This window comes from Nelumbo nucifera, chromosome 5 (assembly GCF_055504915.1).
Source record: "Nelumbo nucifera cultivar China Antique chromosome 5, China Antique-T2T, whole genome shotgun sequence".
Classification (NCBI taxonomy): Eukaryota; Viridiplantae; Streptophyta; class Magnoliopsida; order Proteales; family Nelumbonaceae; genus Nelumbo; species Nelumbo nucifera.
In genome coordinates, this window is record NC_142653.1 from 70,985,562 (window position 1) to 71,057,650 (window position 72,089).

The 72,089-nt window shown below is 40.3% G+C and overlaps 1 protein-coding gene across 1 annotated transcript; it reads left to right on the forward strand.

Annotated features, from left to right (window-relative positions):
* Nucleotides 1–6,838: 6,838 nt before the first annotated feature.
* Nucleotides 6,839–53,052, forward strand: ADL6 (dynamin-like protein 6). Its single transcript, XM_010276692.3, has 22 exons — nt 6,839–7,949; nt 15,140–15,190; nt 15,303–15,423; nt 15,609–15,701; nt 19,842–19,903; nt 20,041–20,158; nt 20,440–20,782; nt 23,758–23,905; nt 27,502–27,603; nt 27,693–27,812; nt 28,052–28,135; nt 28,250–28,377; nt 44,231–44,315; nt 44,419–44,557; nt 46,153–46,229; nt 46,320–46,376; nt 48,558–48,705; nt 48,860–49,014; nt 49,329–49,442; nt 49,541–49,608; nt 52,107–52,279; nt 52,415–53,052. Exons 1-22 carry the CDS (start codon nt 7,809–7,811, stop codon nt 52,660–52,662), a joined length of 2,775 nt encoding a protein of 924 aa, XP_010274994.1. The 5' UTR covers nt 6,839–7,808; the 3' UTR covers nt 52,663–53,052.
* Nucleotides 53,053–72,089: the final 19,037 nt, after the last annotated feature.

Sequence of the window (72,089 nt, forward strand, 5' to 3'; positions counted from 1 at the left end):
CCAGGTTGCGGGCGAATACGAAGCACGCAAGCCAACTATGATCGCCTACTTGGCAAAGGTAAAGGAGGCTCTGCTCAACTTCCAGTCACACTTCATCAAGCAAATCTCGAGGTCAGAGAACACTGAGGTCGACGCCCTGTCCCGGTTAGCTAGCAAGAGTCACAACACCATGAGAACCGTGTACATAGAGGACTTACCTCGGCCTAGCATTCTCGATGGGGCAGAGGAGGTCGTTCCCGTCCTTGAAGCAGAGCCGAGTTGGATCGACCCACTCGCGAGTTTCTTGCTAGATGGAACCCTCCCTGCGGACCGCAATGCAGCCAGGAGGGTGCAGCGCCAGGCAGCCAAATACGTCATAATAGACGAACGGTTGTACCGACGGTCCTACACGCTCCCCTACCTGCGTTGCTTGCGACCTGCCGAAGTCGAGCTCGTACTCCGCGACACTCATGAAGGTCCGTGCGGCGGACACCTAGGGGGTAGAGCCCTCGCCCAAAAGACACTTCGACAAGGATACTACTGGCCAACGATGAAGGTAGAGGCTGTCGAGCTCGTCAGAAAATGCGACAAGTGTCAGAAGCATGCCAACATCCACCATCAGCCTGCCGCCGACCTCAAGTACCTCACCAGTCCATGGCCCTTTGCACAATGGGGCATCGACTTCCTGGGGCCATTCCCGCCAGCAACAGGTGGGAGGAAGTTCCTAGTGGTAGCGGTAGATTATTTCACAAAGAGGATAGAAGTTGACCCCCTGTCAACAGTTACAGCCCGAAACATGCAGAACTTCTTTTGGAAGAACATAGTATGCCGTTTCGGGTTACCTCGGGTACTGATCTTCGACAATGGCAAGCAGTTCGAGGACATCATGTTTCAGGAATGGTGCCAAGATATGGGGATTCGGCAGAACTTCACATCGGTCGCGCACCCGCAGGCAAACGGTCAAATAGAAGTGATGAACAGAGCTATCCTCCGCGGACTGAAGGCGCGACTAGACCGAGCTAAAGGGTTGTGGACGGACGAGCTACCAAGTGTTCTATGGGCTCACCGAACTACGGAAAAAACCGCCATGGGAAAGACCCCCTTTAACTTCACCTACGGCACTGAAGCGGTAATCCCGGCGGAGATCGAAGTACCTACACTGCGACTAGAAGCATACGATGATCAGACAAACGGAGACGAGCTACGTACCAACATCGACCTATTGGACGAGGTAAGAGACCTCGCGTACATCCTAACTGTAGCTTACCAGCAAAGAGTAGCTCGATACTACAATGCCAGAGTAAAAAAGCGGAACTTCCGCGTTGGTGACCTAGTTCTCCGTAAGATCATGGCACCCGAGCCCGGCGTGGGCAAACTTGGACCGAATTAGGAAGGGCCCTACCGAATAAAGAGGGCGCTCGGGGGAGCATACGAGCTCAAAACATTAGAGGGCAAACAAGTACCCCGAGCATGGAACGTCGTTAACTTAAGACGATACTACCTATAAATTACTAAGCGAAGTGGACTAGGAGTCACTATCAGAGCCTGAGGGTTAGAATGACGAGCTAACAAGGACCTCGACACCATAAGACTTAGTCACCTCTTCATGGACACGCAAAGGCAAAACGATAACGAGCTAACAAGGACCTTGGCATCTCATTATCAGAAGCATATGGTCAGTTCGGCAATATAGTCAATTCGAGAAAAAGAGGGTGACAACAACTTAGTCAAAAGAACGTTTCATTACAAAACACTGTTTACATTCCAAAAAAAAAACTATGTTTACATCCCAAACAGTCTGACAATCTCAGTCCTCACCCTCGAAAGGCACGTCGACGATACCCGAGGGTCCTGCCTCATCCTCGGAATCCGGTTCACCATCAGCCGCATTAGCCATCTCCTGAGTAATGCGCGAAGTAGTTATGACGCTGATGTCGAGATCGGGGTACGTATTCCTGATCATCCACTGGCTCAGTTTAAAACCCCTTCTGTACGAGCCCACCATCAGGTCGTCAAAGCGCGGCGGGGCAATATAGTCTTCAACGGCCTTCTTCTTGGCATCATCGATGCCCTGAGAAAAGATCTCTGTCTTCTCCCTAATATCCTCTTGAAGGTATTCGACCTGATGCTGCAAGTCCAGCCTCAGGTCCGCCATATGCTTCACCACCACTCCCATGGCCTCGGTGTCTCTTTGAGACCTCGCCATCGTGGCCTGTGCAGCATGAGAAGCCGCTTTGGCAGCGCGAGAAGCCGCTTCGGCAGCTCGTGCTCGCCTCGAGCTCCTCTCCGCTTGGGCTGCTAAGGCATGGATGGAGGAGTTCACCTACCAAAAGGAAAAATAACGAGAATGAGCAACAGCGAGAAAGGTAATGACAAGGAGCCCAACAAGAAGTCGCTGACTTACCACCATGGCATGAGAGGCAGCACGCCCGACTATATGGTTCAAAGGAAGCTCGGTCCAAGCCGCGACCTCCTCGGGGTAAATGGCCTCCCTACTTTTTTGAAGAGCGTGGTTCGGTGACAACACGCTCCTGAACTCGCCTTGGCCTCCCGAGCCTGAAGGCCCAGCTCGCATATAAGCGGTCTCGGTGTAAGGAGCCCCCGTATAAGCGGTCTCAGTATAAGGAGCCCCCGTATAAGCAGCCTCGGCGTAAGGGGCCCCTGTCGCTTCTTGTACGGGAGGGGCCATCTCGGGCTCCTTGGGTGGATCCGCTGGCGGGTAGCCTGGCACCTCGGGCTCCCCGTATCTTAGGGCAGTTCGGCACGAGTCCATTTGGCAACTCGCTTCCTCCTCTTCATGGCATGAAACAGGTTCCTGCCATGAGTCTTCTCTGCGTCCATCACACTTGCACAAAGAGCTCGGCATCAGAAAAACAAAAGAACGAAAAGCAAAACAAAAGGCAAGCCTCTGAGCAAGGAACCTATCCGAACTCAGGCCGGCCTGGATGAGCTTGGCCTCCGTCAGATAATGGTGGCATTTTAGCCCAAGCCGGGCCCATTCCCGGAGGCCCTTCGCCGTCTCCCTATCTAATGTAACACCGGCATCAGGGGCAGCCATCCCCCACCTGGTTTGGAACGGTCACCCCATTGCACTTTGCACTCCGAAGTAGTCCCGTTTCCACGTCGGGACCTTGTTGGGAAGATCATGTAAAAGCTTGAAACCCGGACGAGGAGATAGGTAGTACGCCCGCCTACGCCCGGGAAGGGGACCTGCTTGCTTCTTAAGCATTAGAATGGAGGAAAAGATCTCAAGGTCTAAAGGCAAAATCTGTTCGCAAAAGAGGGAGATAATCCCAACCAAATTTTGGATAGAATTCGGGTGGAGCTGACCAACGGTAACGCCGAAGTGGTTCATAACCTCGACGATGAGGGGGTGGAAAGGTAGGCGCAACCCAGCGGCGAGCTGCTCCCGGAATATCACGATCTCGTCAGGACCGTGTTCCCAAGGGAAGTCGCCCGAGGGTATAAAGTAGGTATACTCCCTAGGCAGGTTAAACTGAGTGATAAGGGAGTAAAGCCCCTCAGGCATCATGGTTGAGGGCCCAAACTTGTCCAACGTCCGACCTCGACGGGAGGAGGACGCCAAACTACCCGAGGCGACTCGGCCTACGAGTTCGAACTCTTCCTTGAGTTCCTCCTCGAGCTCTACCTCGGGTTCACTAAGGCTATTGGGGGTTACAGCTCGGCTCGTAGAACCTGCATCTGACCCCCTCGAAGAACTGTCTGAGCTATTCGAGCTAGACATCGGGAAGAAAAGAATACCAGGAAGAAAGCACCGACTCACCCGATGAAAGGCAAATGGACTACGGAAGGTTGACGCGAGCTAAAAGACTTGGACGCGAGTTGGAACTTGGATGCGAGCTCAAGAAGCAAATGCAGGAGAATGGCAATGGAAAGCGACTGGGGGTCCCCCACCATTTATACCAACGGTGATCGAAAACCAACGGTTCTAATCGAGGCAAATCCAATGGCCCACGATCAAGCTGACCGCACGCCTCCTAAGACCGAGACGTGATTGGTCGCATGTCTTTTGAAACTGAAGCAGTGTCGGCGTACGTCTCCTCGCATTAAAGGAGCAGCGACGCATTTTTCAAATTTGAAATAACGCCCGCTGTCACGTCTCCCAGCCACGCGTTTTTTAAATTTTGAAATACGTGCTGTGACGTCTCCCAGCATTTAAAGACGAACTGGCGCATCCCCTGACTTTTTTGGCGCTCGAGAAACCCGGAGATCTCCTGACGAACGCACACTTCGCACTATCAGTAAACCGGTTCAAAGTACGGGTCAAATCCACTTGCCACCTCGCAAAATCCCCGCGCCAGGGCAAGCCCCTTAGCGCGAGGAGTGGGGGGCAATTGATGAAGGAAGATTTGGCCCGACCTCTTGACCACTCAACACGTGGCAAAAGCAACAGCTCGGCACGGCAGTACGCTCGAGGCGCGAGCTCCGAGAGGAGGAACCAGCAGTCCGAGCTCCCCAAAAGGAGCCCAAACTCCCCCTTTGACCTCGAGCCTTACGAGGAGCGCAAGGGGCAAAAACCCGAACTGGCCCGCCCCAGGGCAGTTCGGGCCACACCTCTATCCGAACTCAAGACTTCACCTCGCACACCACTCCAACACTTTGGCTCCAGGCCGCCGAACTGGACAACCGTACCTGACACCAAAGGAGTCCGTATCTTGAGGCAGCGCACCTGACTGACTTAGGATCTGACGCTTGACAGCCGCACTTCAACGCCCACCTGCCACCGCCACCTCCAGTCATAGAGACGGCTCCGACAAAGAGAGCAATGGCAGTTGTCTGCCCCAGCAGAGGTGATGACACCCGAACTGGCAGAAGTGCAGAGGTAATGATGCCCGACCTGACAGGAGCTTGGGAGTGAGTGCGCAAAGTGGTTATAAAATGCTCTCTTCCCCCCAAGAAGGAGGTATGTGATAACTTTGCGCTATCTGGTTTATTATCTTGCCTTTGAGAAGATACTAACTTGAGCTTCGGAGCACTCTCATCGGGTTCCCCCCCGGAGATACTCGCTTTCTCCCCCGTTTTCAGGCACCTTCCGCTCCAGCCAGAGGTAAGAACGTCGACAGCTAGGACCGGCCGGATTGCGCTCCATCAGGGCTTGAGTTAGTTAATTAAAAAGGGGCGAATTCAGTTTTAAACTGATTAGGATTAGCTGAAGGATAAGATAAGTCTTATCCATTTAAGTGTCCAGATCCAAATATAAGATTTGGATTAGGAAACACTCTTATAATTAGATTAAGAGGCTGGTCCAAAGAATGCTATAAATAGGGGCGAATTCTTCAGATTAAACACACAACAATAAATTGCATAATTCTTCCCCAATTTTTGCCACCCCTACCTAGTTCGATCTCCACTTGTAGATATGATCAACAAGAGTTATTGATATTGTTTCTTGGTAGAAGAAGTAATCTAAAGTGGTGCTCACCATCCTTTGCTCGATTATTGCTAAAAAATTCAGGTTTTTGCTGAAAAACCATCCTGCTGATCCTACTTCACTACACATTGTGTCATATTCAGTGGAAGTAGGTTTTGATATTCTCTTTGTGCGTGAACACCTGCATTGAGAGTTACTGTTGCTTCGTATCAAGTATATCCCTCATTCCCTTTTGGTTTCAGATATGGTCTGATTTTAGCATTAAGAACAAACATTGAAAATACAATTTTCTAAATTAGGGAATACGATTTCCGGGAAGGGAGAGAGAAAATTTTTGAAATTTTGCCAACCTTTTTGCATGGCTCGGCCATCCATTCGATGGATGTCCCTTCCCTTCCCTTCACCTCCCTCTCTCTCTCTATTCACCTTGTCTTCCCGCTACCGCCGCTACAACTTGTAGCAACTCTCTCTACCTCTGTCTTCTCTCGCTCTTGCTCTCTCTCTCTCTCTCTCTCTTTCTCTTCGCCCCGTCTTCCCGCCACCGCCACTACAACTTGCAGCGGTCGCTATCTCTCTCCCTCCCCTATCTTCCCACCACTGCCATCGCCGCTACAACATGCAACAACGGTGATTCTATGAATAATAATAATATTTTTTAATTATTAATTATAAATTATTTGTATTAATTATTAATTATTTTTATGCTTTTTTATTGAACATTAATTTTTATTTAATTCACTTGTGTTATTTATTAATTATCTATATTAGCTAGTAATTTTTAATTATTTCATTAATTTTTAAAAAGTTAATTTAGTTTTTATTTGTGTAATTATTAATTATTTTAATATTTTTATAGTCATTAATTATTTTTAATTTTAATCATTTCATTTATTAATTAGTAATTATTAATTTATTATTTATTATTTGTATTGTTTTAATATTATTTTGAGGTTGAAAATTATTTTTTATGAGATAATGCAAATTGAATTCAATATTTCCAATTATATGGATAAAATTGTAAAAACAGTAAATTTTAGACGGTAAAAGGTTGATCCAACACAAATAAATTATAGATTCAGATTCTCTAAAAAATAAAAAAGCATTTATACATATTTTCAGATTTATTTAAGACACTTTTAATATCTGTTTAATTTTTTAGATCTGAATTTTCAAATTTATCAAGTGCCACCAAAATTTATATGAGATAGGAATGGGGTAATCCATATTTGACCCAATCATCCTCTAATAATTCGGACAATCGGATACGGATACCGTTTGTAGCGCTATCAGAAGATTGTTATTTATTACATTGCACGCACCGTCCGAGCTCAAAAGGTCGTTCCTTGCGGACTTTGAATTTTTGCAAGTTTTGAAGTTGGAACCTTCCTCGTTCGGTTTCGTGGATCAGACATGAGACATTGTTTCCTACATTGGTCGCTGGTCGGTTGCTGCTTCTTTATCAATCCTAACCACTCATCGGACGCCCACCCTTATCATGGATCCCACCTTACGTCACTCCACATCCCCACTTTTCCTTCTCGAGATTGGAATCTACGTTACTGTTACACATGGACACTCATTAAAATGTCTTCTGCCTTTCAATGTTTAGCCACGTGGAGCGGGGCAAGTGCTCTGATTGGCCTGCCACGATAGCCTGAAAGCGGGCTATATGATCTGACGTGGCGTATTATGATTTGTCAATCATTACGAGTAGAACAGCAGATTCAAATCTGCCGAATGGAGCTCACTTGGCTTGGCTGTTTTTTTTTGCGGGCCATGCAAGTGAGCTACGTGGCAACTCTGGCTGTGTTACACCGCTCTCATTACTCTCGTACAAATTTTTAATGGCGTGGCCGATTTGATCGGCCTACGGGGCGGGGAGTCTAGGATGTGACATCGTGGTAGCCAAAATGAAGAAATCTGGCAGATTGGTGACGTGGCAAGTTGGTGCCAGGCGGGACTCATAGTTTGATTATCCCTGGGCGAGCGTTTAGGGAAGACGCGCTCCCTGGGTGTTTGGAACAATAACTAATAAAATTCAACAAAGTATAATTTGGACTGAAGAGGAAAGTGGCACTCTATTTTCTCGCATTTCATTTCTTCCCGAGTAAAAACTAAAAAGAGGAGAGAGATTCAAAAAGAGAGAGAAGGGGGTGGGCTTCCTTTTCTCCATTTCGATTTATTTATTTATTTTTGTTTCTCGCGAAAACTCCTGTTTATCTTTGCCTGTTTATATCTTTGAATCTCCGGCGATTAGCCTGAACCCCTGATCTGGATCTTGGAGGAAGTTCGATTTCTAGGGTTTTCTTTGGGTCGTTTCTTAGTGAATCTGATCTGGGTGGGGAGGGTTTGCTCGTTGGTAAGGTTTTGCTTTGCCTTTGTTTTGGTCGGGATCTTAGGGATTCGGAGTTTTTAATTTGATCTAGAGACGGCAGCCATGGAAGCGATAGAGGAGTTGGTTCAGCTCTCCGAGTCGATGTTGCAGGCAAGTGCTCTGCTTGCAGATGAAGATATTGAGGAGAACTCATCATCGCGGAGGGCCTCTACTTTCTTAAATGTCGTCGCCCTTGGCAATGTTGTAAGTGAATCTATCCCTTTGAATCTGTTTTAGAGTCTCTTTCTCGATTGGGTTGATTTGGGTGTGATTGGATTGAATTGGACAGTGGCCCTACTTCTTCGTTGTTTTGTGGGTTTATTTCTGTGTTTTGATGATCAGATCTTTGGATCCGGAGGTTCATTGGGGTTCAGGAATTAAATCAGATGTAATTGGTAACTCAATTTTCCACCCTAGGGCGAATAGAAACACATGAGGAGAATACACACCTCTTCTCCGTATGTAAACAGGATTATATGGAAACTAAGCTTTGAGAGTTTTGGAATTAAATGATGCGAGGATAGAAATATATTTTTTCTTGTAATTGAATTTGGTTTGCCGTAAACGGAAAGAAATGACTTGCAGTAGTTGGGCCTTGATTTGGTGCGCAAACTAAGTTAATTCCTATTGAAAATTTTGGTAGATCTGGTTCTTAAACTTTATGCAGCATTTGAAATTGGTGCTTGACCTGTTTTGGTTACCTATAACTATTTTCTTTCCCCTTTCTGTTTCTTCATTGATATTCTAAGAGGGAATAAATTACTGTCAACATACAGAAAGGTCATCAAGTTAGTAGCCAAATGAAAAAGAATAAGAATAAAATCTAGGGGGAAGTTGGCTGCAAGAGAGGCAAACCATTTAATTACAAGTGTATGAACTCTTTTATGTTACTATTTTATTTAAGAAAATGATAAAAAAGAAAAGATAGAGGGATCTCATCATCCATTTTGCTTTCCTGCGTGCAATGCACTTCAATTAGTATCTTTTTTATTTGTTCTTATATACTTCACAGTCACTATGAATGGTAGTGGAATAAATAGTTCTAAATTGATATTAGCTATCCTGTCAATCAAATCTTTCCTACTTTAGTTAATAGCCATAATACTGATTTCACTTTCTGGAAGTCATCCTTAAACCTTTTCTTTGAGCAATTCATCAAAAATGCAATTTATTCTTCAAATTAAATCTTGTTTTGGAGCTGGTGTGTATTTGTCAATCAATTTCCACTTTTTCTTATGTTTGATTTTGTAATTTACTTTATTGCCAGCTTCCCCCTTTGCAACATTTGTATTAGTATTCAACCTCTTCCATATCAGAATACCTTTTTACATTTATACTCATTACAAGCAAAAAAAAAAAAGAAAAGAAAAGAAAAGAAAAGAAAAGAAAAGAAAAGAAAAGAAAAGAAAAGAAAAGAGAGTTTATTGAATACTTTTGGACTGGTTGAGAGTCAACACTTGGATGATTATCAGACCAAGACAAAAGAAAAACTAACACATCTGTGAAACTTTGAGTTTCCTCCACAGGTGATGAAATAAGAGAGAGTTGATAAACGTGATTTGCTTATGTGCAACAATGATAACTAGTTGCACTAGTTACACTATGAGAAAGAGGACTTTGGTGCAGATTGAGTGCTCTACAATGGTGAGAAGAAGGCTGGAAGTTATATGGGCTAAGGTGCCAAGAGAATGGTCTTAACAAACATGTATTAAGAGATGAAATGGACTGTGATATAATGGAACAGTAAACAATATTTTTATTTATCGAAAAAAAACAGTAAACAAAGGTTTTGATGACGATGAAGATTTCTGTGATTATTTTACTTCAAATCCATGAGCTATCAAGGTGTGGTGGGTTCTTTCTTCATGACAACTAATTATGTATAAAGTATAACGTCTCCAAGTGGTACTCATGCTTATTATTTTTCTGAAATTTGTTCCTTCATGATATCAAGTTGGACTTATCTTGTTTGATACCCATTTTCCGTCTTGCTGTTTCAGAGTGCAAATGGTCAATATGAAGATTTGCTTTTTTTTTTTTAAATATCACAAAGAAATGGTAACTGTGAAGTTAGGATATTGAAAGATGGTCTTCAGTGACAGGTTTTGCCCCCAGAAGACTGCAAGCAGTGGCTACATGGATGGACCAAAAATTGGAATAAATTGAACTTACTTTTATGGATGCTGTCTTGGCAACTTGGTCCATTAGGCATGGGAGTCTTATTTGAAAAAGGTGAACTTTAGAGAGTTGTGGCAACATTATCCTAAGCTTTTTGGGGTCATGAGGAAGTAACACCTGAGGGCAGAGCTCCTTCTTCTTGTTCTCATCGGGTTGGAATTGACTGTGGAAGAGGATTGCTAGTCAGTGATTGGCTGATGACTATTAGAGTCTTGGTTAGAGAAGCAATGACATTGGCGTCAGACCTGAACTGCTTATTCTGGTGGCCACTGAGATTGGGAAGCAGTGTGGCTGATGAGGGTCATAAGGGAAGATAGGGGGGTAGTGGGCCCAGGGGAAACTTGTAACAGGGTGATTCTCTCTGGTTTTCTTATGACTAGTCAGTCTTAGGCCATTATTTATGTATCCTGACTTCAGTTTTTGTCAAATATCATGGTTAATAAAATACCATTTCATGGTTGATGTTAAAAAACTATAGGTTTAGCATTAAGATACATATAGCTACTTGGAAGAAGACTTGCAATATCAAAGAAAAAGAGGACTGTTGTAATCTGAATGTAGACTAGAGTTTGGATTTTGGGAAAAAGATATTTATGATTAGCAACAAATGTAGACTAGAGTTTGAATTAAGATACACATGGCTATTTATCAAAAAAATAAAAGATACACATGGCCACTTATTACATTGTCTTCTAGATTATAGTAAGCTATTGAACTTCAGTGTCAGCCATTAAGGAGCCCTTGACCTCCTTAAGGATGTATTTGGTTTGAAAGAAAAAGGTAGGGAAACCTGTAATTCACTAAAAGACAAAGCATTAAGCTTTTCAGTTCAGCCACTTTATCTGTTATTAAATGAGCTCTTACTCTTAGATTTTTTTGATAGGAAACAGTAACTTTCATTAAGAAGATTAAAAAGGTACAGCTGTCAGGACCCTAAGGATGGCTAAGGAGACCAAAAACATAAAAAGTCTACAAGCAAGCCCAAAATAAGGCCCCCCTGTTTACTCCTTGCTTTGCTAGAGCACTGACCATTCCATTTGCTGATCTTTTTACCCACTTAAACTGTACCCTTAACTCCCTTGCTAAGTATAAAATTTCCCTTAACGGTTGTCTATAAGGCCATGCACCTAACTTTCTTGCTTGCTTCCAGCCGATTACCAATTTGGAGTCATCTTCTACTTCTAGCTGTTGCATACCCCACTACTTAGCCAGTCTAAGACCTTGTAGTAAGGCCTTTATTTCTGCCTGAAGTGAGTCTCCCATCCCAATAGGACCCAAGAAGAGGGCCAACACTTTTCCTTCCTCATCTCTGAAAACTCCCCCAATGCCTGACGGACCTGGATTGCCTAGAGAACTTCCATCAAAATTCAGCTTTACTCTAGCTTGTAGAGAAGGGGACCAACTCTCCTGCACTATATGAGAAGTGGAGGAGGAAGTATCTATAGTACTCTAACCTCTAACCAAATCATCTTAAGAGAAGTCCTTGAAGAGATGCAGAATTTTCAGCCAATGTAAAATTTTGATGGTGATGCCCTCAACAATTGCTTCCTTTGATTTTTCCTGCTCTTGGAAGATCCTGTTGTTTCTTTCCCTAACCGACCAAATTACAGCTGTTATTGTTATTCTCCACATCACCCTACCCCTTTTCTTTGGTTGAAGGAAAAAGCTAGGGTAAAAAAAGGCTTAGCACACATGATGGGGGGTTCCAGATGCAAACCAAAAGAGAAGCGAAACAGTCCCAAATGTAAGAAACAAAAGGACAGGAAACAGGATATAAATAGGTGGGTCACCGTCTCACCATTCCTTAGTTAAAGGCAACAGACGTTAGGGGACAGGCACCAATAAGGCCTTTTCCTTGAAGCACATCCAAGGTATTGATCTTTTGGAGCACCACTTACCAGCATAAAGCCTTAACCTTTGGTGCAACAGGAATAGACCACACTTCTTTCACAAGAAAAGAAGCGGGAACAACAGGATACTTCAGTACAGCATTAAAGAACGAAGAACAGGAGAAAAACCCTGAGGGGGATTTAGTGATTTAAAAGGCACACCTAGCCACATAGGCGAGGCGCATTTTAGGGTAGGTGCCTCGCCCAGGTCCTAGGCACAACCCATTCAAAAGGCGCACGCCTGGTCTGCCTTGCACCTTAGCCTAGGCGTGCGCCTTTTGAAAATTTGCCACTTTTTCCTTTTTTTGAGTTTGGCGGTGGGGTCGGGGGCCCGTGCCATGCCCCTCGAGGCCAGCCCAAACAAGTCCATGTTAGGGTCTTAAATTCTTAGTTTTCACACAAAATTGGAGCTTCGAGAATCCCCTATTTGGTAATGTTGTCCATTCATTCCTCATAAAATATCTTAAAAGCAATTAAAACTATAAAATCATTATTTTTTGTGTGAAAACTAAGAATTTAAGACCCTAACATGGACTTGTTTGGGCTTGCCTCGAGGGGCGTGGCACAAAGGCAGCTCGTAGAATTAGGAATGTAATATCACACATTAGCTACTTGATGCAATTGAGAATAAAAGAGATTGTGGGTTTTATATGCTTGAAAATGTTTTATATGTTTAATTTCATTTTTAAATTCTCATTTGAATATGCTTTACATATTATGCTTATGTATTTTAATTTTAGATAATAGTTTTTTTAAAACATTTATTTTAAAACTTAAGTTTATATTTTTATTAATATTATGTTTTATAATTTTTTTGAATTTTTACCTTTTTTTTTTTAAATTGTGCGCCTTGCCTCAAAAAGGCGCACGCCTCGTCTTGCGCCTTGGGCCTCAAGCGCAAAATGGTCCTTGCGTCTTTTTTGCTTCTTGCACTTTTAAAACATTGGGGGGATTCCGACCAAATTCTACTATCCTCACAAGACAAATTTTTTTTTGATCAATACCTCACAAGACTGATTTAGGAAGACTAAAGATAACAATGAGAACATCTCGTCTGCACTACTCACTTATGAATCTTTCAAACCCCTCCTTAGGCCCAAATTCCATGAACCCTCAGATCCATGGAAGGAAGATATTACCTTGAATTTATTCAAAGAAAGGGTATACAAAGAAGGGAACTTATCCTTTAGGGGAGTGTTCCCACACCAAATATCCTCCCAAAACAGGATTTTGTTACCTGAGCACTCATCTTACCTCTTACTCTTAGTTTTTGTTCCCCATTTATTCTGTAATTCAAAATGTTCCTTGGATGTGGCTGAGGTTATGGACTTATGGCATTGGAATCTCATTTAAATACTCATGAAAAGTGGTAGTTATACCAGTTGTCAAATTTTAAGATTCATGTTTTTGGTTGAGATGGCCACGATTATTGTTTGTCTCTTAGGTCCTAACAATATGTCATGCTTTGTTGGGGGCTTTTCAATAATGGATGAAGTGGCTGAATTGAATGGCCTTCTGCTTTGTTGTTTAGTGGATAAAATAATTGCATAATAAAATATTGGTGCATAGTAATCAACCCAACTTCAGTTTCAGCCATTAAGGAGCTCACCAACTCTTTAGTAACTTATTCACTAAAAGACAAAACAATACCATTCAGTTTGGCCACTTCAGCTGTTACCAAATAACCCCTTTTGTCTCTTTGACAGTTGATTGCCATTGTCATCATCATTGAAGCCTTATTCCAACTACATGGGGTGGGCTATGGGAATCCAATTTCACCATTCCATTCTGTTTAACGCCATATCCATTGTTAAATTATGTGCATTTGTAAGTAAGTCCTTACTACTTCAATCCATGTTTTTTTGGTCTACCCCTAGCCCTTCTAGCCCCTAACGTAACTAATCTTATTAAATATGGACAGAAAAATATGAATAAGTACAGCATCCCATGGACAGGTGGATATTACTACCTCTCCCCATTACAAGTTACAACTGAGCCCTATTAACCCTTGCTTGACTAGTGAATCAGCCAGCACTTCCAGTCCCTTCAACTTGTAACTTTTAGTCTCTTTGATCGTGAAAGGGGAAAAGTTGATGATGTTATAGTGGCGCCTCACAGCTTTTTGCAGCTGTTTGCAAAAATGAAGGTTTTTAGACATACTTTGTGGTTAGTCTCCAGTTGATGTACCATCTGCACCACAAGTTGGACTTTCCTATCAAAATGTCTTTCAACAATTTTTGGAAATCCAAAAAACATTATAAGAGATTGATGCTTGCTTTGTAAAGGATATAAAAATCACACCAGTCATAGTAAAATGATGGTAATAACAATCACACAGAATTTGAAAATACTCTCGTTAATTCCCCATGAACTAGAATAAAAAAGGTGAAAAAAATGGTAATGCATTATTAAGGAGAGCTAAGAGAACTGTTATTGATAAAAAAAGAAATGGTAATGCATTATTTACCAACCTTTAGCTGCATGGTTATGATAAAATAGAAAAGAAAACTCAATCATTTGTGTTTGTAGATTTATATATTGTGATCATAAGACTACCAAGCACCATTGCTTGGTGTAATGTTAAAATCTGTGGCTGACAAGTGTGCAGATGTGGGTTTGAGTCTAAGAGTGGCCGTTTTGTGCCAAAAAAAGCCAACAGTTAAGTCCGTATCCAATCCTCCCTCTCACAACCCCAAATAACTGGGACAAACATTGGGTAATGGCCATTATAATTTATAAGAGATAAGACATCCACTCTAGTCTCTAGCTGCATGGTCAACAATTTTTTTAGAAAGAACCAAATAAACTTTGATCATCCGGAGAGGGAAAACAAGGAAAAACACATGGTCTCCATTATGCTTCTCATCCAACTTTTTTATGGACAAGTTGTACATCAGAATCTTCCTGGTTTCTCCAGTTATGTGGTGCAGGTATGCTACCACTACCTTTTGTTAAAATTTGAATGTCATTGAAGCTGAATAATCAAAACCAAAATGCTCAAATAATAAAGCTTGTGGTTCTGGAGAGAGTCATGTACAACACTTGAACTGTAGGTTGAATATAATTGTAAATGGTTTTCCATTGTTTTTCCTGGGTCAAAAGAAAGAGCTTTTCCTATTGTAGAAGTCTAGTGGCAAGGAACTACATCAAAGGTACGAAGCAATGATAGAGAAATCCACCATGCTTATTGTGGTTTTAGTGTTTTTATCTTGATTTTCCTTATTTTGCATAACTGATAAGGATGCCTGTAAACCAGCATTGTTGAACATTTAATTGACATCCTGTTATGTGAATCTTGATTGTTCCTTCTTATGCATATTTGTTTAGGGTGCTGGTAAATCGGCCGTGTTGAACAGTTTAATTGGACATCCTGTTCTGGTGAGTTTTTTGGTAATTTTTTCCTTTTTCTCTCTGAAATTTTTGGGTTTATTTGATGACTATTACTGACAATTTAAACCTTTTGTTTTGGTCATCCTGTATCCTATTTCAGCCAACTGGTGAAAATGGTGCTACTCGAGCTCCCATCAGCATTGATCTTGTAAGAGATGGCTCCCTAAACACCAAATCGATCATCTTGCAAATTGACAATAAGTCCCAGCAGGTTTCTGCAAGTGAGGCCTCTACAAACTTATACCCAAGTGTGTTGATAGGGCTTTATGATTTTAGTTTTCTGTATTAAGGGGTTGTGTGATAAATAGTTATTTATGTACATTTATATTGTTTTTTTTTTAGTTCACAACAGGCCTTGTTGATTGTTTTATTAATGGCTGTGTGACACAATTTTCATATGTCATAGGTGCTCTCCGGCATTCTCTGCAGGATAGGCTAAGTAAGGGCTCCTCTGGTAAGAGCCGTGATGAAATTTATTTGAAGCTACGTACTAGTACAGGTTAGTTAACTCTTTTGCATTCCCTAATCAAATCACTCTTAAAGATCTGTCATTTGGGGGTAGAATAACTCTAATAAGAAGTGTTCTCTCAAGTTTACCAACATATTATCTGTCACTCTTAAAGATCCCAAGGAAGGTGTCTGAAAGGATCGAAAAGCTTCAGAGAGATTTCCTATGGGAAGGAGTTGGGGGGCAACAGAAGTTTCATTTGGTAAAATGGGATAAGGTTTGCAGACCAAAATGGAAAGGGGGATTGGGTTTTAGAAGGGTGAGGCTATTTAATTGGGCTCTAGCTCTACTGGGTAAGTGGTTATGGAGGTTTGGGCTGGATAGAGAAAATGATACCTTATGGAGGAGGGTAGTGTCTGGGAAATATGGGGTATTGAGGTTTGGTTGGGAGTCAAGAGAAGTCTCAAATTCCTATGGGACCGTGTGTGGAAGGGGATAATGAATTTTAATAGTGAATTCAAAGCTTTGGTTAGTTTTAAGGTCGGGGAGGGGTCAAGAGTGAGATTCTGGGAAGACGATTGGTGTGGGTGGGGATGCTGAGGGATCAGGAGATTGAGGAATGTTTGCTGCTGTTAGAAAAGCTGCAACAGGTTGATATTTCTACTGCCTTCAGAAACGGTCTGTGGTGGAAAGAATGCAAAAATGGAATTTACACTGTGAAATCTTTTTACTTGGCTCTGATAAGGGAGCAGATGACTATGGATCAGGTGGTCGGAGTGTGGGGGAATCCTATCCCTCCTAGGGCGGAGGCCTTCACATGGTTAGTGTCACTGGACAGTATTTTAATTTCTGACCACCTAAAGAATAGAGGCTTCTACATGGCAAGTATATGTTATCTTTGCTGCTCGGATGAGGAAACAGCCTTCCACCTGTTCTACATGTGCAAGACGGCTCATTTGGAATTTCTTCCAAGGTTTAAAATGTCGATGTCGATGGAATTGTTGCTTACCAAAATATAGGACATATGTCGGAAATGTCGAGGGGAAATATTGTAAAAATTAGAGACATTGTGGAAATATTATGAAATATGTGGAAATATGCAATGATATTTTGTAGAATGATAAAAGAAGCATTAATATATATTTCTAGACTATTTTCTTATTCCCAACCATTATATAAAGCTAAGAAACTAAGATCAATAACAAATTAGTAAATGACGATTTACTGATTTATTATGCATTTTGATGTTTTTACAAGGTTATCTGATATTTTCTTATCTTATTTTTAATTCTGATTTATTATAAATTCTAATGTATTTATTTCACACTAGTAAATAGAAATACATTTATTCTGATTTTTTAAATATTAAAGTTATAATACATTATGTTTTATTGTAAATTTAATAAACTGATTCTCCTTTTTGTAGTATTAAGATTATGATAAATTCTGATTTCTTATAAAATTTAATGATTTTTAATACTAAACTTATAATAAATTATGATTTAGTATAAAATTTAATAAATTTATTCTGATTTTTTATATTAAATATAGAATATGATTTATTATAAAATTTAATGAACATTTTCTGATTTTAATAAATATTTTAAAAAATACTAACTAGTTAATATTTTATTACTTGAAAAATATTTTATGTTTTGTACTATAAAGTAATTAATTTATTCTTTTGTTTTTATATTTTGTTAATTTTATTTATAAATATTTTATTTGAAATATTAAATAGAAATTATTAATGGAATAATTTATATTAATATACTGTATTATATAAATATAATATACTAATATATTATATTATTAATGTACATTATTTGACATCCTGTCGACATAATAGGAAAAACTGTCTTTTTTTGGTTATTTGGACCGATTTGGTCGACATTTCCGAAATATGGGAAATGTCGACCGGAATAATGTAATTTTTATATTACCATCCATTTTCATGTCGGTGAGCCTTGACATCGACATATGTCGGGCGACATTAGCGACATTTCGCGACATTTGAAACAATGGTTTCTTCTACTTTTTATTTGGAGTGAATTTATTTCAACCTTTGTCCACGACTGACTTATTTTCCTCCTGGCCAAGATTCAATGGGTGCAAGAAAGCAAAGATTGTATGGAGCTATATTCCCTTTTGTGGTCTGCTGGGCCCTATGGAATGAGAGGAATAGAAAGCTATTTGAGAACAAACAGAAGAACATTGAATTTCTTCTAGCCTTGACTGTAAATCTAGTCTCTGATTGGGTATTGGTGCATCCAGACTTCAATCAGATTAGTAGAACAGAGCTGGGGGAGAGTTTTTGGAATGTTCTTGAGTTACAGTAAATCTTGATCAGTTCTGTTTTTACTGATTTTTATAGTGTATTGGTGAATATCCATTTTGTTAATACACTTCTAAGTATGGGTCTCTCAGTGGAGTACAGATATGTGGTTTGTAAAGATTGTAGTTTTTTCCTTTTTTCTGCCCTGTTCATAATAGTGTATATCTCTTTATACCTTACTTAATTTAATAATTTTTTAACAGTTACTAGTCAGAAAACAAAATGGTAGGGCTAGGCCTGAAGGGGTGTGGCTTGATGTACAGTGGAAAAGGTCTGAGAACTTGCAGTGAACAGAAGACATGGCCCTTAAAAGAATAGAATGGTGAAACTGGATTTGCGTGTCTGACCCCAGATGGTTGGGTTGTGGCTTTGTTTAGGGACTATGGATTGGTGTATCAAAATGCTTTGCTTTTGTTATATTAATGGAACAGATGTGTGCATCTATAGATGCCTTCCATATACTGATTATTAACTTCTACTTATTTTTTGATGATAAAAAGAAAAAATTTATTAAAAAATAAAACTAATTAGTGCCACCAATAATAAAACTGAATACAGCCATTAATAAGGTGCTAAGGCAACACCTTAATCCCACACAAGGGAAACAGAAATACCAGCACTACAGACAAAGAAAAAAACATTTTTAATCACATTAATCAGGACCTTTCTATGAAACCTCACCCCTTACCACTAACAACCACTCTTCAAAAGAAAAACTTGAAGGACTCCTTTAACCAAAAGCACCACCATTGTTCTTCCCCAACAAATTCATCCTCCATCCTTTCAACTTCCTTATTCCAAGCCTCTCTTCCTTCTCCAACTACAGAATTCTTCATTCTCTCCTCCCTACACCTCCTCTCGGATTCAGTAAAAGCTCTATGAGCAACGCCTCTCCACCCAGAATCCAGACCTAAAGATTTTCCAACCTTTACATCCATTTCAATCAGTTTTTCAATTTCCATACTATCAATCTTCTCTTCTTTCCTCTCTGTTGGATTCTCACCACTGTTCTTTTCAATATCTTCTCCAACCTTCCTTTTATCTTCCTCTAATCCCTCTATATTCTGAAACTTCCCAATGTGATTATGTATCAGCTGATTGTCCAATCTTAAAGTTGTTTCAGTCTTATGATCCATCCCAACTGAAACAGCATAATTATAAGATCTGATTTTAACTCTTCTCTTGTACCACCTTTTATATTTGTTAGTAGGACCTGTCTCAATCAAGCCTTCTTTTAAGCAGGAAAAGAGTTTGGTAACATGCACAATATAGGGTTTGCTTGGACAAGAATTATTATTATTTTTTTTTTGCACTGCCTTGAGCTCAGCAGTTTCTACCTTGTCACCTATATAACTCCTCCGGCCTAAGTCAACTCCCAATTTTCCAATTATCACCTCAGTACAAAGCTTCTCAAAGCCTTTAGCTGCAGAACCATTTTTTTATTGCTGTACCTTGACTGTTGGTATTCATTAGAGTACGACTAACTTCCAACTCTCTTTCATCACTGCAATCCGCAACACCTCTTCCCACCAAAGTCTTGTTACCATTCTCTTCCTCCTCTGCAACTACCTTCCCCTCGTTCCCCAAACCTGCATCCTCCTTCTCTTCTGCTTCCCTAAGTCATGTTAACTTTTACTTCAAATGCAACTTATTACATCAAATTTTTTATCTAGACTAGTGTTTAAAGACATTCCTGACTCTATCGACATTTTATATTACTATATAAAGGGCTTAACTTATATTATTCTTTGTTGATTTTTATTCTTGCTTCTCATTTGTCCATGCACTTCACATGCTTTATCTCTTGAATTTCTAACAATGCTGTGTTTTGACTGCCATTTTTTTTTTCTTCCCAGCTCCACCGTTAAAACTGATTGATTTACCTGGATTGGATCAGCGTATTATGGATGACTCATTGGTGAGTGGTTGCTAATAATACACTATTTGAAAATGAGGGGACTTTTTCAGTCAGTGTTGGGCTTTTGATGGATGCTGTTGGATGCCTTTTTGGCTGAATGTGTTGGCAGAGTTTCTAAATCTGTATGATATTTTCAGATCAGTGAGTACGTTGAACACAATGATGCGGTTTTGCTAGTCATAGTACCTGCTGCCCAAGCACCAGAAATTTCTTCTTGTCGAGCACTCAAAATTGCTAAGGAATTTGATTCAGAGGGTTGGTTGTTTTTTACCTTTTAGCTGAGTCTGTTATTTGAGATTGGCTTCAGTCAGTGAAAGTCAGTGCTCACACTGTTCAAACAGCCTCTCCCAACCTTGTATTGGGAATATCTCCCCATGAAATAAAGCACACAAGTACAAAGATATTCCCATTGCAAGGCTGCAAAGGGTGTTTGAACGGGCCTTGCACTGACCGAAGCTGAACTCCTGTTATTTTCTATATTCAAATATATAAATTGAAATTTTAAAAGCATTATGGAAACTACTTCTTTATGGTAGGTACTAGAACCATTGGTGTAATTAGTAAAATAGATCAAGCTGCTTCAGACCAGAAAATCCTAGCTGCTGTTCAGGCCTTATTGCTTAATCAGGGGCCACGGAGTACATCAGATATTCCATGGGTTGCTTTAATTGGGCAATCTGTTTCTATAGCCTCTGCACAGTCTGGATCTGTTGGCTCTGAAAATTCTCTGGAAACTGCTTGGCGAGCTGAGAGTGAAAGTCTCAAATCTATACTGATTGGAGCTCCTCAAAGTAAACTTGGTCGGGTGGCTTTGGTGGACACCCTTGCTCGCCAGATTCGTAAGCGTATGAGAGTCAGGCTTCCAAATTTGCTTTCTGGGTATGGACTTTTTTAACCTGTCCTTAACTCTTGCTTGTGGTCTTTGTTAATAGATTTCTAATAGATGTACCATCACTCTCATTTTGGTAGCATTGCTGTGGCATGGTTTAAAATGGCAATATATTTCTTGATATTTTCAAGATATATGGAAATTTCATTCCATGGGTGCCGAAATGAAATGTTAGTAGAATTGACACCAATAAAAAATATTACTAGAATTGACATTTTCCCTAGTTAAAACTTATTGGTGCTATGTTGTCTACATCATATTGTATTTCAACATGACAGGTTGCCAACAATGTTCCAGACATGTGTAGTATTATCATTACCCATCTAATGGAGATGATGACCACTTTGATCCAGCTAGAAATTCTTTTTGGATGTGATATTAAATCTATGCTTTTGATCTATTAGAACCATGTATACATTCTTTAAGTTTTAATTTTCTTGAATTTACTTTATTATGTAGTTTTAACTTAGTCTATAAGATGACTTTGTAACGTATTATTTTGTCCATTACTCCTAGCTTCTTGGTTTTGCTTGATTGTTTAAAACAAAATAGTAATCTAATACATGGTTCAAAGTATCGATACGTGTCTGTCTGTATCAGCCGATACGTATTGTGCCAATGGCTTACCGATACGTCCCTCCTGGGGTTGTATCGGGTCAGCCACCGGTTCAGAGGGTAGCTGGGCCTTAAATTGACCCCTCTGAACTGGTTTTGAAAAAAATAAATAAAACGTAAAAAAAAATACCGACACAGGGCGTATCAGCCCGTGTCGATATTTAGAACCTTGATCTAAAAGGGTGTATTTATGCTTCCTTTATCATTTTACAGAATATCCAGCAAGTTATTTCTGTGAGAAGATGTAAAATTTTGCAAGTTTCCCATGGGTCAATAATGTATTCTGCTGTATGTAGTACTTTTAACAACTAGTGACACTAAGACAGCCATTAAGTTCAACCTAATTCAACAAAGCATTTCCCAACTATATAGGGTGGCTACATGTAGGGGTGTAATCGAGTCGAGTATTGGGCTACTTGAGCTTGACTTGACTCAAAAGTTTGGAGCTTGAAACTCAATTCAAGCTTGATTGAGTTTCAAGTTTCCTACTCGAACTTGATTTGAATTGTAAATAAATTAATATTAAAAAATTATAAATAAATTTATATTGAAATTATTAAAAATACGAATATAGTAGGAAATGTGATTATAAATTTCTTTCTACTATAAATAAGTTAATATCAATAAATTAATATTTATTTATATTATAAATAAAAATATATTAAAATATTAATATTCTGTTATAAACTTGGTTTGGTTGTGCACTGCTTGAGCTGGGTATTACAAAACCCAGGGCCTTCAGGCATAGAGGGTGTCCTTTTTTTTTAATGAATGATAATAAATTTATTAATTCAGAAGCAGATTTAGAGTGAGTTCATACAACATCCCAGGGAGAGGCGCGAGCTGCAGCCCCTCCTTTAATCTTACAGGTATAGGGGGTGTCCTGAGAAATAAGGACAGCAACATAATCTCCTTATTCTCAGGACCAGTGGGAGTAGGGGACTCCACAAGGGCAGAAAACCTTGCTGCAGTACAAGGAATTCAGATTGCTAACCAACTTGGGGTGGAGCATCTCTTAGTTGAAGGGGACTCTCAGGTGGTAACGGGATGGATTTGTTTATTTTTATTTATTTTTTGATCAATAACATCAATTTCATTAAATTAAGAGAATAGAGGGAAAGGAATACAGAGGGAGATAAAATAACTTAGCTCCCCAAAAAACAGAAAACTTAGGGAAAGCAAAGAAAATTAAGAACTAGCCCAGAAAACAGCCTCCCTAGTCACTCCTTGCTTGGCCAACCCATTCTAAACCCGGATACTACCATTTGGGGCTACAAAGATCTCTTCAAAAAAGTAAAGTGGTTAACCAGCACTATGAGAGTTGAGGTAAAATGGGTTAGCAGGTCTCCTATCTCTATGGCTGATTCTTTAGCCAAACAGGGGGTTTCCACGGAAGACCTTTTTTGTGCTACTTTGTAAACTATTAGTAATCTGGAATTTGTACTTAACTAGCCCGGAGAGGTTGCAACTCGTGCTTCTACTCGGGGACTTTGTAGTATTGTCTATTGCTCATTAATTAACTTATTTCAATCATAAAAAAAAAGAAGCTCAAACTCAACTCGACTAACTACTTGGCTCACTTGAGGTCGAGTAGCTTGTAAGTAAGCTGCTTGGCTTGCTTATTCCCCTATGTGGATCAATGTTCTGAAAACTGTAATCGTATCTTAAATTGCAGAGAAAGTTGAACTGAACTGAAGCATGGATTGTAAGATTATTTTTATTTTTTATTAAGTTGTAAAAAAATTAAGTATTAGACATACTTGTATAGAATCCATATCTATCATATATGTACCTAAAACAATAGAATTTGCTACTTGTATAGAATCCTAAGATGATATAATCAAGTTTGACTTGGAAGTCAAATAATCCACATACAATGGCTCTTTGACCTACACATGATGGAAAATAAACTTAATTTCCTGTCTTAAATAATGTAAATAAATCAATTTCTAGCAAGGAACTAAATATAAAAAATGACAACGTAGAGAACTAATTTTAATTGAGTTTATTTGAATTGCAGTGAATCCAAGGAATTGTATAAATCATAGGGTTCAAACAAAAATTGTAAGGGTTTTGCAGAAAGGTATTTAAACATGAGATTCAAATCGGAACCCGTGGGATTCATTATTCAAATTGTGAATTGTATCATAAGTCGGAAGATTTTGACAATATTGACTTCGATTATGTTTTGCCATTTTGATCTGTTTAGTGCCATTTAGCTAATCACTAGATGATTAACATTTGAAAATTTCAGCTCATGACTCATTGCACTGTCATTGCACCCAGTTGGGTTCTTTTGTTTGATTCTTTTCAGTTAAGTTTGATTTCAACGTCCCATATGGAATTGCAGGCTTCAAGGAAAATCTGAAATGGTTGAGGACGAATTAGTAAGGCTTGGTGAGCAAATGGTCCATACTGCTGAAGGTACAAGAGCTATAGCTTTGGAGCTTTGTCGTGAATTTGAGGACAAGTTTCTCCAACATATTACTTCTGGTGAGGTAAGTGTTTATGTGTATGCTCACATGTTCAATATTTATTATGTCTTGTTTTGACAATAAATACTTGGTATTTCTGTCAGAGTTTTTTCAAGCTGCTGGAAAGTTGGAGGTTTGAGATCTCCAGTATCCATAGTTGTAGACAAATGCACAGAAATTAGGATTGTGAAATTAGAATTTTGAGAGGAGTGGTGAATATTGGAATTCATATGCATTTGGCAACAATTAAGATGTGGATGACACTTGTTTTTAGTCCTTGGTTTGTAGTGTCTTTTGCATCTCAATCACTTCCTTTGATCCAAGATTGGGGATTGCCAACTGCCAACTAGTGGAAATTAAATTGAATTTTGGTGAATGCTAATTTGGAAAATTAGATCCATCTGGTGATGATTTGTACTTCTAAAGGATCTGTGGAGGGAAGATTTTTTTGGTATCTTTTTGACAAACTGGAGGATTTTCAATGAAGACTAAAGGTGCTACTTGAGCAGGCTGGGCCAGGTTTATGGACAACCCAGGCCCAGCTCTTGAAACTGGGCATGAGGCTTGAACTTGCACTAAGCCCAAGGAAATGCTTGCTCTACCCAACCTAGCCCCAGCCCGAGCTGAAATTTCACATACTTGGGCTGGGCTTGGGTTGGCCTAAATGCGCCTGATGTGAATTGAAAAAAATGATTAACCTGCTATCTTCACCACACAACTGGCAGCAACCCAGCCCTCCAAAGGATCAAATCAAGGATATAATTGGATTCAAATGCTGAGTGGATTGTCACCCAACAAAAAAAATGTCAGTGTTTTTTTGGTAAACAACCAAAGTCAATTCAGAATTGATATAGTTACATTTCCGAGTCCATGTCCAATGAAAGGAAATGTGTATTCTTCTACAATGGTATAATGGTGAAACATAAAGAGTAGATCAGTCGTAATTTGTTCTAACCATATTGCGAATTTGAAATATAACAGGTTAATGCCTAATGCGACAAATCTCCTCTAAAAGTAGTAATACTACTGTGTATAAGGTCTGTGTCTATGTAATTCAACCCCCCACCCCCCCACAGACTGAGGACCGAAAATTCAGGCCCAGCTCATGCAAATCTTTGAGTCGTTCCAGTTTGAGTTCAGGTTAGGCTTGCCCATGTTGAACCTTATTAAGGAAGGAATTCCTCTCCCTACCACAAGGACTGGAAACTGGGCTCCTTGCTTAGTTTTGATAAGATTATGATGCTAGATGACTCTCACAGGTGGTACTTGGTTAGGTTACTTGACCCACTGATGGCTCTTGAGCATTATGTCACCTCATAAGAGAAACTAGATTGTTGGGCTCTAGGTTGAACAGATTATTCAGATGGTTTACGATCTGCAAACTCTGCCAAGAGAGGGAGATGGGAGGCCACAGCTGTATTGGGGGCTTTTAACCTGTGCCAGTTTGTAGCTGTCCTCCTGTCTTTGTAGTTTATTATACGTGTCTTTGTTATTAATAATATTGTGGCTATCTATACAAGAAACAACACATGTAAGAATCCCCTCCATAATAGTGATGGAAGGTCAAATAAAAAGGAAACTTCCAATTAATGATTCGAAAGTGAAGATATATAACCCAAATTTCAAGGTTTTGTATGAGAAGGTGAGGTTTTGGAAGTGAATAGTGTAATATGGCTAAACTTTGTAGTATATGCCCAAGGCTGTATTGCCTAAACTAGTAAGGTTTTGTGAGCTGCTCTTTTGTGGAGACTGGAGAAAAATGGGAAACTCATGTGCTGCTGTCAATTAACGTCTTTTTTGACGTGAAACTAGAGGAATCTATTAAATTCCTACATTTATTGGTGAAGCAGTGGCAGACTTAAAACAATGTGGAGATGGAACTGGGTGAAACTTTCTTTTTGAATTGTAAAGGGGGTGGGGGGGATGGGATTTGGGTAGGGGGTGTAAATGGATGAGTTGAGTTGGGTTAGGTAAGGGTTGAAGGCCAACCCCATCTACCAACACCCATGCCCATTACCACCCATATTTTTAACATGTACATGGGTTGGCAAGGGTAAGAACCATAGTTGTCAAGGCGACGCCTAGGCGACAAGGCGCCCTTTGAAGCTCGCCTCGCCTAATCGCCAAGCAGTTTTCTACTTCCTACTATAAAATACTTTTTTATTCATTCTTTTTTGTGAATATAATTATAAAATAGACATTATTAAACTAAAATAATCATTTTGTGTGTTTATATACTAATTTCTTTTTATTATTTTCTTATTTATTAGGGTTTAATCAATACAAACATTGCTAAATGCTGTATTGCATCCTCAAAGACTTAAAAATCTGAACCAATAAGTAAGGAAGAACTTAAAATTTTACCTAAAATAATCATTTAGTGTGTTTATATACTAATTTCTTTTTATTATTTTCTTATTTATTAGGGTTTAATCAATACAAGCATTGCTAAATGCTGTATTGCACCCTCAAAGACTTAAAAACCTGAACCAATAAGTAAGGAAGAACTTAAAATTTTATCTAATCAGCACATTTTCCTCTTCCATATATTCTTCTTTTACTTCTTCTTCTATTACTACTACTACCAATACTTTTTATTTTCTTCTTTTCCTATAACAAAAATAAGGGTTCAGCCCCTATATTTTTTGAATTTTATTTTCCTTCTTCCTTTTCTTCTCATGAATATGTTGATTTTCTATACTTTAGTATGGAATTTATACTTTTCTTATGTAAATCATGAATAATTATTATAGAAATATGGTTATGGTACTTAGGGAACTACCCTAGGATCTATGTTTTTAACATAAAAAAATCCATCGCCTAGGCGGCTAGGCGACAAGGGGCCTTCCAGTCGCCTAGCCTCACCTTGGCGCCTTGAAAACTATGGTAAGAACATGGATTTGAGTCTGAGATGGCCACTTTGTTTCAAAAAAAATAAGCCAGGCATTATATTTTTTGATAATAGGGGTAAACCCCTAATAGCTAGTCAAGAAGTGCATGTTTCCGAAGACAAAAACACCTGTGTATTTATTTATTTTTTCAATCTAAACAGTTTGGGCCAAAACAAAATTCTTCCTGTTTCAAAAAGAAAAAAAAAAGAAAAGAATAGAAAATAACTGTCTTAGGAGGATGGGTCTGCCTCATTGTGAGAAAGATGTGTTTTTCTTGCCTAATTTGTTTTGTGGATTATTAAGCAATTGTGGGTTCTGATTGCATAGTTGTATCCACTGTAATTGGATATTTCTTTGATCTTTTATTTTATTAGTAATTGTTCTAAAGCATTTTTGAGCTATTTATCTTGCAAATTAATAAGTTGATGTTGTTTTGTTTACCCAGAAATCAGGTGTGGGTGTGGTAAATGTGTTATCGATCACTTGGTTGTCCAGTTTTGAGGAAAAAGTGATAAATAATTGTTTATGTTATTCACAGTTTCTTCAACTACCATAAGTTTGTTCATTACAGCAAGTTATCCTTTCAGGATTTGTGTATGTGTTTGTGTGGGTTGTTGATCACTTTCTTGTTCAGATATTGGAAAATGTGAAGTGATAATTAATTAGCTATGTTATTGGCTGTTTCTTCAACTGCAATAAGATTGTTGATATAGCAAGTTATCTTTTCAGGGTGGTGGTTGGAAAGTTGTTGCAAGCTTTGAGGGGAATTTCCCTAGCAGGATTAAGCAGCTCCCCTTAGACAGACATTTTGACATCAACAATGTCAAAAGGGTATTTACCATGTTATCCAATTTGACCCTGTCCTGTCATATCTTTTGGATGATTTCAAGGAATTTCTCTAATTTTTATTATACTACTAGATTGTGCTGGAAGCTGATGGCTATCAACCTTATCTTATATCCCCGGAAAAAGGTTTAAGATCTTTAATAAAGGGTGTCCTGGAACTGGCTAAAGAGCCATCACGTCTTTGTGTTGATGAGGTAACTCCATATGTTCATAAACGTTAATAATTTTTTTTCCATCTTACTACCTCCATGGTTATGTATGATTTCATCTTATAAAACCTTGAAATATGCCTAAGACTGCAATTTCTATTCTTAAATGTCCTTTTATGCTTGCTCGCCTGGGCATGAGGAAGTCTGTAGGAGATCCCGGTCACATCTTTTCTTATTTCTGTCTTAGTACTTATTTGCATAATATTTGTTGAATATGGAAACAGGTCCACCGTGTACTGGTAGATATAGTTTCTGCTGCTGCGAATGCCACACCTGGTCTTGGTAGATACCCCCCTTTTAAGCGAGAGGTAGTTATTATTGTTTCTTCCGCAATCAAATTATTTTATGGGGTTGAAATTATCATATTAAAAAATGTGGTTGCTTTACTGGATGTTTTTTTTTTTTTTTGATGTCTATCACAGGTTGTGGCAATTGCAAGTGCTGCATTGGATGGTTTCAAAAATGAAGCAAAGAAGATGGTGGTTGCTTTAGTTGACATGGAGAGGGCTTTTGTTCCTCCTCAACACTTCATCCGTTTAGTACAAAGGAGGTATACTTGATGTGGCTACTGTTATTTGGGTGATAAAATCATAAATTCATATGTTTAGTATCCTCCCTAACTTTATGCTGGGACCACCCATGTGATTTGGTTACTGCATCTTGTCAAGGAAATGACTAATACATAATGTTTCTATCATATTGCAAATTATCTTAGAATTTGTTGTCAGATAACTGTATTTTCTGTCCCAGGTCTCTTTTTTAACTTTCTAGTGTTGTGTATGATAAAATATCTTAAAATTTGCCATACACAACTGCATTTCCTGTTTACAATCACCTTAGTTGCTGGTTTTGTTTTTAGTGTATCAGATAAGTGGTAATTTGCCAGAAGATATTTTTGGTAAACAGGGAATATCTGTAATTGATAGTGAAATACTACTCTTAATTGAAGGTTTACTAAATATCATTGTTATGAATTGAAGTCTCTATTGTATTTTAACCAAGAGTAGATAGGGTTTCCAATAAACTGGGTTTGCCCAAATCACCACCTTATCAAATATAGCTATTATTTTATTCTATATGATTACTATAGGTTTTGTAAGTGACAATATAAATAAATACATGGTGGTGGGACCTTTCAAGTACAGGAATATATTGAGGGAGATACTAAAATTATCTATAGAAACTGAAGCTCAATTCAATTGTACTCCCAGATCAGGTAACAATTTGGGTGACAGCTAAGCAAAATCTGGAGTTTCTAGAAACATGTATTGGAGTACAAATTACCAAGCTGGGGAAATGTAAATGGGGTTAACTAAATCTAGTATTTGTAATGGGGTGCAAAGGACAAAACCTGTAATATATATTAGTTTGACAGCTCTTACAAAGCAAAGTTTTAATTTCATACGATTTTCTTCCAATGATAATAAAAAAGGTTGAGACTTAAATCCATAAAAAGGACTGCATAGCTGAAGCCTGCCAAAGTATCAGCCTTTCAACCTTCCACATATATTTTCTATGGAGGAGGCTTTATCTCTAAAGGTCCTACCATTTTGTCTCCCTTCAAACTCACCATATTCCAAAGGATTCTTCCCCACTTGCTGAAACCTCCTTCTTTCCAAGCCGAGACCAAGTAGCTAGTACTTGGAAGTTGTTAAGGGCCCGAGAATAGGATCTCGTCACGGGTCGGTCCACGGGGAAAACCTCCTGTTTTCCCTTGTTCCTTCTTGCTCTTGATGAACCTATCTTTGCGCCTTGGTGATTTGTTCAAGAGATCACCAACTCTCCTAACTCACTTCTTAACTGAATATTCGATATCCTCATTCAATAATGGTGTCTCCTTAAATAGGAGATTACAAGAGTCCTAATCCTAGGGAGTCTCCTTGCTGAATAGGGAGACTTCCAGTTTTATCTTGCTAAGGATAAGATAAGTTAATCCTAATCTGATAAGCAACTAATAAGATAAGATAAGAACAATAGGATAAGAACAGAACAATAAGATATGAACAGAACAATAAGATAAGAACAAGCAAGATGATCTAATCTAATCTGGATGAGACTGCTGTTGCCGAACTGGGTAGGATGAGAATCATTGAATCACTCTTGCTGCTGGCGGTGGGTCAGGTTCCTATTGCTGTCGGCGACGATGATACTTCTTCCCGAGGAATGCGTCCATAACATTACTCCCCTCCTGGATTAAGAGCTTGTCCTCAAGCTCGAACTCCAGATACGTGGCTTGGAACTCTACCAATGGGATCTAGTTGGCTTCGGCCGATGGTAAGCTACCCCATTCCACCAAGACTTCAAGAATACCTCGATTGATATGAGTGCGGGTGAGAGCCTTAGGCTGGGGAACAAGTTTGCCTTCTTTCAAGGGTGGTAGGGAGGGGACTTGGTCCGGAGGAACACCCGTAAATGGTTTCAGCAAGGAGATGTGGAAAACATCATGAATCTGGCTATTCTCCAGCAATTCCAGCTGGTAGGCCACATTGCCAATTTGCTGTAGAACCTTGAAGGGCCCATAGAACTTAGGGGCCAGTTTCGGGGCAGCCCTGTGGCGCAAGGAGCGTTGCCGGTAGGGCTGGAGTTTTAACCAAACAAATTGTCCTGGTTCGAATGACAGTTCCCGGTGTTGCTTGTCATAGGTGAGCTTCATGCGGAGCTGGGCCTGCTGTAAGCGAAGGTGGACGTCGGCGAGGAGGGCGTCGCATTCTTGTAAGGAGTGATCAATTTCTTCCAAGCGAGTAGAACCGGGCTCATAGGACAGCAAGCGAGGAGGGTCCCGGCCATAAACGACACGAAAAGGAGTCATGCCGAGGGAAGAATGGTAGGCCGTGTTGTAACAGTACTCGGCCCAAGGAAGCCAATCCACCCACCGTCTCGGTTGATCCCCTACGAAGCAATGGAGATACATCTCGATCGTGCGGTTTACCACCTCCGTTTGACCGTCTGACCATCGGACTGTGGATGATAAGTTGAGGAGAAGGCCAGGGTGGTGTCGTGTAGCCGAAATAACTCCTTCCAGAAGGCACTAGTGAAAACCGGGTCCCTATCGCTGACGATGGATTCTGGTAACCCATGTAAGCGAAAAACATGCGTAAAGAAGGCGAGGGCAACTGAAGTGGCACTGAACGGATGTGATAGAGGAATGAAGTGGGCATATTTAGAGAAGCGATCTACCACCACGAAGAGGACCGATTTGCCGCCTACCTTGGGAAGTCCCTCAATGAAGTCCATGGAGATGTTGGCCCAGATCTGTGTCGGGATCGAAAGGGGCCGAAGGAGGCCTGCCGGGTGTAGGTTTTCCCATTTATGCTATTGGCATGTGGAGCAATTCTGGACAAAATCCCGAATAGAAGTCTTCATACCTTGCCAATGGAAATCAGCCCGGACGCGGCGTAGCGTTTTCTGAACGCCCTCATGGGTGGAGTTATGGATGCTGGTGATGATGGTGGAAATCAACGGGGAGTCTGGCGGAAGATGTACCCGACCTTTATATAGTACCAACCCGTCTTGAAGCGACCAATTGGAGTCGGCAGCGCCGGACTGGATCTTCTGGACCAGGAGCGACCATTTCGGAGACTGTGGCGTTGCCTTCTTGATGTCGTCTAACAGAGAGATCCAGGGTTGGGAAATTCCACACAGAGCCATCGCGTCTTCATCTCGCCTAGACAAGGCATCAGCTGCGCAATTTGAGGTTCCCGCCTTGTATTCCACCCGGAAATCGAACCCGAGCAGTTTGCTAATCCAATGCTGCTTAGGGGAAGTGGTGAGACGTTGCTCCAACAGGTATTTGAGGCTGTAATGATCAGTTTTGACAACGAACGATCGCCCCCACAAATACGGCCTCCAGTGCTGGACGGCTCGGGCTAGGCCGATTAGTTCGCGCTCATAGGTTGGAAGCTTCAGATGTCGGTCGGCCAGTCTGTGGCTGAAGGAAGCAATCGGGTGCCCTTGCTGCTGTAACACGGCCCCGATACCCATTCCAGAGGCATCGCACTTGACTGTAAATTCGAGAGTGAAATTTGGTAATTGCAGGACTGGGGTGGAAGACAGGGCATTTCTCAGTGTCAGAAAAGCGGCCTCGGCTGCGTCGTCCCACCGAAAGGAATTTTTCTTTAACAGGTTGGTTAACGGGGCAGCCAACAGTCCATAATTCTGTACAAATTTGCGGTAGTAACCCGTTAATCCGAGGAACCCGCGTAAGGCCTTGGCTGATTGAGGCTTGGGCCATTCCTTGATAGCCTGAATTTTGGAACTGTCAACCATCACACCTTGTCCGTGGATGACGTGGCCGAGATAAAGAACCTGTTGCTCCTCGAAGGAGCACTTGGACCGTTTGAGGAAGAGTTTGTGTTGGTGCAGGAGCTCGAAAATGGTCCGCAGATGGTGCACATGCTCTACCCATGATTTGCTATAAATGAGGATGTCGTCAAAGAATACTAAAACAAATTTGCGTAGATGGGGCTGAAATACCTCATTCATCAATGACTGGAAAGTGGGTGGGGCGTTGGAGAGACCGAATGACATGACTAAAAAATCGAAGTGGCCATGGTGGGTCTGAAAGGCAGTCTTCTTCACGTCATTGGGACCCATGCGAACCTGGAAATACCCGGACCTGAGGTCCAACTTAGAGAAGTACTGAGCACCACGAAACTTGCTTCCCATTTAAGTGGAATGTCATTGTGAATGCGCTGAAGTCCCATAAAATCGGGCCTAGGGTAATTAACCATTTGACTCCAAGAACAATATCGAACCCATCCAAGGAGAGTACAAATAAATCAGCAGAAAATAGTTCAGAATTGACCTATATCTGGACGTTCTTACAAATTCCCGGACTGTGAACTCTTTCACCGTTTGCGACGGCTACCTGTAGTTGTGGCCGGAGTTCCATTGGTAGTTTTAATACCGGTGATCGCATGGAGAGAGATCTCCGGCTCGAATACGACGAGTTCTTCTTCATCTTCCTCTTGCTCATCAACTAGGAGGCAAAAAAGCCTCTTGCACACCTGTGTCCTGCCGAGTAGAGGTCATCGTAGTTGAAACATTGGCCTCTCGCTCGGCGTTCTGCCATTTCTGCCCTGGTCAAATGCTTAATGGGTGGAGCGGCCATGTTGCTCCCCGCACTTGTCACCGATCTAGAGGTGGTGGTTGTGTGAGATCTCAGTTCCCGACTGGTTGCAAAAGAGGGGGTCACTGTCGTTGATTTTGGGGGTGCCCATGAGTTCGGTGGACGACCCATGTTGTAGGTCCCGCGGCTGAGCTGCAGCTTGCGCTTGAACGCGCGGGCTAAGTTCATGGCTGTAACCAAATTTGGGGGATTTTGCATTTCGACATCCACCCGCAGGGGTTCTGCTAACCCAGCCGTGAACATGTCCACTTGCTGGTCTGGTTGCACTGAGGATGCCCTCGCGAGGAGGGTTTGGAATTGGCGCTGGTATTCTGCCACCGTGCCGTTCTGTTTAAGGTTAATCAGCTCGCCTAGGGGGTTGCTGGTCAGTGGGGGTCCGAACCTAAGAAGGCAATAGGACTTAAACTGGGGCCAACTGAGCTCGGGTTCTTCTTGTTCTAACCGATAGAACCAAAGTTGTGCTTCCTCTGTTAAGTGAAAGGCGGTGAGACTTACCTTATCCTGGTCGTCTGTCCGTTGATTTTGAAAAAACTGCTCGCACCGGTACAGCCAGCCCAGGGGTCTCCGTTGCCGTTGTACGACGGAAATTCTAACCTGCTGTACTTGGGGATGATTACGGCTCCTTGGCTAACGAATTGCTGTTCGCCGGAAGACTCCAGCAGATCTGGTCGGCGGCCGCTAGTGGTTGTCCCCCCTTCAGTGTTCCTTTCCTTGCTAGAAAGGAGTAACTCCATCAGACGCCGCAGCTCCCTTACTTCGTCTTTGATCTCACACACTTCTGAACTGGTCTCCACGAGTTGGTGCTCGAGGTCGTGGACCCTGGATGGCAGCTGCTCCAGATCTCCCATGATGCCTTGCTCTGATACCAAGTTGTTAAGGGCTCGAGAATAGGATCTCGTCACGGGTCGGTCCACGGGGAAAACCTCCTGTTTTCCCTTGTTCCTTCCTGCTCTTGATGAACCTATCTTGGTGCCTTGGTGATTTGTTCAAGAGATCACCAACTCTCCTAACTCACTTCTTAACTGAATATTCGATATCCTCATTCAATAATGGTGTCTCCTTAAATAGGAGATTACAAGAGTCCTAATCCTAGGGAGTCTCCTTGCTGAATAGAGAGACTTACAGTTCTATCATGCTAAGGATAAGATAAGTTAATCCTAATCTGATAAGCAACTAATAAGATAAGATAAGAACAAGCAAGATGATCTAATCTAATCTGGATGAGACTGCTGTTGCCGAACTGGGTAGGATGTGAATCATTGAATCACTCCTGCTGCTGGCGGTGGGTCAGGTTCCTGCTGCTGCCAGCGACGATGATACTTCTTCCCGAGGAATGTGTCCATAACAGAAGTTCCACCCACTGAACCCCAAACAGCTGAAGAATGTGGTGCTAAATTGGATGACTGAAGCTTCACTGAATGAGAAGGTACTTAATACTTTCCTCATTCACACCACATAAGCAACAATTGTCGACAATCACTGTCCCTTTGGATCTCAAGACATCAATGCTAGAGATCCTCTCTTTGATTGCTCTCCATAGGGAAAAAGGAGACCTTGGAGTTGGAGGGGACCTTTTGATAAACCACCTCTCCATGAGCTATTGAGGTTGTAGAATATTGACTTCACTGAGAAATGGCCTAATTTGTTGCCATGATTCCTCCAAAGCTGATCATCAGAATGGTTGAGACTTGACCTTCTCCACTAGCTCAGTCTTTCTAGCAAGTGGATCCACATCCCAATCATTTACATACCTTCTCAGCTGAGGAATCCAGATTAGTTGGGGCTTGACCTTCTACTGTTACTGGTAAAATATATTAATAAATGCATGCAAATGTAGGCTCTTTAATTATTGTTCAGAAAAGAGGTGTAGGTTCTTCATTATGGATGATTTGGAATTTATCTTCATGATGCAGTTGATTTTAGTAGTTTCATGTATATTATATGGTGGTTAGTCTCCAGTGCACTGCTATTTACCACTCTGCTGTTAACGCAGTATAACTCTTTCTTTTTGATCATTAACAAATCAGAGTTACTATTTAATACTAATAAATTACAAAAATCAAGATCAAAGCGAACATATATTGCCTCATTAGAAGCGGATGAGTTCAAAGCACTCAACCCCCCGAGTAAAAAGATACTGCACATTAGATTGTTAGACCCCCGATAAAAGCATCTCAATTTGTTTGTTTTCTTGCAACAGAATTATCCTGAATGCTTTTTGCTCTTTTCACCCTTTTTAATGAGGTGATCTTTTTAGAGGACAGAGATCTAGCTTCCCTAATAAAATGATGGGACACCAAAAAGATCTTCATCCCTATGGTTGTTTTGGTTATACAAAGGGAAGTCTCGGGTAGTAGCATTACCCTAATAATCCAGTTTCCTCCTGTTTTTATCCACATAACATTCTATTAAATGTTGTTCCCAATGTTTGTCAAGAAGGTAATACATTGGTTTCCTTGTCTACATATGTGAGAAGCAATCATTTCCATCTAGAATTCATTTGCTACTTGGTAAATGTCTTCAATTGTAGTTCTGATCTTCTATGGAATCTTGAACTTCCCAATTATGCTATCACCATTTTGGATCCACTTTCTAATGGCATCCCCATAACATCCTATTAAATGTTGTCCCCAATGTTTGTCAAGAGGGTAGTACACTGGTTTCCTTGTCTACATATGTGAGAAGCAATCATTTCCATCTAGAATTCATTTGCCACTTGGTAAATGTCTTCAATTGTAGTTCTGATCTTCTATGGAATCTTGAACTTCCCAATGATGCTATCACCATTTTGGAATCACTTTCCAATGACATGTGCTGTATTTTTTTTTTTTTGAGAGAAGATAAAGTATAATTTCATTAAACAAAAAACAAAAAAACATGTACAAGCTGCTGTACACCGGGATATTACAAACACTTCTCATACAATCCTATTTCTTCATGCCCTGCTTTACAAAAAGATTGGTATATACAAAAAAGGAACTATAATTTCTTTCCCTAAATTACTTGATCATAGCAAGCCAAGAAAACATTTTCCCCAAGATTTGCTGGTATACTGTGTCTACTGAGATGCTTTTATTTTTGAAAATCCTTGCATTTCTTCCTGCCAAACACACCAAAAATCTGCTAAGGAGCAATATTCCATGCCACCTTCCCCTTCTTAGATAGGCCTTTGACTTTTCAGCTTTGTATAAATTTCCCCACCGATTCTGGATTGCAAGTTTTTACCTCAAATAATTTCCTTACCTTTGACCATATCTGATGGGTGAATCTACAATGTAACATCAGATGGTTACTGATTCATCTTGCCCCTCTCATAAAACACAGTTGGTGGATTCCTGATGCATACCCTTCCTGATCAAGTTATCCCTAGTTAAAATTCTGGTTAGGCAGGTAGTCCAAACAAAGCTACCTTTGAAGGTACATTCTTACACCAAACAATGTTCACTGCAATGGCCCGTTTCTCTGATCTGGAAATGTAATTGTAGAAAGACATTGATTAAAAATGTAATTGTAGAAAGATTTGATGGTAAAAGTTCCAGATTTATCCCACTTCTAAGTTCTTTTATCATTGCTTCCTATCTCCACCCATTCTCATTCTACTTCTGAATGCAATCTGCCACCCTGTAGGCTGTAGCTCTCAAGTCTTGCACCCATGATTTCCCATCTGCTTCTCTTGCTATGTATCCGATTGCGGCTTTCACTCTCCTCTTGATTAATGTGTTGAAGTTGATCTGTGTGTGGTAGTTTTGGGGGCTTCCATTTTACTAGTACTTTCTTATCCCTCTTCATGGCCCTTGTTTCTTCTAAGTAAATAGTTTTATGACCTTCTTGATAGTCAATCAAAGCTTTTAGTGCTGATTCTACTGTTATTGGCAGGCTTGGTTCCTTATCATTGAATGGTTGGTCATTTCTGTGCTTCCATATTTCCCCCAGTTGGAATTTTTTTTTCTAGGCAACCTATTTTTGCCTTCTTTTTTTGATCTTTACCATTATTTTATTATTTATATTTTTCTGTTTCCACTGACCTCAAGATGTTCCACAAACATACACGATCTGATGAGCCAGTTCTATTTACTTTCACTGGTGACCATCCCATAACCTAGACAAGAGGTTGAGATCTTCTCTCCATGGATTACATCCAAGATTTTTTCACAGACGACAATGAAGGAAGTTACGGTTCAGCTCTTTTGTAACACATTGTACATTGAGAGTGAAGGAAACTGACAGGTGCTGATTAATGATATGTAAACTCCAACCTTGGAAGACAAATTTCACCATTGGTAAACATTAAAGGCTTGAAAGGGCTTCTGACATAATGGCTTTCCACCAAAGAAGGAAGTTGAAACTTTTGATAAAGTGGAACTTTGATGGTCTTAGATATTTTTTAGTTTTATTAATAGTTTCTGTTTTATTCATTGGTTATGGTGGCAAGGATATTTTCTGTTTTTTTCTATTTTTGATTTTTGGAGATTCTTGAAGATATTCCAAATAAGATTAGATTGTTCTTGAACTAGAAAAACAGGATGGTATCAAAACAAGTGGAAGACTTTGATGATGATGAAGATGTTGATAATGACTGGGTCTTAGTTCATTATGATTAGACCTGACAGTGATTTAAAGGCATGCCTAGTTGCACAGGTTAGGTGCATTTCAAGGCCTATGCCTTGCCTAGGTCCAGGAACAGTCCCTCTAAAAAGGTGTGCGCCTGGTGGCTAGTTTGCCATGTTTGCACTTGCTTCAAGGGGCTTGGTATGAAGGTGGCTTGTAAAATTAGGAATGCAAGATGTTTTACATCACATTAGCTATTTGAAGTGATGTGATCAAGAAAGAAATTGTTGAAGTTTGACCTGCCATAGAATTCTGTCTTGTTCGTTGACTGTAGAGTAAAGTAGACAGCAAGAAGTAGGAGAGGAAAGAAGAAAAGAGAGAAGAGAGAAAAGAGAGAAAGGCTGGTTCGAATTAGGGAAAAAAGTTAATCCCTTGATTCGGCCAGACCTATTATTATATTATTGACTTATTGAAAAAGACTTGAGTGCCCTTCTTTAAGTAAGAGGCACTCGAACTAACATAACAGTACACATCAGCATTCTCAACAAGTACAAAGACTGAAATACCCCTTCACTAACACCACTAACACTCCCCCTCAAGCTGGTGAGTATATATCATATAATCCCAGCTTGTTACATATGTAGTCCACTCTCCCCCGACTCAAGCCTTTTGTAAACAAGTCTGCCCACTGGTTTCCCGTACTAACATATGCAGTTTCTATCACCCCATTCAGCACCTTCTCTCTCACAAAATGACAGTCAACTTCGATGTGCTTGGTTCTTTCATGAAACACTGGATTGGAAGAGATATGAACCGCTGCCTGATTGTCACAGTAGAGCTTCATTGGAGTACTGATGTCATATCCTATCTCCTGTAGAAGGTTCCTCAGCCACACTAGTTCACAAGCAGTATGTGCCATGGCCCTATATTCCGCTTCTGCACTGCTTCTTGCCACAACTGTTTGCTTCTTACTTTTCCATGTTACCAGGTTACCCCCCAGAAAGGTGCAATAGCCTGTGGTAGATCGTCTATCAGACATAGAACCTGCCCAATCAGCATCGGTGTATCCTTCTACTACCAGTTTTCCACCACTTCTGTACAGCAAACCACGACCAGGAGCTCCTTTCAGATACCTCACAATCCTTAGCACTGCATTCCAATGTGGGACCAAAGGTTTCTGCATGAACTGACTCACCACACTAACCGCAAATGAAATATCTGGCCGAGTAATGGTTAGATAGTTTAGTTTGCCTACAAGTCGTCGGTATCTGCCAGGCTCTTCAAACACTTCACCTATATCACTGCTCAGCCTCGTATTTGTTTCCATAGGTGTCTCAGCCGGTTTAGTACCCAACAATCCTGTTTCTTCCAGTAAATCAAGCACATATTTCCTCTGGCACAAATTAATGCCATGCTTAGATCTTGCTACCTCTATGCCCAAAAAGTATTTCAACTTGCCAAGGTCCTTTGTCTGAAAGTGTTCCTGTAGGAATGCCTTCAATCTGTCAATGCCCATTTTATCATTCCCAGTCACAACGATATCATCCACATACACCACCAATATTATTTTACCTGCCGAAGAGTCAAGACTGAAGACAGAGTGATCAACTTGGCACTGTTTCAGACCAAACTTCTTGACCACCTCACTGAACCTACCAAACCATGCTCGAGGGGACTGTTTAAGTCCATAAATAGCCTTCTTAAGTCTACATACCTTACCATCCTCCCCCTGAGCAACAAACCCAGGTGGTTGCTCCATGTAGACCTCCTCGAGCAAATCCCCATGCAAAAAGGCATTTTTGATATCGAGCTGATGGAGAGGCCAACCAGACATAGCTGCAAGGGAGATGACGACACGAACTGATCCTATCTTAGCAACCGGGGAGAACGTCTCCGTGTAGTCAATGCCATAGGTTTGGGAGTACCCTTTGGCAACCAGCCGCGCCTTCAGGCGCTCAACACGACCATCTGGCAAGTACTTAACACTATACACCCACTTACAACCGACAGCCTGCTTCCCAGGAGGAAGAGCGGTGAGATCCCAAGTGTGATTATGATGCAAAGCAGAGAGCTCTTCTTCCATAGCACGGCACCACTCTGGAGAGGTAAGGGCTTCCTGGACATCCTTAGGAACAACCACGGAGGATAACAAAGATATGAACTGGCGATGGGAAGCGGAGAGGTGGGTAAGTGAAACAAAATTGGAAATAGGGTGAAGGGTGCAAGTACGCTTACCTTTCCGTAAGGCAATAGGAAGATCTAGGTCGGAGGCTGGTGTCGAAGCTGGAGCTGGATCTGTCGACGGTGATGAAGCTGGAGGAGCTGCAGCCGGTACACGTGGGCGATGTGTATACACGTGACGGATGGGTGGACGGTCAACCAATGGTGGCACCGGAGGCAAGGACGTAGGCATGACTGGAACCAAAGGAGGTGGATCAGCCACAGGAAGAGGAAGAGGAGGTGGTGATGTGGGGGAAGCAGCAGCACCGGACCCCACGAAGAACGGAGTAGACTCAAAGAATGTAACATCAGCACATACCAAGGAACGACGAGAACTAGGATGATAACACTTGTACCCTTTCTGAGTTCGGGAATAACCAAGGAAGATACACTTCAGGGAACGTGCATCTAACTTGTCAGTCCCGGGACTCAGATTATGAACGAAGCAGACACACCCAAATACCCGAGGAGAAAGCGGAAACGGAGACATGTTGGGGAATAAGACACTAAAAGGAGAACGACCATCAAGGATAGACGTGGGCATCCGATTAATTAAGAAACAAGAGGTGAGCATTGCATCGCTCCAAAAAGTTTTGGGAACATTCATGTGGTGCATGAGGGAGCGTGCCGTTTCTACAAGATGGCGGTTCTTTCTCTCAGCAACCCCATTTTGTTGCGGAGTATAGGTACATGAAGTTTGGTGTATAATCCCATGGTGGTCCAAGTATTCTCGAAAAGATGAGGACAAGTATTCACGACCATTATCAGAACGGAAAATTTTGATGTGAACACCAAATTGATTGCGGATCTCAGCATAAAATTTCTGGAAGATGGAAAATAATTCACTTCTTTCTTTCATTAAATAGAGCCACGTCATTCTTGAACAGTCATCAACAAAAATAACAAAATATCGGTATCCATTATATGACATCACTTTATAAGGACCCCAAACATCTGAATGAATTAAAGAAAAAAGACTCGACACACGGTTATCGACCCTAGAACGAAAGGGAACACGATGGTGTTTCCCAAATTGACAAGACTCACAATCTAAAACAGAAAGTTGACTCAATGAAGGGACTAAGGACTGCAACACTTTCAGCGAAGGATGACCAAATCTACAGTGCCACTGGAGAGGAGAAATGGATGACTGAAGAGCCGTTGACGTTCGTCCACCACCATCAAGATAATACAGTCCACCGGCTTCATGCCCTCCACCAATCTTCATCCCCGTCTTGAGATCCTGAAAAACACACATAGAAGGGTAAAAAGTGATGGAGCACTTAAGTGACTTGGTCAGCTTACTAACAGACATAAGATTAAATGGAAGCTTAGGTACATATAAAACAGAGGATAGGGATACAGGGTCTAGGTCAACATTACCAACACCACAGATAGATGACGTGGAGCCATTAGCAAGGGTAACAGATTGTGATGTTGAGCAATGAGTGAGAGATGAAAACACACCTGGAGTTCCCGTCATGTGATCGGAGGCTCCAGAGTCAATAATCCAGGGGTTGGGTGTGGATGCCAAACAAGCCATACCTGAGTGTGCAAAGGAAGCTGTGTTCTGCTGCGACTTGGATTGAACAAACCTCTCATACTCATCACGAGGAACACTCACCATCTCCTTGCCTGGACCATCTGAGGGAGTAGAAGGCATCGGGTCAGCTGACCGTTTCTCCTGTGTAGGGCTGAAACTGGTGTCACTAGTCATGGCATGGTTGGCCCACGTCGAGGGAGGACCATGTAAGTCATAGCAGTAGTTAATGGTATGTCCATCCAAACCACAGTGAGTACACTTCCGTGGACCCGAGCCACGTCCTCTACCACGAGCTCCCCCTGAATCTCTGCCTCCAGTACGACCACCACCACGGATGTGTGTAGATCCACCACTACCACTCCTGCCAGGCTGGGTTCCTCGAGTCCCACTTCTGCCACCTCGGCCTCTTGACACTGCAAATGCTGATTTATCGGAGACATTAGAGTCCATAGATCCAATGGAAGCCCTCCGAAGACGAGCAAACACCTCCTCTAAAGATGGAAGAGCAGATCCCCCTAGTATCTGGGCTCGTACTGGTTCATACTCAGACTTCAGCCCCACCAGAAACCGTGTTACATCAAGCTGCTCTCGCTGTTGCTGTTGAACTTTGACATCTGAAGTGAGAGGATGATAGACATTTAACTCATTACGGATATTCCTCACATTGGCATAGTACTCCTCAAGGCTCTGATTTCCCTGTTGCAGATTGAAGTATTCCTGATACAGTTGATATACCCTAGTGGTATTATCCTGACCTGAATACAGTTTCTTGGCATGATCCCACACCTCTTTGGCTGTGTCAAGAAACATGAAGTTCACACTGATTTTGGGTTCCATACTGTTCCACAACCATGTAATGATCTGTGCATCTTCCTGTTCCCAGTCTTCATACTCCTGAGAATTAGCGGGGGGTTTCTCCTCTCTTATATGCTTCACTTTCTTCTTCGCCTTCAGAAAAACCTCTACAGACTTGGCCCAAGGGACATAATTCTCTCCATTCAGTTTAATGGAGGTCATTTGGACATTCAGGTAGTCAGTAGATATCATGACACTAGGTTTACTATCACTGTTATCTGCCATTGCCGAACTCCCTTAATTCTGAGCACTGAATTAGGAGCACTACACACTGCACACTACACACAGACACTTCATCGAAATCTGCACACTGATTTCAACAGCTGAGAACTGCAACACCACAAACCCTACTCACCGAAGTCTGTACACTGATTTCAGCAGTATTAAATGTTGAAAACTACAACACCACAACCCCTACTCACCGAGGTCTACACACTGATTTCAGCGATATCAAAAGCTGAAAACCACACTTGTAACACCACCAACATTAATCCACAACTATAGGAAGCTTCACCATTAAGTAGACACTATTGCCATTCGAATCACACACAAACCAGAATAAACCCTAGCATAAACCCTAGCATACTGCAATCTGAGAACCCATCATGCGAACTGTACTACACCTCTCATGTATTCCATAACAAAAAAAAATATATAAAAAAAACTTTACCTCATCGCCTGAAGGCCAACCATACGAAGGGCTGAGACACCACTGCACCACACGTACCAGCCCTAACTAGGGCTTAGAAACCACAGCAACCAATCACCAACGACACAATCGGAGGCATAGAGACCTCCTAGGGAAGAGGGCGATCACTCCTTTTCAGCCCTTTTCCCAGTCTCCAACTCACAACTGAGAACCCCAAGTGAAACCCTAATTCGAATGCGCAGAAGGCAGAATTCTAGCAAGTCTGATTTGGTGAACCTAGCTCTGATACCATGTTGAAGTTTGACCTGCCATAGAATTCTGTCTTGTTCGTTGACTGTAGAGTAAAGTAGACAGCAAGAAGTAGGAGAGGAAAGAAGAAAAGAGAGAAGAGAGAAAAGAGAGAAAGGCTGGTTCGAATTAGGGAAAAAAGTTAATCCCTTGATTCGGCCAGACCTATTATTATATTATTGACTTATTGAAAAAGACTTGAGTGCCCTTCTTTAAGTAAGAGGCACTCGAACTAACATAACAGTACACATCAGCATTCTCAACAAGTACAAAGACTGAAATACCCCTTCACTAACACCACTAACAGAAATAAAGAAATTGAAATTTCACATTCTTGAAATGTTGAGTGCTTGCATATGTTTTAAATATTTATGTCTATGTATTTTAATTTGAACTAATAGACTTTTTAAATCATTAGTGTGATGGCATGTGCTATGCATGTATGCAAGTAAAGGGTTACATATAAGTTTGACATCATAAAATCAAATTTAACATTTATGACCTGCACCAACACCAAAGCAAGTATCCACTTTATAGCATAGATTTAATTTAAAATTAAAGTTTGCATTTTTAAATAATATATCTTTATATTTTTGATTTATTTATTTATTTTTTGCTTTTTTTGAAAATTTTTAAAATTTTGCGCCTTGCTTCAGAAAGGTGCATGCCTTGCCTTGTGCTTTGCACTTCTGGCACACACTAAGAAAAATCTATTTGCACTTTCTTTTTGCACAACATTGAGACCTAAATGGACTGATTCTTTTGGCATTTATTCTTCATTTTGGTATTGCTCATGGTCAGTTTTCATTTAATTCTTATTTATTTTCCTTGGTGTCTTTGATCTACTCTTTGTTAGACCTATTAATTTTATCTCCCTGTTCTATATCTTCTTTATCTTGTGGTTTTGTGTTAGATTTGGAAGTCATAGTTTTACTATAGATAGTAATTGCGGGAATTATTATAAATATTAAGTTAAATTGCTTTCAGTTCATATTTTAGCACTTATCAAACATCATCTTTATGTCTTTTCATATATATGCTTTATATTCTGACTAGTGTCGCTATGTTTTTCCTTCAATCTACATTTGAGGAAGTGTCTATATATTTGTTTTCATTCTTTTACTTACTTTGGCCTTTCTTCTATCTGATAATTTGTATTGAATTTTTATTAGGATGGATAGGCAACGTCGTGAGGAAGAGCAGAAGAACCGATCCTCTAAAAAAGGACATGAGGCAGAGCAAGCCATATTAAACCGAGTATGAGAGCTTTCTTGTTTTTCCAATATAACCTACAAGAATTTTTGACAGTTATGGTTCTTCTTGGTTGTATTGAGCACATCTGTTGTATGCATTTCTGTAGGCAACTAGTCCTCAGACAGGAGGTCAACAAACTGGGGGAAGCCTGAAATCGATGAAAGAAAAATCTGGTCAGCCAGACAAGGATGCCCAAGAGGGTTCTGCTCTGAAGACAGCTGGACCTGGTGGGGAGATAACAGCAGGTTTGTGTAATAATTACATTACATTATTGTACATGGGCTTTTTTACAATTTCGTTTGTCAAATGTTATTTTTAAGGTTAATTACATGTATATACCCTATACATTTGAGAAACTACTTATATATACCCTGAACTTTTAAAAACAACTTATATGTGCCTTAGAAAAGGGGGCCTCGCCTTCGCTTTGACAAGATTCCCCTAACACAAAAAAACCAAATTGGGCTGCATTGAAAAGGGCGTCTGGGGGCCCACTTTCTTTCCCCTTATCTTTTCTTCCTTTCCCTTCTCTTTTCTTTCTCTCTCCTTTTTTTTCTTCTCTTTCTTTCTTTTTCTTTCTCTTCCCTTCCCTTCCCTTCCCTTCCCTTTCCCTTCCCTTCTCTTTTCTTTCTTTTTTTTTCCCGTCTTTTTACATGAGGTGTGCATGAGGTGCATGAGGCGTATGCCTCATGAAAAAAGCGTATGAGGCGTACGGCTCTTTCACCTGAGGCATACGCCTTAAGAGGTGTTAGCACCTCTGTCATATGCCTCAGGGCCTTTTGGGGGTGCACCTCGCGTATGCCTCCCACACCTTTTAAAACATTGAGATCAACCAAATAATCTATTGCAAAGACAAAAACCAAGTTTTCTTTTAAAGTCTTAAAAGAACTTCAACCTAGTTTGAAGTGGTGATTATGTCTATTAGGCGGGCAATAATACTCCTACTCCACATATTGTCAATATTGTCTCCAACTTATGCTATAATATCATCTCATATGTTCCACATTGCTATGGTAGTTTTCACTGGGGAATATGCCAATTCCAGTAATATTTCGTGTTGGTACCCACAAATGGAAATATATTGTGGAAATATTAGGAATTATATGGACATTCTAAACCATGGTTTCCAGTAACAAATATCATCTTTGGGATGCTAACTATGATCTAATGTTTTAAAACGCGGAGGTGTGATGGGAGGCTTTCCACTACTTGGAGGTGTGAGACATAAGCCTCCTTAAGAGGAGGGGGATGAGGAGGAAGGATGGGGAGGAGGAAGAAGAGGAGGAAGGAGGATCTCATCTCATCTCTCTTTCTCTCTCTCTAATAAAGATCTTTTATATTAAGAAGAATCGTGATGTCTTCCCTTCCCTTCCTTTTCTTCTCTTTTTTTTTTTTCTTTCTTTTTCTTCCCCTTAACTTTCCTTTTCTTTCCCTTCCCTTCCTTTTCTTTTCTTTTTTCTTTCCTTTCTTTTCTGTCTTTTTGTATGAGGTGTGTACAGCTCTAGCGTGCCTCATGCAAAAGGCATGTGAGATGTACGCCTCTTGCATCAACTCCTCTGGCATATGCCTTGGGGCGTTTTGGGGCTGCCTTGCCTGCGTGTGCCTCCTTTGCCTTTTAAAACACTGCTATGATTTACATATATCATTTACATCGTTTTTAGAAGTTTCTTGCTCATGAGGCCTTGAAATTGTCTATGAAATTTCTGAAAAAGTTGAAGAGCTTTGGCCACCACCCTCCTGTAAAACTCTCTAAGTAATGCAGCTTTTAGTTTGATTTTTCTGAAGCTTATTTAATATTTTCTTGGTATATTCTCATTACTTTGCATTTCATTGGCTTTAGGCTTTCTATTGAAAAAAAGTGCAAAAACCAATGGCTGGAGCAGACGGTGGTTTGTTTTAAATGAAAAAAGTGGCAAGGTTTGTAATATGCTATTATAACCAAATTATATTGATACTATAACTTAGGAAGTGGCTTGTTTTTATTTTGACCTCAACCTCATTGTGCAGCTTGGATACACCAAAAAGCAAGAGGAGAGACATTTTCGTGGGGTTATAACTTTGGAGGTATAAAGCATTGCTGATATTTTTGAATGCTTGTATTTTATTTTGATATCATATATAAACTTTCTTATAATCTTGATGCATGTCTTATCTTATATTGAAGCTTTAAATAATGAATAAGGGTTCAAATATGTCCTGGAACTCTTGCTTTTTCTTTTTCTTTTCTTTCTTTCAGTGTGATTGCTTATCATTTTCTTCTTGCATTTAAAACCTTGCTGGAAACCTTTTTTAATTTTATCACTACCAGTGCGATTTGCATTTTATGGGTTACTACGTTATTTAATGTAGGCATCAGGAATTTTGGGATAAGATATATATTTTTTTTTTCCTTCAACCTTTTTTTTAATGAACATCCCAACTTGTCCTCTGCCATGCGTTATAATCCTGTCCTTGTTTGTAGGCACCGAAACATGATGAATGCAGAAATAAATTTGTCAAACATTTGCATGTAGCGTGCAAGATAAATGTGTAGTATTATAGAGGTTGGAAGAAAAAAAAGGAAGTTCAGTGACATCCAATAGCACATTTGGTCAGTGTTGCAATGAAGGCATATCTTCAATATATCAGTTACTGATCTATCTGAAATTACATTCTAAATAGAAAATATATCTGATCAATCTACTATTTTGTACTTTACAATAATGTGTCAAGGTAATAATGAAATGTAATGGAGGCTATTGCTGGTTATATGCACCTTAGAGTAGCTCTGTAAGTTGCCTGAACATGTAGCTTGATGGGCCAAATCTTCAATAATGCAGGGCTAGTTTTTTAAGAATATCTGGGAGGTCCAGTCTCAGATTGAGTGTTACCCATAGTTGTCAAGGTGATGCTTAGGTGACAAGGCACCCTTGGAGGCTCGCCTCGCCTAATCGCCATGCAGTTTTGTACTTCCTATTATAAAATACTTTTTTATTATTTATTTTTTGAGAATATAATTATAAAATAGACATTATTAAACTAAAATATTCATTTTGTGTTTATATACCAATTTGTTTTTGTTAGTTTCTTATTTGTTAGGGTTTAATCAACATAAACATTGCTAAATGCTGTATTGAACCCTCAAAAGACTACAAAACCTGAACTAATAAGTAAGGTAGAACTAAGTTTGTCTACTCAACACATTTTCTTCTTCCATATATTCTTCTTCTTCTTCCTCTTTTATTCTACTTTTCTTCCATATTTTCCGTATCTTCTACTTTTTCTTTTCTTCTTTTCCTATAACAAAAATATGGGTTCAGCCCCCCATATTTTTCAATTTTCTTTTCTTTCTTCTTTTTCTTCTCATGAATACGTTGATTTTCTATACTTCGACATGAACTTTATACTTTTCTTATGAAAATTATGAATAAATATTAAGGAAATATGGTTATGGTACCTAGGGAACTACCCTAGGATCTATGTTTTTTACTAAAAAAAATCCATCGCCTAGGCGACAAGGCATCCCCCTATTGCCTAGCATCGCGTTGGCGCCTTGAAAACTATGGTGTTACGTTACCATACCATGTAGTATTTTTGATTGGGTTCAATTATTGCATCAGCTTATGCCTGTACCTATATGAATCCTTAACTCTATAAAATACAGAGAAGAAACAATTAGCATCTGCTTAAATATTGCAAAGAAAGTACATTCTTTTATAATTTTCTTAAAAAATTACAGTCTTTTGTTTTGCTGGAAAGAATATGTGGACATAGGATGTCTTAGTTGCTTCATTGATTACTTGTAACTCACAAAACTCTTGGTGGAAGAAAGATGGAAGGTGTACAAGTGAAGATGGTGCCACTAGGCCCAGGACTGGGCCACTCAATAGTTAATAGCATAGGGCTAGATGTACAAGGCAAGTCAATGTTTTGCCATGTGTCTGCTCAAACTTGGTTGAGCTTAAAAAGTTCAATTATGATGTCAACCTCCATTTGGTTATTTGGGGATAAAAGATGTAATAATGGGGTTATCCATAATTGTAACTATTAGTTATCAAACTATTATTTTGATCAGGTTTGTAGCTCCTGCAACTGAATGTTTCTTTTTATACTACTTTTTTTTTTTTTTTCTATAGCTGTTCAATCAGAAAGAATGGTGGTTTGAAGATGTTTTTTCCATGATCTGCTTTTCTGGCAATTAGGGCTTTTATGGAATATTTAAGAGGTAGTCCATGCTTACGGTCTTGTATCCTGTTTATTGTGCAGGAATGTAATATAGAAGAGGTTTCAGAAGAAGAAGAACCTCCATCTAAAAGTTCCAAAGATAAAAAGGCAAATGGACCAGATTCTGGAAAAGGACCCAGTCTTGTGTTTAAGATTACTAGCAAGGTTCCATACAAGACTGTCTTGAAAGGTACTTATTTTCTTTTACATATTATTATTGGGGTACTACTGATTGTCTGTATATCATTTCTTTCTTTTCATTGAGCTTCTCTATTTTCATTTCTCTTTCTTATTTTTAGTCCATTCAATTAATAACAAATTTACATCTGAGTTCTCCTTTGCAGCTCACAGTGCTGTTGTATTGAAGGCTGAGAGCATAGCGGATAAGATTGAGTGGATGAACAAGATAAGGAACGTAATCCAACCTTCAAAGGGAGGCCAAGCAAAGGGTTCCGAAACTGGTCTTCCCATTAGGCAGAGTCTTTCTGATGGTTCTCTGGTGAGTTAAAGCTACCTAGTAGATTGTTCCTGAGTCAATACCTTGATGGTCCTAGGGCCTGTCAACACTTTAGTTTCTTGAGAAGTTTTATTGGGAGTTTGCCTTTTCTAGTTCTATGCTTGATATATTCTGATTTGATTTCACAGGTATGCTGCAATTTACATTGTATGATTTTAATTGCTGTTATGGTGCCTGAACTACTAATTTATGCAGTTTGAAGTATCTTTTGCTTGTAAATGATTCATTTACATGCCCACTTAAAATTTTCTATGCACTGTTTGAGGACTGTTGGCTGAATTGTTCATTACTTTTAGGATACAATGGCTAGAAGACCTGCTGATCCAGAAGAAGAGCTCCGGTGGATGGCTCAAGAAGTACGTGGTTATGTGGAGGCAGTGCTGAACAGTCTAGCTGCCAATGTCCCCAAGGTGGCTTACATTCTTTATCGTAACATTCTTTTCCCAGTATTCTGTTGTTTATCAGGCCTTTATAGTTCCAAGTATAACCAACCGTTGTGGTTGAGCAGGCGGTGGTCCTTTGTCAAGTTGAGAAGGCTAAGGAAGACATGCTTAATCAGTTATACAGCTCTGTCAGGTTAGCTACACCTTTATTAACTCATGGTTGTTTGGAAACCATGAAGAATGATTATTTCATTTTAATTTTAAATTCATTGAGAGATTAAATCTTCATCTAAAATGGAGCCATTATCTGAATGTAGAAACAGAAATGTCTGTATTTCACAGCATCTTTTCTTTGATCGATTAAAAAGGATTTAAGTGATGGTTCTGGAATAATGTACAAGACTAGAAAAATGAGACATCCTTTGTATGATATCATAATATACCAGATAGAAAAAGGTACGAGTTGAAACCATGAATGTTCTCACTTCACTGTTTCCTAGCAATCTCAAGTAGATGTGCCTCTTTTTCTTCAAGTTCTTTAAGGACTCCATGATAAATAAGTGATCATATGCAGAGGTGACAGGACCCTATGGAAACAAGATGCAATGTCTTAAAAGATGTGCCTTGGTGCACAGGTGACAGGTGAGCCACATTTTAAGGCATGTGCCTCCCTTAAACCCAGGCAATGCCCCATTCCAAAGAGGCATGTGCCTGGTGTGCCTTGCGCCTCAGCCCAGAGATACATATTTTATGATTTTTCCTTTTTGGTTACTTTTAAAGGAAGCAAAAACATACACTTTTTAAGTACCTAAAACCTAGTAGGGTTTAAAAGAAATTTTTATTTGATCAACAATTGATCTCTGATCCCTAACCCTAAAATAGAATGTACTGCAACCAAAATTACAAAAGTATCTCCTTTATTTATATGAGCCAAAAATTTGTGTGGGTGCCTCAAGGGGCTTTTCCTTATGCTTCGGGACTGTGGACCCTTTGCCACTGTAAAGATCCCAACTTCCTAGGATTAGGATTGCAAGATGTTGAATATCACTCTAGCTACTTGAAGTAATGCAACTAGGAGATAGACAAACACATTGAGATTTTACATAATTGAATTGTTGAGTACTCAAAAGCACTTTGATATGGTCCACCTTGTTTTCACTTCATTTTGAATTTATTTTACATGTTATGCTTATGTATTTGATTTTAGCCTCTAGGCTTTTTAAAACATATAATTTCTTATAGTGTTTTTGTTTTCATATTTTTTTTGTGTTAATGTTTTCTTTGAATTTTCTTTTCAAAAATTTATGCTTTGCGTTGTTCAAGGCGCACCTCACTTTGCACCTTAGACCTTAGAAGGCCTTCGTGTTTTTCTTGCAGCTCTTGCATTGTCTGAGGCACACCTCACTTTGCAACTTAGACCTTAGAAGGCCTTTGTGTTCTTCTTGCATCTTTTTCTTTTTGAGGCACTGGCAAGATACTAATGTCATTATATACATTATTTTTAAAGATTTTACAGAAAGAATTTACATATTCTGACATGCTACAATGAAGAAATAGTTGTTTGCTATGCTTCTCTTGCACATGAAGAATCTGTCCTTCAAGCTAAATTAACATTCCTTGGATTGGTCCATTTTTGACTTTATCATGAGCAAGGTTCAAAAAATCGATACATACGCCCCGTATTGGCCCTATCGTATTGTATCATTTGGGTCACAGGTGTTTCGGGGCTCCACCCTTTTTTAATAAAGAATGCCCTTTTTTAACTCCCCAAAAATCAAATTTTGAAAAAAAAAACTAAAAAATGAATTCTGTGTGTATCTAAGTACCGATATGCCTCTGCCGATATGCAGAGGCGTATCGATACTTTGAACCATGATCTTGAGTCCACCTTCCACGTGAAGGTGTCCATCCTGGGAGGGATTGGATTCCACTCCAGACCTTTCCGTTGGTGGTGTTGCTTCTATTTTCCCTTCAAATGACCTGTTTCCATATGAATTCACAGAAAAATGGATTTGGATTCATTTATAAAAAAAAAAGGATTTGGATTCATTTATAAAAAAAAAAAGGATTTGGATTCATCCATCCAAAATTTTCGTTATTTGCCTGTTTCTGAAATCGTAACATTTCTCTTGAGATTATTTAATTTGTCTGAAATGTTTTTTTTTTGATCAATAACCATATTTCATTAATTAATCACAAAAATATTTCAAGGATGAAAATAAACTTTCTTATCTTCCAACTGGAGCTTGAGCTCCCAAGAACAGAGAAAGGAAAAAGTTACACTTGTGCCCAAAACATTAACTCCCTCAACTCCTTGCTTAGCTAACCCATCGGAAAAAGAGTTAGCTCTGATCTTTTCACCCAGCTGATCTTGATTTCCATCTCTTGAACCAGCCATCTAAATTTCCTCCTCACATTACTGTACATCCATAACCTAATTTGTCTCAAATGTTCTTTATAAAAATGAAATCTTTGAATCCAAGTGGGGCCTCAAAAAGCCTTATTTAAGAATTTTGTATTTGGGTAGACTTATTGCATCTTTGCATTTTGATATTACGTTATTACCATTTGAGAATTTTCATTGAACAAAAAATTTCTGCTGTTGCAGTGGCAATAGGAAAAGTGGAATGCTAATAGCACCATCCTTGTGTTTTTGTTAACCTGTTCATCTTTGCTATGGTATATGTTTAGTGCCCAAAGTACGGCCAGGATTGAAGAGCTGCTCCAAGAGGACCAGAATGTCAAGCGTAGGAGGGAACGATTCCAGAGACAGTCTTCTCTTCTTTCAAAACTCACACGTCAACTTAGTATCCATGATAACCGAGCAGCTGCTGCATCTAGCTGGTCTAATGGTACTGGTGCAGGTAATCTTAGCTTTCAATACCATTTGCACCTTTGGTTCTTTGTTTCTCTTGATTTGCTTGTAATTTAAGTCTTTCACGAAAAATGGCATTTCAGCAACTTTATTATTCAATATCCTTTTTTTCTGTGTTTTGCAGAGAGCAGCCCAAGATCCAGTGTTCCATCAGGTGATGATTGGAGATCTGCATTTGACGCCGCTGCAAATGGTCCAGTTGATCGTTCCAGTTCGTATGGTGACTCTAGGTCTTCTTCCAATGGCCATAGCAGGCGGTACAGTGACCCAGCACAGAATGGTGATGCAAGTTCTGGCCCAAATTCTGGTAGCCGCCGTACTCCAAATCGGTTGCCACCCCCACCACCTGGTTCTTCAGCATATAAATATTAGATAACTGAATTAATTGATCAATAGATGATATTTTCATGCATTCGTGGTGGGTGCGTCTTTGCTCAGCCCCTTTCATCATTTGAGCATTTAGTCGGTTCAAATTCTGTCAAAGCAGCCGAAGAAGGAAAGGGTGTCTGTGTACATAAAAAACTGCATTTCTCTATAATTTCCCCTTCAAACATTGGGTTTCAAGTTGCACTTGAAATCTTATTGTTACAACGCTCCCGTTCTATTGGATGTCACTACTTTTTTTGTTTCTCTTATTTGGGGTTTTTCTTCTATTTTTACCATTGGGAAGTTGCCCGTTTTGAACCCTGCTACTGTATTTGTTTGTATTGATTTTATTGCAGAGTGAGCCCCCTCCCCCTCCCTACAAATTTGCTTTCTCCATATCAATGATTCAATATCACCTCTTTTGAGAAGGCGGAAAACCTTGATCTTGACTCGTTTTACTTGGTGTGTGCCAAAGTTCAAAATATTGTTATGCTTGGAAATGGATACATAGATACGCTTTTACTACGAAGATGGGGTAAAAAAAAATATGGTACTCTTGGATCCAAGGTTCAAAGTATCTACATGTATTGGCCGATACGTATTATTCTGGCACACCACCGATACACCCTTACAGTTGGTGTATCGGTGGTCTAACCGGTTCAGGGTGTGGCAAAGACCTAAATCGTCTCCCTTGAACCAGTTGGCAAAAAAAAAAAACCACCAAAAGGAATATGATTCGCCGGTGATATTTTGAACCTTACTTGGATCCATTAGTGGGACCTTTACAATTCCCACAAATACATTAATTATTAATGATATATTGATATTAATGAAATGTTTCTTTTATTGATAAAAAATAAGGTATATACAAGGTAAAAGGTATCGATACATACCGGAGTGAATATGCAATAGTCAATAGATTATGTGTATTCGTGCCTCACTTTTCTTGTTTCTTCTCGAGGCCTTCGACTCATTCTCTCCCCCCTCCCTCTTTCTACGTATCAGCATTCTTCAGCACCAGCAAGGCATTAATCGGTGCAGGGAGACAAACACAGTTGAGGTTCATGGGTGCAGACTATGCAGTACTGAAACTCAAATATGAGATTTGTTGGCTAATAATCATTCAGATAGTTCAGAAATCCTTTTTGCAGAATATCTTTTGTTGATTATTGCCTTCTATTTGTGGCCACAACAATTGTATGATTTAACATCCACTTGGATTGAATTTTGAAGTTAGATGGTTTGGATTGATAAGAAACAATGAAGCCATACAGATTTAAGGAGTGTAACTATGAACAAGTCCCCTAGTATAAACTATGAAAAGTCCATGTAGGTGTTCAAGTGGAAAGTGCTGTGAACAATGTTATTATTTTGGTTGATGTAGGACTCACATGATTCCATGATATCTATTTGCCATTGAGTGCTGTATGTATACTTATGTTATTATTTTGATTAATAAAAAAAGAATGAGAATGAAATTTGTAATCAAACAGGTTAAACTTTACTGTCATTCTTTGTCACTAATACACAAAAGTAGATATGGAGAAAGGAAGCTTCGAATAAGTGGGGAGATGGAGAAAGGAAGTTTCCGTTGAAGCAAAATCTTTTAAATTCGAGGAGGTGAAGTCAAAAAGCCTGGTTTTGATGAAGATAAGAGAAGAGAAAAGAGATTCAGTGTACCTACCGAAGGATGTGGTCGTATGGTTAAAAGGTTTCTTGGATGTAGCCATAGTATCAGGAAGATATCAGCATTGGAAGAATACGATGAAGGTGAATGGAAAGGTGTTTGAAACAGAACAGCGACTCAATAGGAAAGGGTGGTTCATCACAGTTACAAAGTGGTTCGGACTGGGCAGAAAACAGATAATATGTATCCCCGTCGGAAACCAGAGCAAAGGTTGGACTATATTTGCGAAAGAGTTGCAGGAGTTCTTGTGGACAAACGAAGGAAAACCCAAGCAAACCACGGTGAGGCAACCCAATCAAAGACAGATTGGGGAAAGGAGAAAGATGGGAGTGTTAAGGATTGGAGTAAAATGTATGTAGTCTACGCAAATAAGGTGTCCAAATGGAACTTGGTAGCAGGGGAACTGAAACAGAAATTGAAGTTTGAAGGCCCTTCCAATCTACGACCATTCCAGGCAGACAAGGCTTTGTTAGAAGCAAGGTTTAAAAGTTTGATATGATACGGGGCCTATCGTATCATATCTTTGAAAAATTGATACAGGATACACATGGAAATCAGAAGTTTCGTCTTTTTCTATGCGTATCAGACCCGTATCGGGGGGTGTATCGAGGCATATCGGGAGCGTACCTGGGGTGTATCGGTAGTGCATCGATCGATAAAGAAGATATGGCCAAAAACTAAAAGAATTAAAGGGGGAAAGCAAGCTTGTTTTCCCTGAAATAAGCCTTCTTTCACCCCCAAATGACTCTAAAACTCTAAACTTCATTCCTAGAGTGCTAGATTTGCAAAAGTTTGCAAGAAACAAGTGTGAATCATTATTTTATTTTTAATTTTTTTCAAATTTTGAAAAAAATAGGTAAATTTTTTCAATCTTTTATAACATCCTGTGATTTCTTTTTTTTTCTTGAATGTTTAAATTTATGTTGATCTACATTTCTTACATTCAAAATCACAATTTTTTTTTTGTATTATCAATAGATTTATGGAAATTTCATAAAGATATTTGGGGAAGATATAAGTTAACAAAAAAAAATTGAAAATGTAAATTTTTCTTTACCTATAAAGACTAAATATGTTTTAGATCTATGGATTTATCTATCATATCCATATAGCAATTGAAATTTCTTCTTTAATATATTTTTTTTGATTTTTTATATTTTTATAATTAAAAAACAAAAAATAATTAAATATATTTTATCATTTGATCACAATAATTGAATATATTATAATTATATGGATGATCTATCATTTCCACAAACCAATTGAAATTTCATATTTAATAATTAATTTTTTTTGTTTTTATATTTTTAGAATTAAAAATAAATAAATAATTAATTGTATTTTATCATTTGATCACAATGATTGAATATATTATAATTCTATGGATAATCTATCGTATCCACAAAGCAATTGAAATTTCTTCTTTAATAACTATTTTTTGAATATATTATATAATGCTTATTTATTTTTATAATTTTTGAAAATGAATAATAAATAATTATTAATTATATTTTCACATGGAAGTTGTGCCAATGCATGTTTTATGGTTGGATAGGATAATTGAGTTTTTCTCATCCCATAAAACATTAAACTTAAGAATTATAATTTATAAATTATAATTAAGCATAGGATTTTAATGAAATTATAATTAGCTATAATATATTTCTTCATAAAACTATTAAAATATATTAATTTAATGTATATACACCTCATTGAGGTCTTACATTTAGTGTTGTTGATGTATTTTTATGATTTATTAAAGTATTTATAGTGTTTTTAAGTGTATCTATACGTATCTTAGTTTTTCTTCGATACACATGCGTATCTAAGGCGTATCTTGATATTTCTCTTAAAATTGCCTTTCGGATACTTTGAACCTAGGAAATTGATGCTCTGTCTCTTCAAACTACCGAAGGTGTAATAGTAATTAGCCGATGGACTCCGAGTGCAAATTGCATAGACCACACAGAAGTCTTCCCTATCAAAGTTTTTAGGCTTCCTTTAAACTTGTGGTCCCCTGAAATCTTTAAGAAAATTGCATCCCTGCACGGAGGTGTCTTGGAAGAGTTGGATACCTACCTCAGTGCGGCTGTTTTGGGTCTGAAAGGGATCAAAGTGGAAGAAGTCCCAAGAACAGAGGAGATGGAAATAGGCGAAACTCAGATTGTGGTTTGGTTGTTGTCGTCAGTGGAGGAGAGATTGTGGAGAAACTTGTGGGAGGTAGAAGATGATGATGTGGCAAGGGTCAAAGAAAGGGAAGAAGAAACAAAGAAGATTAACTACTCTTACAAAAGAAGGGAAATTGAACGGTCATCATATTCGAAAGTTGGAAATTGGAAATTGGTGCATTAATGAAGAGGTTAAAAACAAACCGTCTATTAACGCACGCGTGGCCTGTCAAAGATCTTTTGCGGAGGTGACAGCTGGAAGAGGCGGTGAAACGTAATTTAACTTTAAACCCGCGTTTGTAGTTAAACTGATGAGTGAACCAAGCGAACCAAGGGCTCAGATGTGCGCGTCAGCCCAAAGGTTGGTGGACAGTTGCAGGGGTCTATCATCGTCTTTTTTGACCTCTGTTGCTTGTACCTCCCCCCCCGGTGAGATTGACGCAGAGTTGCAAAGACGCCTCTAAAGCTCATGGGGATGCCGAAAAAAGAGGTACCACCACATGGGGATGGACGCCGGTGCAGATGAGCAAGTCTACATCTCCAGATAAGCCCAATCCGAAATTTAATAAGCATGAGAGCGACGAATCCAAAGAGGGAAAGCGACTGGGAAGACCTAAGGCAGGAAAAGATGTATTAATCGGAGCTAGAAGATAGTATCAGAAGTGTCAACACTACTAAAGTGTGTATCTTGTGGGACGACAAAAAACTGGGAACAGAGTTGTTGTTCGAAGACCCCTCTACTTGCGTTAGCGTGGCTCCAAGAGAAGAATACGGTGATAGTCCTGCCCCAGTCTTAGTGGTGAACCCAGTTTCAGTCAGAAGGGAAGATGGAGAATTCCCAAGGGAGGCACAACGACAAGATATTAATAAAGGAATGTCGGATCTTGTTACTAACCCAGACAAAGAAGCCAGGAGGAACAAAACAGTGATGTTATATCAGAATTGCCCGCCAAGGTTTCCGAACCAGTGGGTATGGATAAAGGGAAGGACTCGGGATTGCTAACATAGGGAGTCCCTAACCCCTCTTCTTCGTGCTTATCTTTTCAGATTGTGAGTCCTTGTTTAGATCCCTCTAAATTATTATCATGTGTCTGTGCAGGTACAACCAATGCCACTCCTCCTAGGAATCTCTCAATGAAAAGTGCCACAACCTAAGATTTTGAGAACCTATCGGACAATAGCCAAGAACAAGAGAGCTAGCATTTGGTCCTTAATTCTGGAAAGCCTATTTGACCTGACCCTAGTTTTGGAGAGTAATGAAAATAGAGTAAACCACCATGTGGGTGCTAGGAGGCTGAATCAAGAGGCGAAAGAAGAGGCAGAAGGAAAGAGAAGAGGGGGAAGGAAGAATGAAGGAAGTAAGGTATACTTGAGGAAAAAAGGAAAGCAAAGAAGAAAGGGAAGCGAGTTAGAGAAACTTAAGTGTGGAATAAATTATGAGAAGGAGGAGGGGAACCTGAAAAGGAAAATATGGGAATATTAGGCAGCCAGTGATAAGGGGTAAAAAACAGGTCAAAATGAAGGTAGTTAGCTGGAAAGTAAGAGGCCAAGGAAGTGCCAAAAAGAGGAGGATAATTGGGAATACTTTCAGAAAAGAAAGGCCAGATATGTTACTGATTCAAGAAACCAAACTTTCAGAGATAAATAGAAGGTGGATGAAGTATTTGGGGAGCCAGTGTTAGATAATGTATGGCCTTAACTCCAATCAGATTGATGTACTTATTGTCATTTATTGTAAATTAATAATGTGCATAATTGATTCATGTTATTTTGGAATCTTTTTATGTAATACTCTTAAATTGGACAATTATGAGACTTGTATTAGTTTAGAATCTTCAGACATTGATGTACCGCCAAATTGGTTGGGGTGGCTTGTCTCAGCTGCTAGGGTGAGACCTGAGGTACATGCAGTGTGGATTTTTCTTGAAACCCTGAACAAAACCAAATTCCAGTATTGCCCTGGACCTTGAGATAGATGAACAAAACTGGAATGTTACACCCTTAGACTCGATTATGGTACTGCACTATGTGTCAGATTGGGCTGTCTTTGATATGCCAATCAGTGAGATCCTTTACCGAGTCAAAACCTGGGTATGTTGGGGCAGCTTGAGAAATCACTTGAGTGGGTGATCATAGTGACAGGATCAACCCTTTTGTCGGACAAAGTGAATGATCGGGGAATGCACTCTCTTTGATAGAAACCTAAACTGCTGACAGAGGATTTCAAATGTGTTTGAAATTTCTTTTGCAAAATATATTTATATAGAGATATACTTATATATTTGGTTTCAAATTGTTTGCAAAAATGTTTTAATTCCCAGGATCCATGTGAGTAGAGATTGCAGCACTGTACCTTGCAGCCGAGGGAGAGGTCCTCTCTTGTCGGGCAGTGTTTGATCATTATGGGCTGTGAGGTTAAGTGTAAGATAATTTAGGGTAATACCTGGGGCTAATCTTGCATCTGCTCACATTTCTTGGGTTTTCATAAGGTGGCAGGATCCAAGAACCATTTAGTGTAAATTTTGGGCCCACTAAGAGCCCATGGTGATGGGCTGAGGGGTTCACTATCTCCTACAATGTATTCGGATAGGCCTTGTAACAAAGGCTGGGTTGAACCCATGTGACTGATGTGTAGATCAATGTTAGGGTCCCACGCCATACAAAGAGAGCCAACTGGGCAGCAGATTAAAGAGTAAGTGAGCACATAAGCTTAATGGGCCTAAGGCCCAATTCGAACTGGACTTAAGTTAGTTAATTAAAACGGGGCGAATTTAGTTTTTAAACTGATTAGGATTAGCTGAAGGATAAGATAAGTCTTATCCATTTAAGAGTCCAGATCTGAATATAAGATTTGGATTAGGAAACTCTCTCGTAATTAGATTAGGAGGCTGATCCAAGAAAGCTATAAATAGGGGGCAAATTCCTCAGATTTTAACAATAGCAAACTGTAGAATTCTTCCCTAATTCTTGCCGCCCCTACCTAGTTCGATCTCCACTTGTGGATCTAATCAAGAAGAGTTGTTGATTTTGTTTCTTGATAGAAGAAGCAATCAAAAGTCATGCTCACCAGCCCTTGCTCGATTCTTGTTGAAGAATTTAGGTTCTTGCTGAAGAACCATCCTACTGATCCTGTTTCACTACACACTGTGTCATCTTCAGTGGAAGCGGGCTTTGGTCTTCTCTTTGGACGTGAACACCTGCGTTGGAAGTTACTGTTACTTCGTATCAGGTATATCCCTCACTCTCTTTTGGTTTCAGATCTGATCTGGTTTTGCATTCAAGAACGAACCTTGAAAATGCAGTTTTCTAAATTAGGGAATACGATTCTCGGATGGGAGAGAAAGAAAATTTTGAAATTTCGCCCAACCTTCCTGTAGGATTCGGCCATCCATCTGATGGTTCTCCCACCCCTTTAGTGATATTAGAGCCAGGTTCAATTCTTGAACAAAAAATAAACCAAATCTGATTTGCGCAAATCGGCAGAAATCGTTCTACCCGATTTGCGCAGTTTGCAGATACGCTGGGAAATAGGTACCCAGTTTTGAGTGAATGATATGAAAATTCAATCCTTTTAATCTGTAATATATTTAGAATTGTTCTATTTATATTTCTTGGATTTTGGGCTGTTCGTGCGGTGGAGATCAAAATCTTTTATTGGCGCAATGAATCTGCGCAATTGCTGTATTTCGTTGGAAGGATTCAACTCTGATGTAAATTAATAGAGAAATTAGGATTTTTTCTATTTTATTTCGTTGGAAGGAGAAGCTGGTTCGCATGGAGGAGTAGACACTTGCGCAGATGAGAAATCTGCAATCTGTGATTTGTAGAAATTAAATCTGCAAGCTGTGACTAATCTTTTTCTTGCAAGTTTGGATCCACACGAACTGCCCACCGTTTTGTTTATTTGCTGATTATTGATTGTCATTTATCAGTCATATTTAATTTCATATCATCTTCTTGAAATGAATCTTGAATTGGACACCAAACCCAAGACACATTCAACCCAGATTGGACCAAACTGGTTGGACCGAATCTGTGGCTCAATAGGGACTGTTCACAGCCCCAAAATTTCATAATGGGCCGAGGGTTTGATGGCTAATTGCAAGATGCAATTTGGCCCAACCTGTAAAACCCAGTAATGTTAAGTTAAAACTACATCAGCCCTAATTTAGCTATATGGGCCGAACTGCCTTTCGCAGTTCAACCCATGTACCTAGATAATATTATATGATAATGTTATGGGATCTAATGGGATGGTTCTAATTTAACCTAACAATTTTAGGGTTTTACAGATGATTAAAATTGATTGGATCAATTGTGCTTTTATTCATGCATGTGATGTATGATGTGCGATGTGCTATGTACATGGGTCACAAACACTTGGCCCATGTTGATTCGACAGTGACTTTCGGACAACATGGCTGAATACACATCATTGCCATGGTGACCTTAAGATCATTGGATGATCTCCCTTCTTGATGGGCCCCACTTCAGTTTCCTTCCCAAGAGGAATCGTACGGAATCCTAGCCGTTTAGGGCCCATTTGAATCTGACTTTAAAAAAGTCAGTGGGAGCCACTTTGGTTTGACCTAAAGAAAACTAGGGCATAATTATTTGTTCCCTCCAGAAAAATATAAGTGCAAGTGATAGAGAGATTCATATGATGAACTTTCTAAAGGCCTTCCATCATTAGCATGAAGATGAGTCCTTCAGTAATGAGGAGATGCACTATAAAATTGGGCTATCCATTTGTTGTTGAATCTGTTGGATTGTTTCATAAGATGATAGGGGCGTCATAGACCGATGTGGGAGGGGCCTATCCTAAAATGGAAGACTCTCTCACGGTACCTTGGAGTTCACGAATATGATGGGTAAGCACTTACTGGACAGAAAGTGATGAGGGCGGATTTGGCCTTCCAATGACATTATGACACATGGCACCTCATGACAACTAGGTGCAGCCCGACACTTCACAGGCAGCTCGCCACTAGGCAGCTTGCCACCAAGCAGCTCGACACCTCATAGGCAGCTCACCACTAGGCAGCTCGCCACCAAGCAGCTTGGCACCTCACAGGCAGCTCACCACCAAGCAGCTCGCCACCAAGCAGCTCGACACCTCACAGGCAGCTCACCACTTCACAGGCAACTCACCACTTCACAGGCAGCTTGCCACCATGCAGCTTGGCACCTTACAGGCAGCTCGCCTCCTAGTCAGACCGACCATCGCGTGGTAATTCCAAGGACCTCACCATCGTACCCCGCGTCTTACGGGATCGTACCTTGTAATGGCTATATTAGCTCACCCACTCCCCGATTCAGGAGGAAATGGGCAACCTTACCGGTTGGTGACATTATCCCCACCTAACATGGAAACAGATCCCATCACAGCGAGGATCTAGGAACTACTCCACCAAACCCGCGAGGACTCCAATATATAAAGGCCTCACCCCCCTAGGGGCGAAGAGGATGCGATGCTTAACCTCTGCTCTCTAACTCTCTCACAATCCAATATCATTTTCAGCTCACAACTAAGTGCTAACTTAAGCATCAGAGCGACCCCGCAGGGTAAACAACCCCAGGTTCTCTGATTCATCTCTTGCAGGTTCCTCAGTTCCCGTCCTTGCTGGTAGCTAGATCACCTCCTGCAGGGAGCAGCCGGATTGCGCCACATCATTTGGCGCCGTCTGTGGGAAATCGCTACTAAAAGCCATTGTCTCCATTTCAAAAATCTCAAGCTCAGAATCCAATCCATGGCTTCCTCCAGCAAGGCTGGAAAAACAATGACAACCTAAGTTTCTGTCTATTGGCATAGGTCAGTTCACCATACCACTCTCTGCGGGTGGGATCCCCGCACTGATTGTGCCTCAAGCGACTGCACAAGTGAACGTGCCACTCCCTCCTGTAGTCAGCGTGACATTCACTGAACCCTCTGTGGTTCTGTGGGATACACTATAAAAAGCTAAGTTCTCATCTTCTAAACGATGAAGTTCTCTTCATCCAAAAAGCTAAGTTCTCACCTTTTAGAAACTAAAGCTCTCACTTTCTAGTTTCCATTTTTTATGAACTCAAAGACTATGTAGGAAGTTGATAGCTAACAGATTAAGCAGCTCTACCAATTTTATTTCAGCTCGGATAAAGCCTCATCAGTCCTCTTCGCGAGGTCCCCTCTACAGAGATGAGCTCTTCATGGCTTCTGTAGGAGTTGGCGGCCAACAGACTGCATGGACGCCCTTGCTGGTCGAGCCTTCCAAGGCTCCTGTGCGAGCTGGCGACCTAAAGTCAGTAGTGCTGCCCCCATAGGTCGAGCTCCTAGTAGTTTCTTGTAGGAGTGGGTGACCAGCGTCACAAGGCTGATGCAGTGCAACCATAGCACTAAAGTACCAAACTGGTTGAGACTTCGGCACCACATAAGACCTAGTCGCCTCTTCAGCATGGGCAAAATCAAGGAGAGTGGACTACGAGTCGCTCCTAGAGCCTAAGGGCTAAAATACCACGTAAGACCCAGTCGCCTCTTCGGCATGGGCGCACTAGTCCCAGTCGCCTCCTTGGCATGGGCATATAAGACCCAGTCGCCTCTTTGGCATGGGCGAACTAGTCCCAGTCGCCTCCTTGGCATGGGCATATAAGACCCAGTCGCCTCTTTGGCATGGGCGAACTAGTCCCAGTCGCCTCCTTGGCATGGGCACATAAGACTCAGTTACCTCTTTGGCATGGGCGAAATCAAAGATCAAGGAGAGTGGACTACGAGTCGCTCCTAGAGTCTAAGGGATAAAGTGTCAAACTGGCAAAGACTTCGGCACCACATAAGACCTAGTCGCCTCTTTGGCATTGGCATTGGTAGTCATTTCATGCCAAAAGGAGAAATCTACTCCCTTCGCCGAGTTACTTTCAGCTCGGGAGTGGGGGGCAAATGATGAGGGTGGATTTGGCCCTCCAATGACATTATGACACATGGCACCTCATGACAACTAGGTGCAGCCCGGCACTTCACAGGCAGCTCGCCACTAAGCAGCTCGGCACCTCACAGGAAGCTCACCACCAGGCAGCTCGCCACCAAGCAGCTCGACACCTCACAGGCATCTCACCACCAGGCAGCTCACCACCAAGTAGCTCGGCACCTCACAGGCAGCTCGCCACCAAGTAGCCTGACACTTCATAGGCAGCTCGCCACCATGCAGCCTGGCACCTTACAAGGACCTCACCATCGTACCCCGCATCTTACGGGATCGTACCTTGTAACAACTATATTAGCTCACCCACTCCCCGATTCAGGAGGAAATGGGCAACCTTACCGGTTGGTGACGTTATCCCCACCTAACACGGAAACAGATCCCATCACAGCAGGGATCCAGGAACTCCTCCACCAAGCCCGCGAGGACTCCAGTATATAAAGGTCTCACCCCCCTAGGGGCGAAGAGGATGCGATGCGTAATCTCTGCTCTCTAGATCTCTCACAATCCAATATCATTTTCAGCTCACAACTAAGTGCTAACTTAAGCATCGGAGCGACCCCACCGGGTAAACAACCCCGGGTTCTCTGATTCATCTCTTGCAGGTTCCTCAGTTCCCGTCCTTGCCTTTTATCAAAAAACGGAAAATGAACAATTCGCCAAGTTGTTGGACGATAACAAACTTAAGGGCCCAAACTATGCTGGCTGGTTCTGTAACCTTATATTGGTGTTAACGTCCGAGAAATTGGACAAGGTTGCTAAGAACCCTGCTCTAGATTTTTTGGGTGATAGGGATTTTGAGGCACGTAGGAAAGAGTATCAAGAATGGGAAGATAAGAATTCTCTTGCCCGATGCTATATCACATCCTCCTTCGACAATCTGATACAGAGAATTCGATCTGATCGAAGTGTCCAAGGATATCCTGAATAGTCTGAGTTCCATGTATGAATAGCAGAATTGTTCTACTCGTCAGAAGGTCTTGAAGCTATTCATGACCGGCAAAATGATTGAGAGCTAGAGGGTTCATGACCATTGTCTTAAGATGATGGGTTACATTAATGAACTAGAGGCACTCGAGTCAGGGCTAGATCATGTCACCAAGGTTGATACCATCCTAAATTCCTTTTCTCCCTTCTTCAATCAGTTTATCATGAACTATAACATGAATAAGCTAAATGTTAGCCTTCATGAACTTAGCAATATGTTGTAGAGGGCTGAAGAACTGATTAAGAAGGATAGACCGATAGCCAAGCTTGTTGAAGGTGGAAATTCGAATAAAAAGAAGAGGAGGGCAAAGAAAAAGCCTTAGAAGAAGACTAGCAAGCTGAAAAAGCAAAAGTAGGACAAAGCATTGGATGGCTGTCATTTTTGCAAACAGACTGGCCATTGGAAGAGGAATTGACTATACTCAATATCTGAAGACAAAGAAGCAAGCTAATTTTGAATCTTTTATCATAGAGACCAATATGTTGGTCACTTCTTCTTCCTGGTGTATTGACTCCGGGGCTTCAACTCATGCATGTAACACATTGCAGGGGTTCAAGACAAGTAGAAGACTGAGTGACGGAGAAGTAATGCTCTACTTGGGGACTTTTGCAATAGTTGCAGCTACAACTATAGGAACTGTAGAACTAGTATTCAGAGAAGGAACAATTGTACTTAAAGATTGTCTTTTCGTACCTAATTTAAGAAAAAATTTGATTTCAGTCTCAAAGTTGTATTTGAATGGTTATTCTATCTTATTTAGTAATGTGATTACTATTAAGCAGAATAACAAATTCCTCGCATATGGAGAACTTGAGAATGGTCTCTATGTTCTCTATCATTCTTTGGAAACAAACATTACCGAAACTACGTCCGAAATAATCCCCAAGAAGAGAACTCATGATACAGTTAATCCCACGTACCTATGGAATTACTGACTTGGCCACATTAATATAGATCGTATCACAAGGTTGGTAAAGGATAGTCCTTTGGATTTTCTAACTTTAAAAGATCTTCCAACCTGTGAGCCTTGCCTTCAGGGTAAGATGACGAAACGACCATTTACGGCAAAGCCTGAAAGATCTACAGGCACAATTGACCTTATACATACTGATGTATGTGGTCCCATGAATGTTAGGACACGTAACCAACACGTTTATTTTATAACATTTATCGATGATTATTCACGGTATGGTTACGTGTACCTAATGAGACATAAGTCTGAATCCTTTAAAAAGTTCAAAGAGTTCAAACAAGAGGTCGATAAATAGTTAGGGAGAGAAATTAAGACCCTTCGATCAGATTGAGGTGGCGAGTATCTCTCTGATGAATTCAGGGACTACTTAAAGGAAAACGGGATTGTATCACAACTGACTCCTCCTGCTACACCACAATTAAATGGTGTGTTAGAGAGGAGAAATCGAACTCTATTAGATAAGGTCCATTCACTTCTCGTCCACTCAGAGTTACCCACATCCTTTTGGGGTTTCACATTAGATATTGTGACTTATGTGCTAAACTTGGTTCTAGCCAAATCCGTTCCTAAGGCTCCATATGAACTATGGATTGGTAAGAAACCAAGTGTGAGACACTTGAAGATTTGGGGTTGTCTGGCACATGTTAAAAGAACTAGTGCTGACAAATTGGATTCCAAGACCAGCCATTTCCTATTTGTAGGTTACCCCAAAGGCTATGTAGGTTACTTGTTCTATGATTTGAAAGAGCAAAAGGTGTTTTGCAGTCAAAATGCCTACTTCCTAGAGGAAGATTACATCCTGTATAATCTTCATCGGGAAGTTGTTCTTGATGAGGAGAGCCCAGGGGTAGTGCGAGATGTCCCATCAGCTCCAAAAAATAACCAACCTAGAAGATCTACATGGGTTTTTAGGTCTCTAGTTCATTACGGCTATAACCAAGAAAGTTACTTGGTGGAAGCCACGACCAGTAAGGAGGATCCCGTGACTTATACGAAAGCTATGTTGGACATAGATTCCTTGAAATGGGTAGATGCCGTGAGAGCTGAGATGGAGTTAATGGAGACCAATGAAGTCTGGACTCTTGTAGATCTGCCCCCTGGGGTAAAAGAAATAGGTTGCAAATGGATCTATAAGAGGAAGAAGGGCCTTGATGGTAAGGTTGAGACCTACAAGGCTCATCTTGTGGTGAAAAGGGTACTCTTAGAAAGAGGAAATCGACTATGAGAAAACCTTTTCGCCCATGGCCATGCTCAAATCCATTGGGATCCTGCTAGTTGTAGCAGCATACCATGACTACGAGATTTGACAAATGGATGTCAAAACTGCATTCCTGAATGGAGATCTTACTAAAGATATCAACATGCAGCAACCGCAAGGATTCATTGCTGCAGGTCAGGAACACATGGTATGTAAACTTAATCGATCCATACATGGACTTAAGCAAGCTTCTGGGAGTTAGAACATCCGGTTTGACTCTACCATCAAACAGTTTGACATTGAGCAGAATCCGGATGAGCCCTGTGTTTACAAGAAGATAGTGGGAGATAAGGTTACGTTCCTGGTTCTGTATGTCGATGACATCCTACTCATTGGGAATGATGTAGGGGGTGCTAACTACGGTGAAAGTTTGGCTTTCACAGTAATTCTTCATGAAAGATCTTGGAGAAGCCTCCTACATCTTGGGACTTCGACTCTATAGAGATAGATCAAAGAGGATAATGGGATTATGTAGTCTACTTACATTGACAAAATAGTCAAAAGATACAGTATGGAGAACTCCAAGAAAGGAAATGTTCCGTTTAGGTACGGAGTCACTCTCTACAAGGGTATGTCTCCCAAGACTCCGAGGAGATTGAGGGCATGAGAGAGACTCCCTATGGTTCAGCCATTGGGAGCATCATGTATGCCATGCTGTGCACTCGGCCTGACATTGCTCCGACTGTGAGTGTGGTAAATAGGTTTCAGTCTAACCTAGGTCAGGAGCACTGGACAACTGTGAAACACATACTAAAATCCCTTCGAAGGACAAAAGAGTTTTGTCTAGTATTCACTACAAATCCAGGGGCATACTGATGTTGATTTCCAGTCAGACCCAGATGATAGAAAGTCTACATTTGGTTACATCTTTACGATGGGGTCCTGTGTAGTTAGATAAAAGAGCAGCAAACAGGGGTCCACAACATATTACACAACCGAGGCCGAGTACATTGACGCAAGTGAAGCAGCCAAAGAAGCCATTTGGATGAAGAAGTTCATTCAGGAATTAAGAGTAGTTCCATCCAGCACGTCACCCTTTCCACTATTGTGTAACAACACTGGAGCCATTGCTCAGGCTAAGGATCCACGAGCCCACTCGAAGTTGAAGCACATCAAGAGAAAGTACCATGTACTATGGAAGATAGTTGGTAGAGAGGACGTCTTGACTCAGATGGTAGCATCAGTGGAAAATGTAGCAGGCCCATTGACTAAGCCACTAATACAAAAAGTGTTTGAGAAACACGTGAAAATTATGAGACTCTGGCTAGTACCTGATTGGACCTAAGTGCAAGTGGGAGCTCTTAGGCAGTGTATGCCCTTAGCTCTAATTAGATTGATGTACTTATTGTCATTTATTGCAAATGAATAAAGTGCATAGCTGATTCATGTTATTCTCGTATATTTCTGTGTAATACCCTTAAACTGGACACTTAGAAGACTCGTGTTAGTTTAGAATCTTCATAGCCGTTGGATAGATATGGGGAGATTTATCCTACCAAGGCTGACATTGATGTACCGCCAAGTTGGTTGGGGTGGCTTGTCTCAGCTGCCAGGGTGAGACCTGAGGTACATGTAGTGTGGGTTTTTCTTGATACTCTGAACTGGACCAAATTCCAGTATTGCCCTGGACCTTGGAGATAGATGGGCAAAACTGGAATGTTACACTTGACCCCTAGACTCAATTATGGTACTGCACTAGGTGTTGGATTGGGTTGTCTTTGATATGCCAATCAGTGAGATCCTTTACCGGGTCAAAACCTGGGTATGTTGGGGCAGTCCGAGAATTCACTTGAGTGGATGATCATAGTGATAGGATCAACCCCTTTGTTGGACAAAGTGAATGATTGGGGAATGCACTCTCTCTGATGGAAACCTAAACTACCGGCAGTGGATTTCAAATGTGTTTGAAATTTGTTTTGCAAAATATATTTATATAGAGATATACTTATATATTATGGATTCAAATTGTTTGCAAAAAGGTTTTAATTCCCAGGATCCAAGTAAGTAGAGAGTGCAACACTGTACCTTGCAGCCGAGGGAGAGGTCCTCTCTTGTCAGGCAGTGTTTGATCATTATGGGCTGGGAGGTTAAGTATAAAATAATTTAGGGTAAATACATAGGGCTAATCTTTCATCTGCCCACAGTTGGATTTTCATTTGGTGGCTGGATCCAAAAACCATTTAGTGTAAATGTTGGGCCCATTAGGAGCCCATGGTGATGGACTTAGGGGTTCACTGTGATATGCAGTGAATTTGGCTAGGCCTTGTTACAAAGGCTGGACTGTACCCATGCGACTGATGTGTAGATCAATGTTAGGGTCCCACGTCTTACAAAGAGAGCCAAGTGGGCAACAAATTAAAGAGTAAGTAAGCACATAAGCTTAATGGGCCTAAGGCCCAATTCGAACTAGGCTTAAGTTAGTTAATTAAAACGGGGTGAATTCAGTTTTCAAACTTATTAGGATTAGCTGAAGGATAAGATAAGTCTTATCCATTTAATAGTCCATATCGAAATATAAGATTTTGATTAGGAAACTCTCTTGTAATTAGATTAGGAGGTTGATCCACGAAATCTATAAATAGGGGGCAAATTCCTCTGATTTTAACAACAACAAACTATAGAATTCTTTCCCAGTTCTCGCCACTCCTGCCCAGTTCGATCTGCACTTGTTGATCTAGTCAAGAAGAGTTCTTGATTTTGTTTCTTGGTAGAAGAAGCAATCGGAAGTCGTGCTCACCAGCCCTTGCTTGATTCTTGTTGAAGAATTTAGGTTTTTGCTGAAGAACCATCCTGCTGATCCTGTTTCACTACACACTGTGTCATCTTCAGTGGATGCGGGTTTTGGTCTTCTCTTTGGGCGTGAACACCTGTGTTGGGAGTTACTATTACTTCATTTTAGGTATATCCCTCACTCTCTTTTGGTTTCAGATCTGGTCCGATTTTGGATTCAAGAATGAACCTTGAAAATGCAGCTTTCTAAATTAGGGAATATGATTCCCGGATGGGAGAGAAAGAAATTTTGAAATTTCGCCCAACCGTTGGGTTCGGCCATCCATCTGATGGATCTCCCATCCCCTCAACCAGGGGTCTAAGCTGGTTGTATGCCCCATCATGGGGAGCCTTAGGAGGGATTTTGATTATTTGGATAAATGAGGAAATGGAATGTGTAGAGGAATTGATTGGTAGATATTCAGTCTCCCTAAAAATTAGAAGACTTTCGGATGGGAGTGAATGGATGGTAACAAATGTATATGGTCCCAACTCCTATAGAGACAGGGAGGCTTTTTGGGAGGAATTATGTGCTATTAGGGGAATCTGGGAGGGGCCATGGTGTGTGGGAGGTGATTTCAATGTCATTAGATTTTCGAGAGAAACAAACAATCCGAACCAAGGACTCACTACCAGCATGAGAAAGTTTAATAACTTAATTGATTTCCTTAAATTGAGTGAATCTTCGATGCTAAGGGTGGACTATACTTGGTCAAATTTTTAATCCCCCAACCAGTTCCAAACTAGATAGGTTTCTCATTACTCCTGACTGGGAAGAATTGTGGGGTTCAATAGTAGTGAAAGGGCTACCTAGGGTTACTTCAGACCATTGCCCCATTTCCATTGAGAAGGAAAGTCTAGGAGGAGGCCCTACTCCATTCGGGTTTGAAAATAGTTGGTTTGAGGATCACTCATTTAAAACCAGATTAAAGGAATGGTGGTAGGAACTTAGACCTTTGGGGAGTATGAAAATGTTAAGCTTTGCCTGGAAACTAAAAAGGATAAAAGGGAAAATAAAAGAGTGGAACAAAGAGCATTTTGGGAGGGTAGGGGAAATAAAAGATGATGTAGTGAGGAAGATTGAGGAGTTAGACAAGAAATAGGCTATCAGAACTTTATCAGAAGAAGAGAGAAAAGATCGATGAAAAATCAAGCAAGAATTGGAAGAAATATTAAGAAGGAAATATGTTGGAGACAGAAGTCAAGGTGTCAATGGATTGTTGAATGAGATGATAACACTAGGTTTTTCCATGCAATTGCAAATGGAAGAAGAAAGAAAAAGTTAATCTTTAGTGTGGAGGGGGGGGGGGGGGTCAGGAAGTAAGAGAGAACCAAGAGGTCATAAGGATTTTTGTAAACTATTTCAAGGAAATTTTCACAGGTTCAAGCATGGTGACAACAAAGCTACCAGAAATGGAAGGGGATAGGATCTTAGAAGAGCAATCCTTGTTTTTGGAAAGGAATTTTACTTTGGAAGAAATCAAGGATGCAATATTCTACATGGAAAGATCAAAATCCCCCGGGCCAGATGGATTTTCAATGGCCTTCTATCAAGAATGCTGGGATTGGATGAAAACTAATATTTTGGAAGTATTCAATGAGTTCTTTCTCAAAGGAGAGGTGCCTTGAGGGGTGAATGCTACTTTTATCACTTTAATCCCGAAGAGGAGAGAGGCCAAAACCCCTAAAGGTTATAGGCCAATCATTCTTATTGGGAGTGTATATAAAATTATTGCAAAGGTTCTCTCAAAAAGGATCAAGAAAGTGCTACCATGATCGTCTCACCTTTCCAAGGTGCCTTTGTGGAAGGAAGGCAGATTGTGGATCAAATTCTAATAGCTAATGAGTGTGTTGCAGAAAAAAGAAAGGGTAGAGGAAAAGGGTTAGTGTGTAAAGTGGACCTAGAGAAAGCCTATGATATGGTTAACTGGGAAGTTCTTCTTCAAATGCTAGAAAGGATGGGCTTTGTAACCAAATGGAGATCTTGGATTAGAGGATGCTTAAGTTCTGTTCATAATACTTATTAATGGTGTAGCGAAGGATTTCTTTCTGGTTGAGAGAGGAATTAGGCAAGGAGACCCTTTATCCCCTTTTCTCTTCACTATAGTGGCTAAGGTGTTAAGTAGAATGGTGGCAAAATCTAATTCCCAAGGACTGTTTAGAGGGTGGAGGATAGGTAGAAATCAAGTGGTCGTTACCCATCTTCAATTTGTGGATGACACAATATTCTTTTGTGAAGGTGGTAATGAGGAAGGAGTGGTAAACCTAAAATTGCTATTGGATAATTTTGTGGGGGTGATAGTTTTAAGGATAAATTGGTCTAAAATAGAAATTGTAGGGGTCAATCTAGAGGAAGGGGAACTACATAGATTCATAGAGACTTTGGGGTGTGAGATTAGAAGTTGGCCAATGAGCTACTTGGGTTTACCTTTAGGAGGCAATCCTAAGTCAGAAGGTTTCTGGGAACCAGTTATTGAAAGATTTGCTAGGAAGCTAGCTCTGTAGAAGATAAATTACATCTTTGTTGGTGGAAAGACAACCTTGATTAGAGCCACTCTAGCAAACCTCTCTATTTATTTCCTTTCCACCTTTAGAATACCCTGTAGAGTTGCAAGGATTTTAGAGAAGTACATGAGAGAT

What these genes read in the sequence shown, in the direction of transcription:
- ADL6 (XM_010276692.3), top strand. Translation starts at nt 7,809, where the DNA reads ATGGAAGCGATAGAGGAGTTGGTTCAGCTCTCCGAGTCGATGTTGCAG. An exon ending in GTATTATGGATGACTCATTG is followed by an intron (nt 19,904 to 20,040) that starts GTGAGTGGTTGC and finishes TGATATTTTCAG; the next exon opens with ATCAGTGAGTACGTTGAACA. An exon ending in ATCCGTTTAGTACAAAGGAG is followed by an intron (nt 28,378 to 44,230) that starts GTATACTTGATG and finishes AATTTTTATTAG; the next exon opens with GATGGATAGGCAACGTCGTG.